The following is a 72,089-nucleotide window of genomic DNA, read 5'->3' as shown; positions in this document are numbered from 1 at the left end:
TGAGGAACAAACAGTGAGCATTTCTCTCAATAATAATAGAACTGTGTGATCTTTAGTCCCAGCAAGAGGAACAGACAGTGAGCCTATATCTCAATAACAATAATACAGTGCGTGATCACCTGTACTAGCCTGAGGAACAGACAGTGAGCCTGTCTCTCAATAATAATAATACAGTGTGTGACTTCCTGTCCCAGCATGAGTAACAGACAGTGAACCTCTCTCTCAATAATAATAATAAAGTGTGTTACCTCCTTTCCCAGCCTGAGGAACAGCGAGCCTGTCTCTCAATAATAATAATACAGTGTGTCACCTCCTGTCCCAGCCTGAGGAACAGTGAGCTTGTCTCTTAATAATAATAATACAGTGTGATCTCCTGTCCCAGCCTGAGGAACAGTGAGCCTGACTCTCAATAATAATAATACAGTGTGTGATCTCCTGTCTTAGCCTGAGGAACAGACAGTGAACCTGTCTCTCAATAATAATAACCTTGTGTGGAATGTACTGTCCCAGTCTGAGGAACAAACAGTGAGCATGTCTCTCAATAATAATAGAACAGTGTGTGATCTCCAGTCCCAGCAAGAGGAACAGACAGTGAGCCTATATCTCAATAATAATAATACAGTGCGTGATCACCTGTACTAGCCTGAGGAACAGACAGTGAACCTGTCTCTCAATAATAATAATACAGTGTGATCTCCTGTCCCAGCCTGAGGAACAGGCAGTGAGCCTGTCTCTCAATAATAATAATACAGTTTGTGATCTCCTGTCCCAGCCCAAAGGAAGAAACAGTGAGCCTATCTCTCAATAATATTAATAAACTGTGTGATCTCCTGTCCCAGCCTGAGACACAGACAGTGAGCCTCTCTCTCAATAATAATAATACAGAGTGTGATCTCCTGTCCCAGTCTGGGGAACAGAAAGTGAGCCTGTCTCTCAGTAATAATAATATAGTGTGTGATCCACTGTCCTAGCCTGGGGAACAGACAGTCAGCCCGTCTCTCATTAATAATAATACAGTGTGTGATCTCCTGTCCCAACCTGAGGAACAGATAGGAGTGAGCCGGTTTCTCAATAATAATAAAGCAGATTATGATCTCCTGTCCCAGCCTAAGGAACAGTCAGGAAAGAGCAGGTCTCTCGATAATAATAATACAGTGTGTGATCTCCTGTCCTAGCCTGAGGAACAGACAGTGAGCCTGTCTCTCAATAATAATAATACAGTGTGTGACTTCCTGTCCAAGCCTGAGGAACAGACTGTGAGCCAGTCTCTCAAAATAATAAAAATACAGTGTGTGACCTCCTGTCCCAGCCTGAGGAAGAGACAGTGAGCCTGCCTCTCAATTATAATAATACAGTGTGTGACCTCCTGCCCCAGCCTGGGGAACAGTGAGCCAGACTCTCAATAATAATAATACAGTGTGATCTCCTGTCCCAGCCTGAGGAACAGTGAGTCTGTCTCTCAATAATACAAATACAGTGTGTGATCTTCTGTCCCAGCCTGAGGAACAGACAGTGAGTCTTTCCCTCATTAATAATAATACAGTGTGTGACTTCCTGTCCAAGCCTGAGGAACAGAGAGTGAGCCTTTCCCTCAATAAGAATAATACAGTGTGTGACCTCCTGTCCTAGCCTGAGGAACAGACAGTGAGCCTGTCTCTCAATAATAATAATACAGTGTGTGACCTCCTGTCCCAGCCTGGGGAACAGTGAGCCAGACTCTCAATAATAATAATACAGTGTGATCTCCTGTCGCAGCCTGAGGAACAGTGAGCCTGTCTCTCAATAATAAAAATACAGTTTGTGATCTCCTGTCCCAGCCTGAGGAACAGACAGTGAGCCTGTCTCTCAATAATAATAATACAGTGTGTGATGTCCTGTCCCAGCCCAAAGGAAGAGACAGTAAGCCTATCTCTCAATTATATTAATAAACTGTTTGATCTCCTGTCCTAGCCTGAGATACAGACAGTGAGCCTGTCTCTCAGTAATAATAATAAAGAGTGTGATCCACTGTCCCAGCCTGGGGAACAGACAGTCAGCCCGTCTCTCAATAATAAAAAAACAGTTTGTGATCTCCTGTCCCAGCCTGAGGAACAGACAGTGAGCCTGTCTCTCAATAATAATAATAATAATAATTATAATAATAATAATAGAGTGTGTGACCACCGACAATGGCCACAAAGCCGGGGAATGGCACCTGTAAAGTGTTAATTGGGGCACAGGAACAGCCCGTCTTGTCTCGGGGGCCGGCTTCAAAGACAATACAGCAAACACAACGGGGCAGGGGAAGAAGACGACACGACACATGCAGGTACATTCAGTTCCGGCCGGAACGAGTCATTTGTCAGTGTTTTCAAGTGCTGGGAGCCGAGTAATCCTTCGCTTGTATCGTTTCTCCCCGGTGACTAGATCTCACCCTGCGACTCTCGACTGGGCTCACCCACGGCAGCCCAGCAGGTGTGAGCCTAGCTGGCACCCGGATGGGAGATTCCCCCCAGAAAAGCTCAGGTTGCTGCTGCTCCTGCAAGAGGTGTGACTGGGACCAGTAGGGAGCGCTCACCCTGCGGTCTGTGTGGCTTTCTTATGCCCCAGCATCCTGATGGCAACACTCTGCTGCACAAACAGGCGCCGCTCTTCGGGGGAGGCGTAAAACCGAGGTCCCGACCCTCCTTGGCCATTAAGAAATTCCAAGGCGTCTCTCAAAAAGAGATGCCGGAGGTGTCACTCTGGTGTTAGTGTTCCCCTTTACCAATCAGTCGGGGTCTCCTCCTAATCAGCGTCTCATATGTAACAATCAATGACGAGGCCCTCCTGTCCTGCGATATTGTACTTGTCTCCTGGCCGCTGGCTGGCGCCGTGAGATTTAGTCCTTGCGCAAGAGACCGGGGGCAGAGCGCGAACGCGGTCCCCCGCCCCCCGCAAAGTGTGCGCTCCAGGTTCCCTCTCGGGGCTCTGCAACACAGCGGAAAGGCAGCGAGAAGGAACCTCTTGCTCTGACGCCGCAAGGCCACAAGAGGGCGGAGGCGCCGCGCGCCCGGCCGACGTGTTGGACTGGTGCGCTTTATGTGCTGAAATAAACACGCGACAGCCCAGAAATGTTTTCAGAGTGCTGTGCACTGGAGGTTTTTGTCTTGTGAAGACTTGCCTTGTGCTCCTCCGTGCAGTTTGTTTGTCCTCCTCCAGTGCGAGACAAGCCAACACTAGGGAGCACATTCGCCAACATCCAGGCACGCAATGCGATTTGGAATGAAGCTCCTTTCCAAAGAGTTGCACACGATCGATCCTTCAGTCCTGCTCGGGGAGCACGGAGCCCCAGCCACACACAGCTTCAAGTAGCGAGTCAGGCGCCACTGCTTTCACTTGCGGCCACACCACCCTCAACGCGCCCGATCTCGTCTGATCTCAGAAGCTAAGCAGGGTCGGGTCTCGTTAGTACTTGGATGGGAGACCGCCTGGGAATACCTGGTGCTGCAAGCTTTTGCTCTCTCGGCCAGCAGGGGTCGCCATTGGTGCCGTAGGCTTTGGGAGGAAAACCTGGAGGATGGAAAGGTGATCTATAGCCTCATCTCTAGAGATGTTTTGTTGCTATGGCATGTGTGTGACCCATATAAAAAAAACCCCGTTTGTAAAACGAATATCGAAGCTGCCTCGAAATCTACAAATGAAGATGAGTCGATAAACCACTTGTTTTTCGTACAACTATACATATATTCATTTATTACTGATTTCATTCATTGAGCACGGATACAATAGAGGTACAGCCATTCACTGTTTGACATGTCTGCACTGGTACAGAACCTAGCAATCAGAAAATGGGTGAAACTGTCTTTAGAATTAGCATACAGTACCGAGGTCCCCATGACCAAATAAAGGCTAACCTCGATAATCAGCCTAAATAATGCAGACTACAGCAAAACAACTGACTTTGAAAAGGGAATGAATGTCCGGAACCAGCTTGAAATGCCTCTCCGGACCTCTAACTAAAAGAAACCGAGAACCAGCAGTATCATCGACTCCTTTCGAACTGGGATCCTATCGCAGCCACGCAGTTCGTGGTGTCGTAACTCTTCCATATCTGATATTGGACCAAGCACATCAGATATAATCTTTGATATAATCTTAGTGTCCACATTATTATACATCTCTGTAAAGTTCTTATATACTAAAGCATTATTCATTTGTTTAAAACACTTCTGCAATGACAGTCTCTCCACTCTAACAGAACAAGGCCTTATTATCATCAAGCGCTGTAGGAGCTGCTGTTGTTCCTCCCTGTCCTAACTCTGTGTGTGACTCAGTACTGTTCTCTTCAGGTACATCAGTCTGCTGATCTGCAGGGTCAATCAACTGAGGATCCACATCCTGCTTTTTAAGATTAAATGCATACAGTTGTTTTTTGTGATTTTGTACAGAGTCACAGTCAAGTTCTTTACAACCTTGTCTAATATTGTTAGTATCTAGATTATTAATCTTCTTTGTAAAGTCCTCAGCTACTAAGAGCCCAGGTGTCTCACTCTCCGGCTCTGCCTTCATCATGGGCACAGAGTCCAGATCCTTGACACTCTGTCTGCTGTCTGTGTGCTGCTCACTGAGTGCTTCTTTCTCTTCTGCAGCAGTGAGCTCTGTCTCCTGCATCAGACTGGAGCCCCACTCCCCCTCACTGTGCTGCTGTTCAAGAGGAGCCCTTTCCCCAGCTTCAGGGAGAGCACTGGCCTCTGACCCTGAAAACACAGGAGAAGAGAATAAAACCTTTAATGTGATCTTAGAGGAGAATTCAAAAGGAAATAATATTCATACATAAGAGGCTTAAAAATTTAATTTTGAGATAGCAAGGAAATATCATCAATAACCTTGTCTAAATTAAATTGTCAAAGCTCATTTTTTAAACTAGATATACACCAAGTAGTCAAACACACTTGAGTTGCCTGAACATAGATAACGTGAAAAGGAACTGAAAATAATAAAATAATTTTCATCCTAGTTTCTGTCCGGGTGAGGTTCTGAATCCAACAAAAGGAAATGTTCAGCCACAGTGATCAGAAAAGCATGAACTGCAGATGCAGAACAAGACTTGTTCTCCTACAAATGAAAGGGATTTTATAGCACCTAGATAGACTAGCACAGAGCACTTGTCACCCCAATATTCACAAACTGAGTGGATGCTACAGTTCACTGACACTGCACCGAGACACAGGAGAAAACATGCAAGATGGGGCCGACAGGGAAGGCTGCCGTCCTGCGAGCTCCCATTCGTCCTTGTCTATTTTTTTATTTTTTGTTGTTTTTCGTACTGCTAACTGCACATACTGCTTGCTCAGTGATTAGTTATAACCGACAAACACTTATAAACATAAGATCGAATATTGGCACAGTTAAATCTACACCAATAATTACTGCCGACTATCTGGACTGTGGTGTCTCACCTGTACCTGTACTGGGAAGAAGACGGCATCATAGGAAGAGGGGTAAACGGGCAGGCGTTCTGGTAAGATTGAGGCAACGCAGCAAATCGCTCCCAGCCCCGAGTATACTTCTTGCTAATGTTCAGTCACTGGACAATAAACTGGGTGAACAGAGAGCAAGACTTACTTTCCAACGGGACATCAAGAACAGCAATGTGCTGGCATTAACTGAAACCTGGCTTGACCCGTCTGTTCCGGACTCTGCTATCCTCCCGGGAGGATTTTCTGTTCACCGTCAGGACAGAACAACGGATTCGGGTAAGAGCAAAGGGGGCGGGGTATGCTTCATGGTAAACAATTCCTGGTGTACAGACGTGGAGATTATTTCAACATCTTGCTCTACACATCTTGAACATTTGACAATAAAATGTCGCCCTTTCTATCTCCCGAGGGAGTTCACATCGGTAGTTCTCACAGTGGTGTATATTCCACCACAGGCAAATTACACAAAGGCACTGGATGAACTACACTCTCACCTTAACAGACAGGAGAATACACATCCTGAGGGGGCATTCATCATAGCGGGTGATTTCAACAGTGCGAACTTGAAAAAAACAATGCCTTATCTACATGAATACATCGATTGCCCGACGCACGGAACAAACACGTTGGTCAATGTTTACACTCCCTTCCGGGATGGTTACAAAGCCCTCCCCCCTCCTCCTTTCGGCAAATCTGATCACGCCTCCGTTCTGCTACTTCCCGTTTACAAGCAGAAGCTTAAACAGGAGAGGCCAGCGTTAAGAACCATTCAACGTTGGTCGGATGAATCAGATTTTATACTAAATCACTGTTTTGCTACCACTGACTGGCAGATCTTCCGCGAAGCTGCCGAAAATAATATCAATCTGTATACGGACTATGTTACTGGCTACATCAGCGAATGTATTGAAGACGTGGTTCCCAGGATTACTGTTCGCACATATCCAAATCAGAAACAGTGGATAAATGGTGAGATACGTGCCAAACTGAAAGCTAGGACAGCTGCTTTCAATTCTGGCGATATGGGTAAATACAAAAAATCCAGATACAACCTCAGGAAAGCCATCAAAAGAGCTAAATACAACTACAGAGTAAAACTAGAGTCATATTATCACGGCTGCAACACACGGACAATGTGGAGTGGTATACGCACCATTACAGACTACAAAACGCAACCCAGCTACAGTGGTGTGAAAAAGTGTTTGCCCCCTTCCTGATTTCTTATTTTTTTGCATGTTTGTCACACTGATATGTTTCAGATCATCAAACAAATTGAAATATTAGACAAAGATAACACAAGTAAACACAAAATGCAGTTTTTAAATGAAGGTTTTTATTATTAAGGGGAAAAAAATCCAAACCTACATGGCCCTGTGTGAAAAAAGTGATTGCCCCCCCTGTTAAAACATAAATTAACTGTGGTTTATCACATCTTTGGAAAGCTGAGTTCAATTTCTCTAGCCACACCCAGGCCTGATTACTGCCACACCTGTTCTCAATCAAGAAATCACTTAAATAGGACCTGCCTGACAAAGTGAAGTAGACAAAAGATCCTCAAAAGCTAGACATCATGCTGCGACCCAAAGAAATTCAGGAACGAATGAGAAACAGAGTAATTGAGATTTATCAGTCTGGAAAAAGTTATAAAGCCATTTCAAAAGCTTTGGGACTTCAGCGAACCACAGTGAGAGCCATTATCCACAAAACATGGAACAGTGGTGAAACATTTCAGTGTGACAAACATGCAAAAAAATAAGAAATCAGGAAGGGGGCAAACACTTTTTCACACCACTGTATATCGCACAACAGTCTGCCTCTCTTCCTGATGAGCTAAATTCATTCTATGCTCGGTTTGAGGTCAGCAACGCAGATCCAGTCAGGAAGATTCCAGAAATCCAAAACGGAAACCCACTGATTGTATCCAGAGCGGATGTTTGTAAAGTTTCTTAAAAAGACCAATCCACGCAAGGCTCCTGTCCCTGATGCCATCCCTGGCCGCGTTCTGAAGGCATGTGCAGATCAGCTGGCAGATGTCTTCTCAGACATTTTTAATCTCTCTCTAGCTCAGTCTATAGTTCTTTCCTGCTTTAAGAAAACCACCATTGTCCCTGTTCCTAAAAAATCCAGAGTCAGCTGCCTAAATGACTACCGCCCTGTTGCACTCACATCAGTTATCATGAAGTGCTTCGAGCGGTTGGTCAAAGCATACATCACCTCCTCACTGCCTGACACCCTAGACTCACTGCAATTTGCATACTGCCAGAACAGGTCAACAGAAAATGCTATTGCCACTGCCCTCCATACTGCCCTCTCACACCTGGATAAGAAAGGAACATATGTGAGAATGCTGTTTGTTGATTTCAGCTCAGCATTCAATACCATAGTGCCCTCAAAGCTCGTCATCAAGCTCCAGGACCTGGGACTGAACACCTCCCTCTGTAATTGGATCCTGGACTTCTTGACGGAACGTCCGCAGGTGGTGAAGGTACTCCTTATTTACCCATGATTGTGTCGCCAGGCATAACTCAAACTCCATCATCAAGTTTGCGGACGATACAACAGTCATTGGCCTGATCTCAGATGGTGAGGAGTCTGCATACAGGGAGGAGGTTGAAACCCTGGCAGTATGTTGCCAGGAGAATAACCTCTCTGTGAACATCAGTAAGACTAAGGAGATGATTGTGGACTATAGGAAACATCAGGGAGGAGCCCACACACCTATTTACATCAATGGGACTGCAGTGGAGAGGGTCAGCACCTTTAAGTTCCTGGGAGTTAACATCTCAGAGGATTTAACCTGGACCCACCACACCAACACTGTGGTCAAGACAGCACGGCAGCGCCTGTTCTTTCTCCGCAGGCTAAAGAAGTTCGGCATGCCATCACATATCCAGGCCAACTTCTACAGGTGCACTATTGAGAGCATCCTGACTGGTTGCATCAGTGCCTGGTATGGGAACTGTTCCGCCCAGGATCGCAAAGTATTGCAGTGGGTGGTGAAGTCAGCGCAGCTTATCACCAGCTCTGAGCTACCAAGCATCCCGGAGATCTACTCAGCTAGATGTCTGAAGAAGGCCTGGTCCATTATCAAGGACTCCAGTCATCCAACTCACAAACTATTTTCCCTCCTACCGTCCGGTAAAGTGTACCAAAGCATTCGGTCCAAGTCCAACAGACTACAGAACAGCTTCTACCTCCAGGCAATAAGACTGATAAATAGCCAACCTGTAGCTGGCTATTTTCCTGGCTAGCACTCCTCTCCATCTGGCAGCAGCCTTCCTTCCCTCACCATAAAAAAGGCCCTCGTCCTCACCTTCACCTCCTCCCACCACTTTCCTACTGACCTGTACAGACACTGCAAGGACAGCCACTGTGATAGTTTCTCCTTGTAGTGGGATACTACCCCCTCGTTCTCTAGCAGCTTTGTGTTGAGTTTCCAGAGGCCTGGGCCAAAGACAGTCCCACCCTGGAGTTCCACTCTACACCCTAAAGCCTGATGATCTGAGAAGAAGACAGGCTGAAGAGTGACCCCAACAACTTTCACTCTCTCTGAGACAAAGCAATAGTCAATTCTAGGGCTGCTATTCCTCCCTGACCATGTATATCCTGCTGTTGTGGGATATATACATCTATATGTGTCTGAGAGTTTAAAGTCTTGAACTAAGTTTTGCAGGGCCAGTGAGCTGGAATCCAATTTTATCGGAGAGCTAGACTGCCTGTCTGTGTGCTCTAAGATACAATTAAAATCCCCTCCCACTATCACATCTGTGCTACATAACAATAGGGGAAAGAGTGCCTTGAGTAGCTCCACCCTTCCTCCCACGTCAGTAGGACAATACACATTGATTAGACGCAGGTTAACGGTCCCCCATTCGACAGCCACACAAAGCAACCTGCCATCTATGACCCTCTGAATACTTTTCAATATGAATGCCCATCCTTTGAAAAGAATGGCCACGCCAGAGGCTCTGTTGTTATTGTCCCCTGACCAAACAGAAGGCCCTTTATCCCACCTATCTTCAAAGCTTTTATACCTCTCTTGATAGGCTAAAGGACACACCTGCAACATCAACACATCTCCCTCTCTCTGCTGGAGGTAATCAAAGACAGACTGGCATTTAACTCTGTCATTGATACCTCTGGTGTTAAGAGAAATTATGTTTAGAGCCGTATTACGTAAGAAAGTGGAACCAGTCTTTACAAAACACATTTCTCTTCTGTCTCACCTGTTACCTTCTTCTTTTTCTTTTTCTTCTTACCAATTTCCTGCCAGCCATCCTCTGAATGAGCCTTCATCAGGGTGGCAGCAGTAAAAGCGTTCACGGAGTCCATTTCATGGAAGGGGGTAGAGGGAGGGGTGGAGGGGTTCCAGCTGTTCCCATCACCATGCTCTCCTTCCTCCTCGCTCGGGGAGAAAACAGAGTCATTTTTCCTTTTCCTCACGTCCAGCTCCTGGGAGCACTGAGGGGAAAGGGGTGCAGCCGATGCACCAGTCTCCTCTTCCCCCTCACCCACCAGCTGCTGCAGATCCTCCGTGATGGACTGGATGGAGGAGAGGAGGGCATCTGTAGCACTTGCAGAGTCTGAGAAAAGCAGCTCCGCTGAATCCTGGGTATCCTCGCTGGACCCGCTCCACCAGGGGGCCCCACACTGGCCCTCTTTCTGAGGAGCAGGAGTGGGGGAGGGGTCCTCGCTGTTCTCGGGGGTTTTCAAACCCTCGTGCTTGTCTGGTGCAGTCTGCGGTTGTGGGGGCGTAGTGGATCTCTCTTCCACTGGCCCCGGAGCCACAGCAGGACTGATCCTGGCTGGAGGCTGAGAGTCTTTGTCCAACAAGGGTTCTTTGTTTGACTTGTTGTTTGCTTTGGCTTTTCGGGCCGGTTTGGCTGAAACAAGCACTGCCTCATCCTTTCTCATTTTGAGTTTATTGGCGTAGGCGTGAGGGCAGTTCTTAAAAACGTGTCCTTCCGAGCCACATAAATTGCACTTTGGCAGCATTGAACAGTCAGAGGCTAAATGTCCCTGTTTGCCACAGGTCTTGCAGAATTTCACAGTGCAGGACGATGCCAGGTGTCCCACTGCACCACAGCGCCGACACACCTTTGGTTGTCCCACATAAAAAACATAGCCATTGCAGGCGCCCAGCCGGATTGTAGAGGGCAGGTGCCTTAAGCCTCCATTTACATTGTCCGGTAGCAAGCGAACCTCGAATTTCCTTGCTCCTGTTTTTATACCGTCAACATCTCTAACCTCAGTTCCATGGTGGACGGTGCAATACTGGTTAAGCCAGGTGTGAATGTCCTCCGTCTTTGCCAGTTCCGAGAACATAACAACATGCACGGTTTTCCTCTCTCTCTGTGTCAAAGGCTGCAAGTTGATCTTCTCAAGATAAGGAACTTTCCCTCTTTTTGCCTCAAACACATCCACACATTGTTCAAACAGAGGATAGGTAGCAAATACAACCTCAAATGCTTTCTGACCTGGGAGAGCAAAGATGAAATCCAAGTGCCGAGGTTCAAAGCCAAGTTCCTTCTGCAACACTTTTCTGCTGAACTGCATACGATCCATGAAGAAGTCATCCAAAAGCTCAAAACGCACAGCATTCTTGCGGGATCCAAAAGTTGCCATTTCGTAAACTGCAAAACAAACACTGCTTCCACAAAACAAGAAAACAATCCAACAACTCCACCTACAGGCTGATTAAGGTATCAGCAAACAAGCATTAGCTTTATTTGTTTGAAACCACACGAAACCAAACACAGGATCTACACACACAGGAGGAGACTGACGGAACACGTACACATTTTTAGGGTGGTAATTACCTAACAACACACTACACTTTTACAGGACTACACAGGGCACTAGAATTACTAGGACATTATTTACACAGGTAGGGTCAGCCGCTGGTCATCGTGCTGACCCTCAGACTCTCCCCGGCTACCACTCCCAGCATGCCCCGCGGTACTACGAGCGCCTAGGGGCGCTTCCTCCTCACCACCAGGCGAGGGCGTTACAATATAAAGGAAGGTAAACCGTTATAACGCAATCCGAACCAGGCAGGAGTTGAACCTACGATCTCTTGGTGAAAAGGTATTACATCACTGGCCCTGGTCTTATTACTCCATTGCACCATAGTAAGCTCAGCGACACTATTACTAATTACTATTACTAATACATTGCCCCCAGTCCAAAATTTCTAAGTAAAAAAAAACACGTTTTCTACACTTATGTCTGTTTAAAAATATGAAGACAAAGGGTTTGCGCTAAAATTCTGCTTCATTTTGAATGCAAATAAAAACAATTTTCTTCCAATAAATCATACATTTTGTTCCATCCTTCTTACTATACTTCTCTCTTGTAGTAGTAAAGCATTTTGATTGAAACCGAACAATACATTAAAGTTTTCATCTATACGCTTATACACGTCCGGACCCCCGCTGAACGATCACCAATCAATAACATTTGAACTCTGCGATATAGGCTCCTGCGCTCCGGATCATGTGTGAGAGACACTGAAATAGTCGTGTGAAAGTAGATTTTGCACCTGCGCCAGTGCTGTAGTGGTACCATACAAATCCACCACATGTTGGAAGCTCTGGAAGGCAACGTAAAATATTGCTCTGCCCGTTGGTTGATGAGGTATGCACGCTATATTTCAATTTAAATATACATTGAACCTATCAAAAAATCGATTTTGAGTCAAAATCGATTCATGTAAAAACTGATAAAGGTAATGCTTTTTTTCAGGGCTATAGCTACTTTTTTTAAGAAGTCTATCGCGATTGTGAAAATTAGATAAGGTGTACCAGCGGGTCTTCATATCGCCAGCTTCAGTCTCGCCTGTAGCTGCGAGAAGGTTAAAAGCGCACATGTGAGCTGTCTTTCGTCAAAAGCATTGCCGGAGCAGTAGAACGCAGAGCACTGTCCAGCAGCTGTAGACGGTGCTCGTGGAAGAACTAATTCCATTTTCAGCACAGGGAGTGAGAATGAGCTCAGTTCGGCTCCCAGCAGAATCCGTTCTGGTTTGGTCACTGTCGGACTGTTTGGATCGCAACGTGAAAAAACACTCGCTCTCATCGTGTGACTTCAACTAGAGGAAGGGAAGATCTCATGTTTAAAAAAAATCAGGACTGAAGATAACGGGAACTGAATCCGGGGCTTCACGCTTATCAAATTATAAAATAATAATTATTAAAATATCAGGTTGTTTTATGCAGCATTTTGTGCGCAGTACGTCGTATTTATCTAACAAAAGAACAACAGCCTACCTCAAGGAGGGCTTCACACGCAGTCTGGGGTATTTTCCCCTTTTACATTTTTGCGATTTTATATCGAACCTGTTATACTCCCAAAAGTGCACAGTAGCTTGTACTGTGTGTCCTGTTTGCCTTTGCAAGCATTTGTTTAAAAAATAAGTTCACAATACGATAAAAACAGAGAAAGCACAAACTTAATAATATAACGATTCAAAATCAAAACCAAATCATAAAGTCAATTAAGTACCTAACTTTTGAAAATACTTTTTATCTACAAAAAACTTGACATTTGCATCTATTTTTGAATTACAAAGCAGACAGAGCAGGCCCTGAATTCAAAGAACAGATTTGTTAAAATCCCTTGTACCACTTTAGATTGATCTCGGTCAGAACAAGACCATCAGACGTGAGGGGAATTCAGAACAGGAGCCTCTGCTTCGTCGTTTATTGAGCTTCTGATCAACGTCTGAGTGAAAATTATTTATTGTCTTTGATTAAAGTACACAAAAGACACCTTCCTACAAGCCGGAGTCAAACCAGTAACCTAAGGATTCAACGCTGTTTTCACAACAGTCCTCCGCTCTATTAACTGAGCTATCGAATGAATGAGAGAAGTCGTTTCTTCACGCATACTGCCCAATGTAGTGTCATGTTCCGGGTGATTTAAATCCCAGTTTAACATCAAGTTTCCAACTCGTTTCCTTAGTCTTGTTTACCTTGAATTTAAGACACGAACCAGGATTCTACTGTATAAACGTCCAGGACTATTACGAAATGTTTGATGGGGCATCGATCACTCCAGGCGGAAATTGACTTATTTTTTTCTAGAGGGATCATATTAAACCTTTCATTTGGATCGAGAAGAGGATCCCCATGAGACACAAAACATACCTGTCTTTTTTCTTAAAATCGAAGAATTCTTGAATTTAAGACTACAACGAACTCAGCCCGCAGCTCCTTAATTAACCTGTTCTTAACTTCAAGGAGCCCAATCCTGAGCCCTCCAGAGGTTACTGAAATAGAGGACTGACTGAAATGAAGAAATTCAGAAGCAGACTAAGCGGAACACTGGATCACATTAGAATATTACCCTTTATAGTGGGAATAAAACTGTCACGACATAATGAATTTACGCATCAGTTGCTTGGAATATCATTGTAATATTTAATTTGCTTTCCTGTCACACCACTTTTATTAATTATGAAGTTTATCGATACACGTTTATTTAAAACAATGTCATTTATTATTAATACAAGTAAGAGGTTTATTCCATGCTGAAAAAAAGAAGAAAGAGAACACAACGTTTCGGCCGTGGAGCCTTCTTCAGGTGACACCTGAAGAAGGCTCCACGGCCGAAACGTTGTGTTCTCTTTCTTCTTTTTTTCAGCATGGAATAAACCTCTTACTTGTTCCTTTGCAGCCTACGCATGCTGACGCAGCTACCCACCTGAATTATTATTAATACAGTTTCATTCCGTCTTTATTAGAAGCTGTATCACAGGTAATGCATGTAAAGCCTTCAGTATGCGATTGTGAGTTCAGTTATCCCAGGGAGTGAAGAGAACTGAAATTAAGTAAAATGACATTTAAATAGAGTGTAAGTCTCAAAAGTTATCTCTCACTTCAAAATATTTACAAGACTCTACCAGAAGTGGGGTTTGAACCCACGTGGACATTTGTCCATTGGATTTTAAACCCAACGCCTTAACCATTCGGCCATCCTGATCAACAGCGACTTTTTCTCCGTTGTTTAACATTTCAATATGATTCAACTATTTAAAAAAATAAACCAGGGCCCTGTCACAGAAACGTACCCCGTTCTGCCGCGCAACAAACGGGTACTTAGCACTGTACTAAAGAGGAGCTGTGTTTACTGTCAGCAGACATTTCCTCATTTCGAAAGACGTTTTCGCCTTCTCTCAGCTTTTTAAAGACGGTCATAAACGATCAAGAAGTAATTAATTTCAGTTTGAAGTCTGTTTCTTTTGTCTCCGCTTTTGATGAAGAAAAGCCGTGCGTGGGAGATCCCCTCTCTGAAGAAGTTTGCCGTCACCCTGCAAGAGAGAAGATCCATCATTAACCGAGGCAACCGCTGAGACAATTAACATTAAACACGTGAAATGCGAGATGCTTTCTACTTAGGGATTTTATCGTTTCTACTTTGTCAGAAGTGGGATTTAAACAAAGGTCTCCAGGAAAAGCTGCAACCTAAACGCAATGCCTTAGACCACCAACCATCCAACCTGTGTCTCTTATATGGAATTATATTTTATTTCTTTCTACTGGTTGAAAAGAAAAAAAGTGAAATCATGTAATGAGGGAAATGACTTTTTTCATGGGAAAAACTTTTACGAGCAAATGTAAAGTTAGAGCAGCGCTCAATAAAAACGATCAGAAACCGAAAGCGCTTCTTATGCGGATCAGTATATTCCGATGCCGGTGGTTCTGCAGAAGAAATAAGAAAAGCCGAACTCAAAGCACTGTGTTGCCATTACGGCTACTCTGGCTGCAGCTGTTTTAAGATCTAGACAGCGGCACAGAAAGTTGTAGGAGGTCAGACAGTTCAGACAGTTTGCGCTGTCTGAAAAACAGTATGCGAATTTAAACTTATTTAAATAAGATTATTTACAATATAATACATGCTCCAAAAGCGTTAATCCTGCAGTGGCTGCCATTTGAAACGCCTTCATAAATGACGTGTAATAGAGATTTATGCAGCTGTATGTTACAGTATGTTGCAATCAGGAAAATAAACCTATAAGAAATGTACAATACAAGGTCTGTTCCCAAACGTGAAAGCTGTATTACTCTGATGTCGGTCTTTTTGAAATAATCCAGATTGTAAAAACGACTGCGCCCTAGCAGATCAAAATATTACAAGAAGGCTGTAAAGCACACTCTGAATCGATCCGAATATTTAATTTCCCGGTCCGTTTAGGCTACAACAGGCAATTTTACGTTTATCCAGCAAAGCATTTCTCAGTTTAGTGAACTACTGGTGCTTTTAAGATGTCTAATTGTAGTTCGTCAGGATGGCCGAGCGGTCTAAGGCGCCAGACTCACTGGCTCCTTTCTTTCCATTGCTTGGGTGTTCTGGTCTCTGAATAGAGGTGTCGGTTCAAATCCCACTCCTGACAAATAATACCTTCTCTCTGTCCTGCATTTTCCCGTCTTGTTGCTCTCGCTGACAATGACAGGAAGAGGAAAACGGATAAACCGGTTTGCGGGCACATAATGGGCAGGGAAATGCTTCGTGAACACTTCAATGTGATTAGCAGAAAGTCAAATAGGCTTCGATTCTCCCTTACGTTCGGGCTGCCTGTAATCGAGTAAAGATTTACTGCAAAGTATGTATTCAAATGTGAAAGACCGAAATATAAAGCCAGAAGAAGATTTATTAAAACATATCTGTTTTCCTTGCGGTTTATCCTTTAAATGTGGCATTGTGAAATCAACCTGTAGCCCTACGGAATGCAGTCACTCTCCCAGTGACAGCGGCAGGAGCAGAGAGATTATATCAGAGCTCGAACAGAGAGTTCGGAAATCGAGGGAAATTGATTTTACAGAACATTTTATTAAACTTTCCTATCTACTCGGCCTTACTGAAGTATTTTAGCTTTTTTTTGTCTATTTCTATACTTTACAGTTGTAAACTTAAACTTGTCCGTTTAGCCAGAGAAGAGAGATATAAGCGCTATACCCCACGGTAACCTCCGATTCCAATAACCTTGACTAAAGCAGGAAGATCAGTTTCTGCTCGAGACAGCAGTTTTCTGAACTGTAAATCTCCAACAGTAGCTCGAGACGGTGTGTGTCCGGGTTCAGCAGCTATACAATTCACGTGTCCTCCCTCCTTTATTACCTTCATACACTCCTCTTAAACCACAGCAAACTCCCGGAATATTTCGGTGAACAGGTAGTGGGTCTTTCTTTCCGAGATCACAGGCAGAAAAAATAAACACGCTGAAATAAATTTCCTAAAATCCAAAGAAGTCCAGCCACGTACAGGTACGATTCTGATGTATTTCAATAGTTTTGGCACGAATTTGCAATGCTAATCTATTGGGCTCTGCACGCGTGGGCTCGAATCCAACTCCCGTCGGTTTGAGCCTTTGTGTTCTGTTTCTAAGTTGGGTTGGCGGTCTTTTGCTACTTTAGGAGAGCAGCAATATTTCTAGCGTTGGAGAACATGGCTTAGTAGCTGACAGACAATAGTCTCTTAATATTTCGGCTAAATTTATGTTTTGTACTGCTTTCACCTGATATTAATAGTAGTCCTGATAAACGGTTTTGGGACATGGCGCATCTTGAAAAATATTCTTGTGAATTTCAGTTTGAAAAAAATGCATGCACCAGAAACCGGAACTGGTCGTGTTTACATAATACGCAATGCAATAGCAAAGTTTGGATTTGAAAAAAAATCTTGCTACGAGTCCTTAGTTGTTACAAGAGGCATTTTAGGACTTTTAGCTCATAAATCCATCTTCCATTTGTACTCCATCAATATTAGCAATGTTATCTTTACCTAGCACTAAATGTAGCTCTAAATAAATGCAAATTTTAAAATACATTTAAAAATAAATGCTATTCCATATATTGTAACTTTGTGGTATTTAGAATTTTTATCTGAGGATGCAGGGGAAAGTATTATACAACTGTGAAAGAGGCTCGGATTTTAATACAATTTCGATCAAAAGAAAACCAAAATCCGTAAGATTGAAATTGACGTTCAGTTGAAATATTTATAGAAACTCTCAAAGAAGCAACTGCAGTAGTGGAGAGATTTGATCCGATGTTCCAATGTTTGCAGTTCAATAATCCATTCGTCCTCGAAAGAAGCAAAGGCAAGTATGTTTTGAGTGTCACCATGATCCTCTTCTCAATTCAAAAGAAAGGTTTTATGTGATCCTGATCCCACTAGAAAAAGAGTCAATTTCTGCCTGCACTGATGTCCCTTCAAATGTTTTATAAGAACTCTGGACGTTTATAGAGTAGAAGCCTGGTCCATTTCTTCTACTAAACGAGACTATGGGAGTGAGTATTTTGATATCGAACTGGGATTTAAATAAAGAGGAACACTACACTGCATTGGGCTACGCGTGTGACAAAACATTTACTTTCCGACCTCTCGATAGCTCAGTTGCTAGCTCTTAAGACTGTAGACAAAAACAGCAGGCATTTCTTATGTCCCTAGTTTGAATCCATTTCAAATGATGGTGTTTTCTTGTTCCTTAATCAAAAAGTGAAAATTGCGAATTTGTCTTTCACTTTGATGTTCACCCGAAACCTCAGTATACAAAGAAGTAGAGGCTCCTGTTCTGAATAATCCTCAAGTCTGATTGTTTTGCTTAGACCTTTAAAATGTACACTGTTGACTGTTTGCGCTTCCTAACACAATTAAAAACCCGCCGACAAGTTACCGATCGGGAGTTTAGTTCAGTGATAGCGCGCACTTAAGACTCTCCGTTTTCTATCGCCGGCATCTTTGTATTCTTTTTAAACGCGATATCTTTTATTCTTCGTGTGTGAATTTCAGGGAGACACATAAACCCTTTGTCTGTTTTAAAGATACATTATTTTAAACCAGACATAATGAAAGACGGAGTAATTAGACACACGTACAAAACACATGAATCTAATTGAGAAAATGTTGACCGTGGCGATGTACAGTATTACTAGCTGCTCTGAACTCAATGTGGTGCTGTATGGGAATGCGATGCAAACGCCAGTGGCACAATGGATAACGTGTCTGATTACGGATCAGAAGACTGTAGGTTTCGACTCCTTACTGGTTAGTGAAAAAGCTTTTAAACCACACTACTCAACACTGACATCGTAGTGTATGCGGTCCTACACAACCTTACTATCGACTGGATGAGTCTTCTGTTCAATCTCCGATTCTTTCCGCCCATTCCTGCTATTTCACCACCGTTATTGTAGGATAACAGCCACAGACACGAGAAGATATACTATTCCGAACAAATGTCTTAAAAAATCACGTTTAAAAGGGTGACGATACGTTTTTGTTTCTTTAATGTAACCTTACTTTTGCCTGTAAAGTTCACATTATTTTCTGTAGCCGCAAATCCCCAATATTTCTGCTGTCTCCCGAGAAACACAATCTTGGAGTCAAATCATATTAAATAACACAACACATCTATTTATTTAACACCCAGATGTGACAGAACACATGTAAGACTTACACACAGCTTTTAATATGCGATAGTGAATTTGCAGGTATCCTGGGGAGGGAAGAGAACTGATATTAAGGAAATACATATTTAAAGGGGATGTAAGTCTTAAATGTGTTTTGTCACATCTGGGTGTTAACTGAATATTTTTTTAGCATTATTTATTGTGTTTTGACTCTATACTTGTGTTTCTCAGGAGACAGCAGAAATATTGATGTTTACATTTATATTCACATTCCCGGTGATATTGACTTAGGTACTCAACTATTTACTTGTAGTTTGACTTGTGTCCAAAGTTGAAAATCTCTCCAAACATCAAGATGGCTAAGGACGTGGAAAGAAACTCAGTCACATTTAGAGAAGGTAATGTTTAGATCGGATTAATTCGAAGTGTGTCTCTGGGTGCGTTTGATCTACCAACGTTGTGTTTAACTGAAGAACACCCTGACTAAGTGTGGCATAGAAACTGACACGTGTCGTATTTTTTCTACATTCACAGATTTTTGGCTAAAGTAAAAACGAATCGTTGTCATTTTCTTTCCAGCTGGCAGTAATTATTTTGCATTGATAAGAAAGATGAGCCCTTTATTTTTCGCAATTTGTGGATTTCTTGAAAAATAAGTTGTGCCAAAAACGAAATGAACACTTCTTTTAAACATAATGCAGAAGCATGTTGTCTATAACAATAAACGGTGCGAGAAGACAGGAAGAAAAGCAGCGCGGGGATTTGAACCCAAGATCACCGGTTTACTAAACAGGCGTTTTAACCAACTAAGCCAGAACGCTGGCAAAGCACTGCTCTTTTACAGCCAGTTGGATACACCGCTCTGTCACATCTTTGTTCGGTGTGCGGTGAGCCTGCTCGCTGAGCAAGTTAAGAAAGGATGTGAAATGGCTTTTACCCATTTAGCTCAATATGCTTTTGATGATCTACAGGGTGTCCAGTGCAACACAGGCGATGGACTGCTGGGATTTGGAGCCAAGATTTCCCGTTAACTAGACAGGTGCTTTAACCAACTAAGCCACGGCGCCGGCAGAATTCTCCTCTTTTACTGCCGCTTGGACACACCGCTCTGAGACACCTGCGTTCAGTAAGCGCTGAGTCGGCTGGCTGAGCATGTTGCCTCCTTTACATTCAATTGGAGCCCCGACACTAAGAGAAACGTACAGAAATGGCTTTTATCGGGCACTTTTCATGTCCAATGCGCTTGACATCTCCCAAGGGCGACAGAGTTCATTTACGACACTTTTCCTTTCTTTCTTTCTTCTTTCTGTACTATTTGATGGAAAAAAAAACGAGAAATCATGTAAGGGACAATGTGTTTTTTCATGGAGAAAACGTGCACCAGGAAATGTTGTGTTTAGAAGAAGTGAGTTAACATGAAAAGTGACCTAATTTACCGGAAGAAATGCTCACCTAGCAAGATCTGCTTTACTACAAGAGAGACAGAGTGAAAGGCGTGATAATTTCACGCCGTTGTGGAACAAAACGCTATTTTCTTTGAATTCTAAATCAATTAGAAATTCAGAGCGACACATAAACGCGTTGTCTGTTTAAAAGTGATGATTTTTTTAAAACTGATAAAAATGTAGAAAACACGTTTCTCACAAATTGTAGATGTGGTGGTGTACTAGTAGCGGCGCTGAACTCACCAAAGCGCAATTCAGTTACGTGAGGGGCTAGTGGTTTAATGGATAACGCGTCTGATTTCGGTTTATAAGATTGTCGATTCGACTTCTACCGGGGTTGTGTGATTTAAATCAGGCTCCTCAGAAATAAATGTTCAGTATTTAAATAGACCGCACCTGAAAGAAAACGTTGGGTCTGGGTTCCTTTCTTTCCTGCATGAAATAGCAAATCGTTACAAAAAACACCAGCTAATGTCCAATATCGTTAGTCAAACATGAATATACTGTAGGTCTTGGTACATGGGAGTGGATTTCAACCACAATTAAAAAAGGACAAATTATAATTACAGGCTTCAGACACTTTTTTATGCAAAAGTGACCAAACACTCCCTAACTTTCAGGTATGCTTGAACCTGTAATAAAAACGAGGTCTGAAGCTTCAGTTCTCAGATGTTACTGTCTCTAAAGTCGGATGTGATGTTTCGCGGATGTGCAGTGTGGCTTTTCTCTTGTCGTGTTCAAGATGATTCGCTGCATAAGCTCCTGACTGGGTGTTGTGTACTACTGTTATTTCGTTCAGATAAAACTGAACTGCATGGTGTAATTTCCAGGTTTGGTACCAGCAGAACCTGCAAACACATCAGCTGATTTCAACGTGATTTGAACACCCAAGGTTCTAATCTGGAGTCAAACGAACTACCGCTGCGCCACGAAATCACCCGCAAGATGTGCTTTTAATTCCCCCAAAGAGAAAAATCAGCGTCCCTGAAAAAGATATTTTTCCATTCTCTCCTGTGAGGAGCGCCGCTCTTCCAACGAGGGTCTTTTCTTCCCAGACCACAGATTATTCTTTCCGCCCGGCTCTCTCACAGAGAGCAGACACACCGTCTCCACTGATGTGTTTACTACATCTATAGATCTGACCCCCTACAGCCACGATATTCCTGGACAGGATATTTACCACCAGCCTGGTGAACTTCTCATCTTGACCTCTCCCAGGAGGAGCACAATTAACACAGAGTCCTCTCTCCATTTAGCAAATAACACAAAACACTGTTTACCTGTCAAGACAGAAAAACCGGGCTGCTCCAGGTGAGGCTTGAACTCACAACCTCGGTATGACTCCACTACTCATGTCATTTGACATGGCCTGAACCAGGAAAAAGATTGGAAAACGAGAAGTTATCTCGTTGTTTTAAAACTTGCCTACTCTTTTAATTTTTAGGTCAAATCTTTTATTTTGGAGTACTTTCAATTGATGTTAATCCTTGTCCCGATGCACGATTCTGGGCCATGGTGCATCTTGAATAATGTTCTTATGGGCTTCAGTTTGGAAAAGTGCGCTCTTCAGAAGCTACCGAAACCGCTAATGGTTACATTACACTTAATGCAAAAGCAACGTTCGGGTCTTTATAAAGAGGGTTAAGGTTTCGGCTTTAGCAGAGACAGTGTTAACATTGACAATATTAAGAAGATCGTTCCTGGGTGGACTTGAACCACCAACCTTTCAGTTAACAGCCGAAAGTGCTTGCTGATTGCGCCACAGAGACTGACGAGAGAGGGTTTTCTCCATTCGCACCTTTCCGGTCAAAAAATAAACATTGCTTGCATTTTCTTGCCAGTCGGCAATATTCCTTCTGCTCTGATAGCCAAGAATTAAATTTCATTTTTCACAAGCTGTATGAATTTCTTGAAAAACAAGTTGTTGCAGAAAGGAAATGCATTCATGCATTAAACTAAATCAAGCCCTATGCGGTTGTCCAAAATGGTACTTTCTGCACAAAAAGACAGGAAGAAAGGCACAGCTGGGATGTGGAGCCAGGCTCTCCAGTTAACGAGACAGGTACTTAAAGCAACTAAGCTACGGCGCCAGCAGAATTCTCCTCTTTTACAGCCGCTTGGACACACCGCTCTGAGCCATCTGCGTTCAGTAAGCACTGAGTCTGCTGGCTGAGCAAGCTGCCTCCTTTACACGCAACAGGAGCCCCGACTGTAAGAGAAACGAAGAGAAATGGCTTTATTGGGCACTTTTCATGTCCAATGCGCTTGACATCTCCCAAGGGCTGCAGAGTTCATTTACGACGCTTTTCCTTTCTTTCTTCTTTCTGCACTCTTTGATGAAACAAAGCGAGAAATCATGTAAGGGAAAATGACTTTTTTTCATGGAGAAAACATGCACCAGGAAATGTTGTGTTTAGAAGACGTGAGTTAACATGAAAAGTGACCTAATTTACCGGAGCAAATGCTCGCCTAGCAAGATCTGCTTTACTACAAGAGAGAAGTAGAGTGAAAGACGTGATCATTTCACGCCGTTGTGGAACAAAACGCTTTTTTCTTGGAATTCTAAATCAATTAGAAATTCAGAGCGACACATAAAGGCTTTGTCTGCTTGAAAGTGATGATTTTTAAAAACTGATAAAAATGTAGAAAACACGTTTCTCACGTAGATATTTAAGATGGGGGTGGGGTATTACTAGTAGCGGCGCTGAACTCACCATGGTGCAATTCATTTACGTGACAGGCTAGTGGTTTAATGGATAAGGCGTCTGATTTCGGTTTATTAGATTGTCGATTCGACTTCTACCGGGGTTGTGTGATTTAAATCAGGCTCCACAGAAATAGATGTCCGTTATGTAAATGAACCGCACCTGAAAGCAAACGTTGGGTCTGGGTTCCTTTCTTTCCTGCATGAAATAGCAAATCGTTACAAAAAAAACACCAACTAATGTCCAATAGCGTTAGTCATTTAAGTAAACATGAATATACTGTAAGGTCTTGGTACATGGGAGTGGATTTCAACCACAATTAAAAAAGAGCAAATTATTATTACAGGCTTCAGACACTTTTTCATACAAAAGTGACCAAACACTCCCTAACTTTCAGGTTTGCTGGAACCTGTAACAAAAAGGAGGTCGTTAACTTCCATTCTCTGATGTTACTGTCTCTAAAGCCGGACGTGATGTTTCGCGGAAGTGCATTGTGCTTTTTCTCTTGCCGTGTTCAAGATGCTTCGCTGCATAAGCTCCTGACTGGGTGTTCCGTACTGCGCTGTTACTTCGTTCAGATTACCCATGCGGTGTACAGATAAAACCCGACTGCGTGGTGTAAGTTCCGGGTTCGGCACCAGCAGCACCTGCAAAATCACCAACTGACCTCGACGTGATTTGAACACGCAACCTTCTGATCTGGAGTCAGACGCGCTACCGTTGCGCCACGAGGTCACTCGCTTCAAGTGCTTTTAATTCCCCCAAAGAGAACAATCAGCGTCCCTGGAAAAGTTTTTTTTCATTCTCTCCTGTGAGGAGCACCGCTCTTCCAACGAGGGTCTCTTCTTCCCAGACCACAGATTATTATTTCCGCCCGGCTCTCTCACAGAGAGCAGACACACCGTCTCCACTGATGTGTTTACTACATCTATAGATCTGACCCCCTACAGCCACGATATTCCTGGACAGGATATTTACCACCAGCCTCGTGAACTTCTCATCTTGACCTCTCCCAGGAGGAGCACAATTAACACAGAATCCTCTCTCCATTTAGCAAATAACACAAAACACTGTTTACCTGTCAAGACAGAAAACCAGGCTGCTCCAGGTGAGGCTTGAACTCACAACCTCGGTATGATTCCACTGTTCATGTCATTGGACATGGCCTGAACCAGGAAAGAGATTGGAAATCGAGATGTCATGGCGTTGTTTTAAAACTTGCCTACTCTTTCAATTTTTTTCGATCAAATCTTTTATCTGGGAGTACTTTCAGTTGATGTTAATCCTTGTCCCGATGCACGATTCTGGGCCATGGTGCATCTTGAATAATGTTCTTATAGGCTTCAGTTTGGAAAAGTGCGCTCTTCAGAAGCTACCGAAACCGCTAATGGTTACATAACACTTAAGCAAAAGCAACGTTCGGGTTTGAAAACTAATATTTCTTGCTATGAATACAAACACTGTTACAGGAGGCGTGTTAGGGCTATTTTAGCTTAGATCATCAATTCATCTGACATTTCTTCTCCATCTATATCAACAGCGTAATCGCTACTGAGCGCTAAAGGCAGGTCCTGGCAATACAATCTTCTTTAGAAAACATTTTTAAAACTATTTCCACGACCATACGTAAAGTAAAAGATACCGATTGCACGCAACTAATAAAATCTCTTTTCCAGGGACGTTGTAGCTAGATGCAAATTACAATCGAAAATGTATCAGCTTTAAAATTTTCTTTTGGATCCACAGGACGATCAGCACGAGACTCAAAATATGCCTGTGTTTGATTGTACAGCATAGATTGTACAGCATTTATGTTAAAATGAAGGTAAATATATCAAAATATCAACATCCAACTTCACAGTGCTAACGTAACAATGCTTGTCAAATTCTCAAACAAATCCGCATGTATTTCTAAACTATTTTAGCAGAGGACGCAACAGGAGCATAAATGATATCTCCCGCCAGCCCTTCAAAGATACTTTTCCATGGGTGAATATGGTTGTCTGGGGAGTTGCGGTGTTGGTCACTATTGGACTTCCCCGGTCTCAAGTGTTGTTGTTGGACACGGGCAAAAGACTCGCATTTTCGGCAAATATAAAGAGGGTTAAGGTTTCGGCTTTAGCGGAGCCAGTGTTCACATTGACAATAATAAGAAGATCGTCCCTGGGTGGGCTCGAACCACCAACCTTTCAGTTAACAGCCGAACGCGCTCGCCGATTGCGCCACAGAGACTGACGAGAGAGGGTTTTCTCCATTCGCACCTTTCCGGTCAAAAAATAAACATTGCTTGCATTTTCTTGCCAGTCGGCAATATTCCTTCTGCTCTGATAGCCAAGAATTAAATTTCATTTTTCACAAGCTGTATGAATTTCTTGAAAAACAAGTTGTTGCAGAAAGGAAATGCATTCATGCATTAAACTAAATCAAGCCCTATGCGGTTGTCCAAAATGGTACGTTCTGCACGAAAAGACAGGAAGAAAGGCACAGCTGGGATGTGGAGCCAGGATCTCCAGTTAACGAGACATACTTAAAGCAACTAAGCTACGGCGCCAGCAGAATTCTCCTCTTTTACAGCCGCTTGGACACAGCGCTCTGAGCCATCTGCGTTTAGTAAGCACTGAGTCTGCTGGCTGAGCAAGTTGCCTCCTTTACACGCAACAGGAGCCCCGACTGTAAGAGAAACGAAGAGAAATGGCTTTATTGGGCACTTTTCATGTCCAATGCGCTTGACATCTCCCAAGGGCTGCAGAGTTCATTTACGACGCTTTTCCTTTCTTTCTTCTTTCTGCACTCTTTGATGAAACAAAGCGAGAAATCATGTAAGGGAAAATGACTTTTTTTTCATGGAGAAAACATGCACCAGGAAATGTTGTGTTTAGAAGACGTAAGTTAACATGAAAAGTGACCTAATTTACCGGAGCAAATGCTCGCCTAGCAAGATCTGCTTTACTACAAGAGAGAAGTAGAGTGAAAGACGTGATCATTTCATGCCGTTGTGGAACAAAATTTTTTTTTTTCAAGACAGAAAACCAGGCTCCAGGTGAGGCTTAAACTTTCAACCTCGGCATGACTCCACTGATTATGTCATTTTACTGTACATGACCTGAACCAGGAAGAAGATTGGAAGTTAAGACGTTATGGTGTCGTTTTAATACTTTCCTACCCTTTTAATATTCAGGTTAAATCTTTTATTTTGGAGTACTTTCAATTGATATTAATCCTAGTTCCAATGAACGATTCTGGGCCATGGTGCATCTTAATGTTCTTATAGGTTTCAGTTCCGAAAACAACTCAGTAGCAGGCCATGTGGAACAAGCAAACACATTAGAACTGTTGTGAATGCAGTGGAAATAATTTAGTCACTAAATAACAAGGTTATGCACCACTTGCCTGAAAATTGTTATATTTAACAAAAATTGCTTTCCAGACACCACAACTATTCACAATAATTTTATCAATACATGTCTTAATGAAAAGTGTAATTTTTTAATAATTAACTTTAATGTCCATCTTTATTAGTAGATGTATTACATGTACAGCCTTTAATATGCGATAGTGAATTTTCAGGTATCCTGGGGAGGGAAGAAAACTGAAATGAAGGAAATACATATTTAAAGGGGTGTGTTCTGTCATATCTGGGCGTTTGAATAGATTTGTTGTATAAGTTATTGTGATTTCACTCTATACTTGTGTTTCTCAGGAGAAAGTAGTTACATTGGGGATTTGAGGGTATAGAAAATGCGTTGTGCTGTACGGGTAAATGTAAGGATATGTAGAAAAAAACATATTGTCACCTTTGTGAACGTCATTATTAGATACCTGTTGATCGTTTAGCGACCTAGGCCTCCCTCTGGACTCTGCACTGAATTAAAAGCTACGGGAGCTCCTCACTGCTTGTCCTGTATTGTTACCTGTGCTCTCGTCTACATTATCTACATGCAGAACAGCACCAAGAACACCATAAACTTTGTGACGTAAAGTGCTGAAGAGCATGAAAAATATTGAACATTTTAAACATTCATAGAACAACTTGAAAAACTGAGGGACAAAAGACCATCTATTTCGCAGGTTCACAGTAGTTGCAAGAAAATCAGTCGCCTGACTAGGGACCTAGAGATAAAAAGTTCGATATTCTACTGGCTGGGCTATTCCTGTCTACTTCTCTGAAACAACGTTTTTCAAGAAATTTGCAAAATTTGAAATACAATACTTGCTTAAAAGTGCAGATTATTTTTTACCCAAAACTGCAAATGGAGAAAACCAACTCGTTGGAGTCTCTGTGGTACAATTGCTTAGTGCGGCCAGGTTGGGACTAAAATGATAGTAAGGTGATGGTTCAAGTGCATCCAGGCACACCTTTCTCATTGTTCTAACGTGAACATCTATGGAAAAAATGGCATAAAATGTTTAACAGATTATTGACCTAATTGATACTGACGTCTTACCACTTGTCCACCACGCTTGCGGTTCTGCTTACTTTCCCATCAAGGCTAGCACGTTTTTTAAAATACAAAAAAGTTAAATCTTTGAGCACAAATTGCCATGGTAGAAGGAATAAAGCAAATATGACTGTTCAAATTAATTCTACTGAAACTGATTTAATCACGCAGAATCTACAACAACAAAACCATGATTCTTAACAAGGAGATACTGGGGAGCAGTGGGATTCCAACTCAAGCCCCCGAAGAGATGAAGCTTTAATCCAGCTCCTTAGAGCGCTCGGCCGGGTTACCCTTGATAGTGGCTTTTCAGCACTTGTAGTCTGACTTTGTGGTGTTGAGCTGCATGGAAGAGACTGCACCTCCTTTTTCTGAGATGCTTTCTCTCACTTGGTGAAATATTAACTTCTTTGGCCTTCTGAATATAGTTCTTCTGTTAAGCAGGCTTCAGACTCTGCTTATAGCGCCCATGCAGAGATTTTATTTTTACAGGAAGACTCATTCTGAAACGTTTCTCTGTAGTTTTAGAAAAGCTTTGAACAGCGTATTTTATACTATGCACAAACAGTATTCTAATTTCACACGGCAGATCTATGCAGCAATCGTGCTCGATTTGACTGTTATTCTGAAATACTTCTAGCAAATATATTTAGGTTTCTTTGAACCTTTAATTAAAAAAATTACTTTGTGATGTTCCGCAGATGTGTAGTGTGCCTTTCCTTTTGTCGTATTCAAAAGTATTCACTGCGTGAGCTCCTCACTGCGTGTCGTTTACTCTACTGTGATTTCTTTTAATTTATCTACATGGAGTCAGGTGACAAGATCACCTTGAACATTTTCGGTTTGTGAAAGGAAAAACTAAAGAAAATACAAGTGATGAACATTTAAAATAACCACAGTACAGCTAGAAGAGTGAAAGATAAAAGACGATTTAGAATGACATTCACAATAGATTTAAGAAAAGCACAACCGCCTGAACAGGGACTTGAACCCTGGACCCTCAGACTAAACGTCTGATGCTCTACCCACTGCGCTATCCAGGCTCTGGAAAAAAAGCAGACACTGTTGGGATCCTCGCAAGTCACATGTTTCTTCTTGTGCTGAAGCACAGTCATACCTGACCCGTCTGGAATGACCACTGACAGACTTTATCCAGAAGCGACGGCACCACTCCCAGTAGAATGAGAGAGAAATACAGAACAACATGAGGAGTCAAGGGGCTCCCACATTTCATCTTTCCTCACATTACTCAGTTTTTCACTAAGAATTTGACCTTTTCACAATCAGATTTTTTCACATTTAATAAGATCTTTTAATCAATTTTAATATTGTTTTTTGGAACAATAAATAAAAAAAAACTTTTAATGCCTTGGTTGTTTACGTGTGCACACCCTTTATAAAGGGGGTTGCAACTATGCTGAAATTTAACCAGTCACATTTTAGATAATGTACAAAGGTTACAGATGCAGCCATTCAAAATGGGCGGGCGATACCGCATTATTTTGCGGTATGCTGTACGCAGTCTACCGCAAGCTACCGGTAAATACCGCAAGTTACCGTAAATTCTCCTATAATACGACAAGCAAAATAATAGTATCCGGAATTTCCGCAAGGTGGAGCTAATAAAGCTCAACCTCTCATGTTTGAGCTGTGGCCATCAAAGTCTTTAACGAAGATATTACTAATAGTATTAATAATGAATGACCTTGGACAAGCTGTAAGTGTAAACTCAAAGTATTGCCCTGGTCAACATTCTTTTTTTCATTGACCGTCTTTGTAAAAGTAACACCACAGCATTTCGCAATCACGCGTTTGTTTCCAATCATGCAAAGTACAGTGATTCACCATGCCTTTCACATGCTCATAAAAGAGATTGATTTAGGAACATAAACATATTACCGTATGCAAACTGTACTGTATACAGTATGTATATGTATATTTAATGTCTTAACTGTGCCCGTTTAAGTATTGAATATTCATATCTAATTTTACCACTGAAGGGAAATCTTAGTAGCTGAGCATAAAAAGAATAGGAGTATACTGCAACGCGTGTGAAGGCCATAAAATATATTAATTTTGGAACATAAACATACAGTATATGGCTGGTCTCGGTACTTTAAAGAAAACATACACGAAACATGGTTTCATTATGACCAGAATCGGTCTTGAGATATTTTTAACTTGATTTACAGTATTTGAGAGGTATGTCTTAACACCGATACTACAGTGCTTAAGTACTGCTCACGTATATGTTTCTAGGTTTATATTATGCATTTCATACGGTCAAATTACTTTTGAGCAACTAATAAGAAGCGCGAAACGGTATGCATTTTAGTTTCGTTTTGTGCTGGGACCCGTGGATTGATTAGAGATATCAAGTACATACAAGTCATTTTTTAAATGTTGTAGTTCATCTTGAAAAAATGTTACGAGTACATCATCTATCAACAATTACACAGGTTCTGTTTCCATATTGCGGATTTTGGTTACGTAATATTATTTTCTAGATTTCACGTTGTGAATATATGATTTGGGCAAACAGAGCCGCAAAGAAGTACATTATGGGTTGTTGTTTTTTTTTTGCAGTTTTATCTAGAACAAGCGATGCTTAAACCTTTGTCTGATTCTTGTGAAACTATCCACACGACAGTTACAGTACCTAGGAGTTGACTTCAGTGATGTCACTGATGGGATGTTTCTAAAAATCCATCCTCTGTAAAACGTCTTCTCTAGTTGTCCTGCATATGTATTCGCTAATGAAGCTGTGTGTTCTGAGCCTGGATCTCTACATTTCTGTATGAACCAGCTTAGAGGGCTAAAGACAGCTTGTGTTTAAATTGAGTGTAAGGCAATTTATGCTTCTAAAGTCATGGTCAGCATTTATTATTGTACTGTGCTGTAAACTTGTTCTGTGCCAAGTCACATTATTTTATAGCGTTTTTATAGAGTTATCAAATCCGGTGGCGCTGTGTGTTAGTTTCCCAACTCCCATGTCACATGGTCTGTGATTGAAACTTGTAAAACCGGTTTAATTCGTCACAGCCAGCACTCCGGTTGTAAAGTAGAAGCAGGCGAGATTTCCAGCGAAAAACACCTCCCCCTTCTTCAGGTGTGAGGGTCTTCTGCTCAGAATGAAACGCTAAAATGTAATGTAGGCTCTGAATGGGTTCAATTATGATTTGGGCTTGATTAAGGTCACTGCCTTTTATCTAAAACCCTACTTGAATCCTTCTAAACTAAAAATCAGTGTTAGTGAGTTCTAAATAAAGAGGTATCCAGGTAACAGTGAAACGGGCGGACAGTTTGGGGAGATCGCCCGTTTTCCATGTAAATAGTTCCCTGGTTCCGCACCCCTTGGTGTTTCTCTCGCTCTCTCTCGGGTCACCTGATCATTAGCTCGAAAGATTTGAGTGCTTTGTGTATATTCTAATGGTAGTGGGGGCAGGGTGTGTGGGAACAGGTTTGGTTGAAATTGCATTGGAGATCTATGTTCTTCACACCAGAAACATTTTCTCTGAAAGCATTTTCTTCGCAGTTTAACCGATCTTGTTACAGCATGTTACAGTTTACTATTATTAACCATATTAATTTTAAGTGCTTAATGTAAAATCTTGTAAAAATATATTTTCATTGTTCAAATATACATTAAGTCTGACTATCATATAATAAGTTAAATACAAAACTAAAGAAAAAATAGGGTTAAATATAATTCAAAATATTTTGCTAACAATGTTAACTGTTTATGAATAATAAAATGTATTAACTAAGGAGTAGGATGGCACAGTTGTTAGTATGTTTTTTGTTTTGTTTCTTTTTCATAAATACAACAGTAGTACCTGATGTCTCAGTGGCTTTCAAAATTAAGTTATGCATGCAAACCTGTGAACTAGAAAGATAACTAAGATATCCATCCATTTATAATGGTGGCAAAGTGGTTAGCATTGCTATTTTGCAGCACTGGGGTCCTAGGTTCAATTCCTGCCATCGTGTGTGGGGGGGTTTACATGTTCTCTCTGGGTTACATGTTTTTTCTCCATATGTGTGATATGACTCCCTCTCGCACTCCAAAACATACTGGTAAGTTAATTGGTTTATGGGAAAACTGGCCCTGGTGTGTGTGTGTTTGTGTCTGTCTGTCCTGTGATGGACTGGCGCTATGTCCAGGGTGTATTCTGCCTTGTGTCCGTCGCTTACTGGGATAGGCTCCAAATCCTCTGTACTGGATAAAGAGATTAGAAATGGATGGAAGTAAAGGCACTGTGTGGATGGAACTATACACAGTGTTAGAAACCCACTATGAAATGGCAGCATCTCACTGAGAATAAAACATTTTATAGTGCTGGCTTAAGGAAACAGCCTTTCCACCTCTCTTGCACATCAGTATCCATACCTAGTTATTTAAACAAATTGCCTCTAATTATAAACATCTTAATATGCTGGCTCTGTGGATCCGCATCAGCTATGTTTGCCCATTCCTTCAATTCATGTGCATCCAACACACAGTTCAATGCCAGCAACTACACATAATCTAAAATACAATCCTTATTTCAGTATCTATGTAAACATATAGTCTGTTAACTTCATCATCTTCATCAAAATTATGCCTAACCCCATTAGGAAGTGTTCTTGTTATAAGTGTATTCCTCAGCTTTCCCCAAATTATCTTCTTCTTGCCAACATCTCTAGTCTTTTATCCTGCAATAACTCAGCCAACACTTAAATCTCCAAAAGCTGCTTGTGTTAATTTCTTTAAATCACAAATATCATGTGTAAATACTGGCCATGTAATACTCTGCATTGTGGAATAATAGTTTATTTTAAAGGGAACTAGAGAAACTAAGAACTAGAGAAATCAAGAAAGGCTTTTTTTCTAGAATTAATAAATGCACATCCTGTTCACTGGGGAAATTAAATCCACACTGAGCAATCTTCAATATGTTCAGAATATGACAGCAAGAATCCTATCAGGGATGCATTACACCTGTTTTCAAGTCCTTGCACTGGTTACCTATCAGATTTCGAGTCAACTTCAAAATCCTTATCCTCCTTATATACTGTCCTACAACTGTTATTATTGATCTCAGAATTATTGTACTTGACATGACTTCATTCAGCCTTTCCTGAACGTCTATGACAGGCAGAGAGAGTGCTGTTTCTGGTGCGATCTTTTGCAGCTGACATTTCACTGTTTTAAACGAACAAGAAATTAGATTGCTCATAAATCACTTATTCTATATAAACACAGCGTAATTGCCCTCCGAAAATCCTCTTTTTCTTGTTCGTTTTAGAGACCTTGATCGAAACTGATTTTAGATGTCAGAAAGGATTTATTCTCTCTGTATTTCCTACATTGCTTTGTCGAGATTTTAACTTTATATCTAGGCTCAGATTTCAACTATAAATCGTACAGTAATTAATAGCAGTAAATACTGATGTTTATACATAAAAAAGTCATGCCTTGGAGTATAGACCCCCAAAGGAATGCCATAGACTCAAACTGCAAAATAAACATACAGAAAGAAAGTATTTGTATTGTAATTGCAAATCCTGGTACTGTATGAGTGATTGGTATGACTTTCCTCATTACAAATCTCTTATTAGAATTTAAATTTCTCTGTAACTCCAGGTCAGAACAGAGAAAATGTAACTGCCTTAAGGAGTTTACGATTATGAAAAATAGAAGGATAAGCATGATACGTATGTCTTCTGTCATTTTCTAAGTCATGTTACTGAGCACCAAATCTTATTGAGAATATGAATCCATTTAAGGTTTATACCATTAAAGTAACGGTTTATTCCATGCTGAATATGTTTGTACCAGACTTTTTTGAGGCCTGTTTAATTGTGTCTGAAGTCTGATGTTGTAAATTTTATTGTTAAAAAGATCCATGAAAATGTCACTACTAAAGTTAGCTGGTACTGTTGGTATTGTAAGTGGCAAGTAGAGCTCATATTTTAGATTTTGTGTAGTTGCTAGCGTTGAACTGTGTGTTGGATGCACATGAATTGAAGGAATTAGCAAACATAGCTGATGCGGATCCACAGAGCCAGCATATTAAGATGTTTATAATTAGAGGCAATTTGTTTAAATAACTAGGTATGGATACTGATGTGCAAGAGGGGTGGAAAGGCTGTTTCCTTAAGCCAGCACTATAAAATGTTTTATTCTCAGTGAGATGCTGCCATTTCATAGTGGGTTTCTAACACTGTGTATAGTTCCATCCACACAGTGCCTTTACTTCCATCCATTTCTAATCTCTTTATCCAGTACAGAGGATTTGGAGCCTATCCCAGTAAGCGACGGACACAAGGCAGAATACACCCTGGACATAGCGCCAGTCCATCACAGGACAGACAGACACAAACACACACACACCAGGGCCAGTTTAAATCTAACCTCAGAACCTTTCTTTTCAGAAGACTTAGTGTCTGTATCTGCTTCATTTTCTAATTTTGGTAGCACCTCTAACTGCTTGTCTTTCTTATATGCATTTACTTTGTAATCTGTGGTCCTTTTATCTGTTTTTACATCTACTGTATTGCTTTGAGATGCCACCTTTAATGGTGATAAATCAAATAAAGTTTTTTATTACTGTTATAGGGAAACATGATCAGATTTAAAAAGATCTAAAGTATACTAGTTTGTCACTCTTCTCATTCCCTTTGCTAAATGACTTTTCATACTAATCTGATCAATCTAACTGCCAGTTTTCTGTGCTTTCTCTATCCTGCTAGATTTGCAATTATTCTGAAAATTTTCATCTTGAAATAATTCATTTCTAAATACCTTTTTCACTGTTAACATCTTGCAGCAACTCTGTGACAAAATATACACTCTGACAGTTCATCCTGCTACCAACATTAAATAAAACAAATCTTAAGATTTCTATATTTATGTCTTTATTTAGTGGTTTCATTAGTGACAAAGGCTAAACTTTCTTGGAAAAATGTCTTTTATGTGTTGCGGAAAAATCTGACTCGCTTTAACAAAATATGTTTACAAATCCTTTCACCTGGCATTTTCGTAGTTAGAAATTATGGAACGCTCTGTTAAAAGCAAGGGAGTTTTTATGTCTGTTGCAGTTCTTTTGCAACATGAATATAATTATATCGTTATTAATTTCTTGAGATACGCGATTCCATATTATATTCCCTTTTAATCAAATTCTAAAAGTATGCTTGTTGACTCCAGTATCGCGTTAGTTAAAGACTTTGATGCTTAAAATGTTTAGGGAGAAATGGAATACTGGTGTGTATGTTTTCTTTAAAGCACCGAGACCAGCCATATACTGTATGTTTAAGTTCCAAAATTAATATCGTTTATGGACTTCACACGCGTTGTAGTATGCTCCTATTCTTTTTATGCTCAGGCACTAAGTAAAAGGAGATGCTTCATATTGCTTGACTAATTTTAAAAACTAAGTTAGAAATGCAGACGCTCCCTCGGTGCGCCGCTCTGGTGCGCCGGCTCTTACACAGTGGCTGTCTGCCGTAAGCGTTACAATATACATACCCAACACTGCTTGTACCCATCTGTCATGCAAATAAAACACCTTGAATTGAATTGAATTGAGGGGAGAGGGGGGGAATACTAAAGCCAATACTGGCTCAATACCCTCGATGGGCTTTGACGTGCTAATGCGTTGGTTTAACAGTCCGGGTGTGGCAGGCTTCCAATGTCAACTCGACTCGATTGGAAGACAATGAACGTATTTTGTGATATTTAGAAATATAAATTTGTTTGGTGCGAGTGAGGTTTTATTTAATCTCTGACCAAGGGAAACGTTTCATTTTTTCAAAGAAATGTTTGTTAAAAAATAAAGTCATAGTTCTATGGGATTCAATCACAGACCATGTGACATGGGAGTCAGGAAACTACTGTAACACACAGCGCCACCAGATTTAATAACGCAATAAAAACGCTATAAAATAATGTGACTAGGCACAGAAAAAGTTTACAGCACAGTACAATAATAAATGCTGACCATGACTTTAGAAGCATAAATTACCTTACACTCAATTTAAACACAAGCTGTCTTTCTGTATGAACCTCTAAGCTGGTTCATACAGAAAATGTAGAAATGCATTAGCCTGATTATGATTAAAAAACACATAATTAAACACGCGTTTGCGATTTAAATCAGAACACGATTTAAATCAATATAAATGTTTGTATTGTAACGCATACTGTCCAGCCTCCATTTCTCTATAAAAATTTACTCTGTTGCACACACACACACAATAGAAGGAGGAACCGCTGTCAGAAGGGAAGATATGTTCAAAATATCGCAAATATTGATCATGTTGCGATATTTTGAAATATAAAAGTCAATTGATTGTCCATAATATCGCTATTCTATTTTTTCGAAGAAATGTTTGTTAAGAGAAACGTCAGGCACCAGCTGGATTTAAACACACAACCTGCCAGATGGTAGTCAAGCACCTAGACCAGTCGGCTACAAGACAGCTCGCATGAACAGACAGGCGAAACAGCCCTACACAGCCCTGTCGCAGCACACGAATACCGTTATTAAATTGTTTAGATACGCGATTCCATATTATATTCCCTTTTAATCAAATTCTAAAAGTATGCTTGTTGACTCCGGTATCACGTTAGTTAAAGACTTCAAAGCTTAAAATGTTTAGGGAGAAATGGATACTGGTGTGTATTTTTTTCTTTAAAGTACCAAGACCAGCTATATACTGTATGTTTATGTTCCAAAATTAATATCGTTTATGGCCTTCACACGCGTTACAGTATGCTCCTATTCTTTTTATGCTCAGCTACTAAGATTTCCCTTCAGTGGTAAAATTCAACATCTACAACGGGCACAGCAAAGACGTTTACTGTAAGTCTTTCTACGACAGACCAACGGACCACGAGTGCCCCTGTCGGTCAACCAATCACGTACTGCGGTGCCACGCGTCATCTTGCATCATACTGAGCGACGTCACCTGCGGTACGTGTCTGTGACGCGCACTTTGAATGGCTGCATCTGTACCGGAAAATAATGCGGTATCGCCCGCGCATTTTGAATGGCTGCATCTGTAAATGAGGCAACTTGCAAGGCGAGCAGGCTCGGTGCACACCGAACGCAGATGTCTCAGAGCAGTTGAGACGTGTCCAAGTGGCTGTCAAAGGACGGCCCTTTGCCGGCGCCGTGGCTTAGTTGGCTAAAGCGCCTGTCTAGTAAACAGGAGATCCTGGGTCCGATTCCCAGCGGTGCCTTTCTTCCTGTCTTACTGTACAGAATTTATCCTTATGGGCAAATCCCATCCCTTTTAATTCAGGTGAATGCAAGTGTTCGTTTCCTTTCTGGAACAACTTGTTTTGAAAGAAATCTATACAGCTTGCGAAAGATGAAACACAAATCTTGCTTATCAGTGAAGAAGAGGTACTCCCAGCAGGCCAGCTAATACCAGCAGTGTTTTTTTTTTCACCCTAACCCAGAGAATGGAGAAAAGCGAGGCGCCTGTGGCTCTGCAGTGTAATCAGTTCGCGAGTTTGGCGGTTAGCTGAAAGAGTGGCAAATGGAGCTCGCCCCAGCCCGTCCTTATTCTTTTAAAGAGGATAAAAAATTAACTTCGCCGCCATTACTACCAGCTTTAAAAGACTGCCATGGGCACGGAAAAAAACACACTACAGATGACTTTTCTGGAACCGAAGCAGAGATTCCTTTACGAACCAACTGATAAAGCTCAGCCAGTGAATACTGTTAACAGAATGTGAAAGCACGATCAACTTTGTAACTGCAACCACAGGAAAAACAGCAAGAAGCAGGCTCCATTCCCCATTTAAATCTGTCGTGCGAGGCATGCTTCTTGAACGCATGAAGTAAATCCCACGATCGCTTTTGAACTTGGACAAAGTACTTCCAAAGGAGCGCTATGCGCAAAGATTTAACAAGCTCAACCCCCGCCAACGATTCGGTGTGAAGAAGCAGAACATTCAAGTTTCACAGACAGAAGCGGCACGCCAGCACAGCCAACATTAAAACGGAGGGCACACAACGATTTGCATTGACACAAAAGTGATCTGGGCAGACGTCGTTCCCTGCATAACGCAAAAAGTGGCAAAGCGCTTTTGGGTTGAGAGGACGCAAGAAGGTTTTTGTTTTGTGCCTTGATGTCAAGCTGAGAAAGTATCTTTAAACACTTTGCTTAGTTTCTCGAGAGACTGCCCAAAAGCAGTTCCCTCCCTTTGGTCTGAAGTCAGCTGAAAGGAGGTGGCGACAGAAGCACCTGGCAGCGGTGGGATTCGAACCCACGCCCCCGAAGAGACTGGAGCCTTAATCCAGTGCCTTAGACCGCTCGGCCACGCTACCCGCTGTGCGCTGTCTCTTTTTCTTGTTACTTGCTCGGAGGAGGTCAGGTGGGTTTTGCTCTTGTCGCCCGACTTAGTGGCGTTATGACCGTGGAACCGACTGCACCTGCTTTTTCTGAGATGCTTCCCCTCTCATGGTGAGATCTCGACTTCTTTAACACCTCTGGATAAAGATCTTCTGTGGAGCAGGTTTCAGACCTCTGCGTACAGCACCCTTGATGTCATTTTATCTTTACAGCAGCCGCATCCGGAAAGTTGTGTCTTTTACGTTTTATTTGAACAACAAAACTACATACAATACAAACAAGAGCACATATAACGTATCAAGAAAATCATCAGGGGCACATGCTATAATACAATTACACTTTATGAAAAACGATTACACAAGGTAAATAAAGATAAGGTCCGCACAGCTTGTTCTTACATTTCGAAAGAGTCCGTAAATGCCCCTTTATGTCTATTTTGAACTGTTCAAACGTAGGACTCTTCCCAGACCATTTCACTTTATACCACATTCCTAAACGAGGATGCATCTCCTGTTTTAGAACTATTTTGGCCGTGTGGCTTATACAACGCACCCAGAGTATTCTAATGGTGGACTGCAGATCTGTGCTATAGTTCAGTCGAATTCGAAGGATCCAGCAATCGTACTGGATTTGACAGGGATTCTGAAATGTCTCTTGCAAAAGTATTCGGGTTTGCTTGAACCTTTGATAAAAAAAAAGTGATCTGATCTGAAACTACCCAGCTTACAATCTCTGAGGTAGTTGTCACTAAACTCGGACGTGATGTGGCACACATATGCCGTGTGCCTTTACTTTTGTAAAAAACTGGTATCGGGAAAAGTTTCTTAATATTTCTTTTGATTAGCATGCAAGAAAATGTGATCATTACCTATGGAACTTCCCGCCAGCGTGGAGCTTGAATTCACAACCTTGAGATTCAGTGTTCAAGAGTCACAGAAGAGGTCGGCCTGGTCTTCAGTTTGCCACAATAAGCTCCGGCAGTGCTCCTCTGTAAAGCAGATTGTTCGGATCCGTTATGTGGGACGGCACTTCGATACTAAGATCGTTTGCAGCACACGCATGGTTTCCCCCCTTCACGCAAAAACATAGACGAAGGAAGCTCTCTTGTCTTGGACTGCTGACTCCCGGATTTAAAGCGCTCTGGGTGCCAGCTAAGTCTCTAACAAGCACACTATAAAGACAGGAATTACACTTTGCTCACGTCACGCATGGAATGGCGAGGCTACTTGTTCCAATATTATCTAGTCTCACCTCATATGGTGCCGATTCCTGGTTTTCATTTAAGAAAGAGCACTGCAAACACCGTAAACAGTGCAAAACGTGTGATGAAAGAAGTCTTTTCCCCCCTTTGTCTAAAGCAGAACACAGCGGAGTCATGCCGAGGGTTGTGAGATCAAGATTTCAGTGGAGCACTGTCGTCTACGTCTTTAGCTACATGAGTTGGACATCCTCTTGTACACGGAAAGCAGATTGAGATCCTCTGACATGAAAAGTGCCAGATAAAAGCCATTTCTCATCCTTTCTCTTAGTGGTGGAGCTATCGCATGTAAATGAGGCAACTTGCAAGGCGAGCAGGCTCGGTGCACACCGAACGCAGATGTCTCAGAGCAGTTGAGACGTGTCCAAGTGGCTGTCAAAGGACGGCCCTTTGCCGGCGCCGTGGCTTAGTTGGCTAAAGCGCCTGTCTAGTAAACAGGAGATCCTGGGTCCGATTCCCAGCGATGCCTTTCTTCCTGTCTTACTGTACAGAATTTATCCTTATGGGCAAATCCCATCCCTTTTAATTCAGGTGAATGCAAGTGTTCGTTTCCTTTCTGGAACAACTTGTTTTGAAAGAAATCTAAACAGCTTGCGAAAGATGAAACACAAATCTTGCTTATCAGTGAAGAAGAGGTACTCCCAGCAGGCCAGCTAATACCAGCAGTGTTTTTTTTTTCACCCTAACCCAGAGAATGGAGAAAAGCGAGGCGCCTGTGGCTCTGCAGTGTAATCAGTTCGCGAGTTTGGCGGTTAGCTGAAAGAGTGGCAAATGGAGCTCGCCCCAGCCCGTCCTTATTCTTTTAAAGAGGATAAAAAATTAACTTCGCCGCCATTACTACCAGCTTTAAAAGACTGCCATGGGCACGGAAAAAAACACACTACAGATGACTTTTCTGAAACCGAAGCAGAGATTCCTTTACGAACCAACTGATAAAGCTCAGCCAGTGAATACTGTTAACAGAATGTGAAAGCACGATCAACTTTGTAACTGCAACCACAGGAAAAACAGCAAGAAGCAGGCTCCATTCCCCATTTAAATCTGTCGTGCGAGGCATGCTTCTTGAACGCATGAAGTAAATCCCACGATCGCTTTTGAACTTGGACAAAGTACTTCCAAAGGAGCGCTATGCGCAAAGATTTAACAAGCTCAACCCCCGCCAACGATTCGGTGTGAAGAAGCAGAACATTCAAGTTTCACAGACAGAAGCGGCACGCCAGCACAGCCAACATTAAAACGGAGGGCACACTACGATTTGCATTGACACAAAAGTGATCTGGGCAGACGTCGTTCCCTGCATAACGCAAAAAGTGGCAAAGCGCTTTTGGGTTGAGAGGACGCAAGAAGGTTTTTGTTTTGTGCCTTGATGTCAAGCTGAGAAAGTATCTTTAAACACTGCTTAGTTTCTCGAGAGACTGCCAAAAAGCAGTTCCCTCCCTTTGGTCTGAAGTCAGCTGAAAGGAGGTGGCGACAGAAGCACCTGGCAGCGGTGGGATTCGAACCCACGCCCCCGGAGAGACTGGAGCCTTAATCCAGCGCCTTAGACCGCTCGGCCACGCTACCCGCTGTGCGCTGTCTCTTTGTCTTGTTACTTGGTCGGAGGAGGTCGGGTGGGTTTTGCTCTTGTCGCCCGACTTAGTGGCGTTATGACCGTGGAACCGACTGCACCTGCTTTTTCTGAGATGCTTCCCCTCTCATGGCGAGATCTCGACTTCTTTAACACCTCTGGATAAAGATCTTCTGTGGAGCAGGTTTCAGACCTCTGCGTACAGCACCCTTGATGTCATTTTATCTTTACAGCAGCCGCATCCGGAAAGTTGTGTCTTTTACGTTTTATTTGAACAACAAAACTACATACAATACAAACAAGAGCACATATAACGTATCAAGAAAATCATCAGGGGCACATGCTATAATACAATTACACTTTATGAAAAACGATTACACAAGGTAAATAAAGATAAGGTCCGCACAGCTTGTTCTTACATTTCGAAAGAGTCCGTAAATACCCCTTTACGTCTATTTTGAACTGTTCAAACATAGGACTCTTCCCAGACTATTTCACTTTATACCACATTCCTAAACGAGGATGCATCTCCTGTTTTAGAACTATTTTGGCCGTGTGGCTTATACAACGCACCCACAGTATTCTAATGGTGGACTGCAGATCTGTGCTATAGTTCAGTCGAATTCGAAGGATCCAGCAATCGTACTGGATTTGACAGGGATTCTGAAATGTCTCTTGCAAAAGTATTCGGGTTTGCTTGAACCTTTGATAAAAAAAAAGTGATCTGATCTGAAACTACCCAGCTTACAATCTCTGAGGTAGTTGTCACTAAACTCGGACGTGATGTGGCACACATATGCCGTGTGCCTTTACTTTTGTAAAAAACTGGTATCGGGAAAAGTTTCTTAATATTTCTTTTGATTAGCATGCAAGAAAATGTGATCATTACCTATGGAATTTCCCGCCAGCGTGGAGCTTGAATTCACAACCTTGAGATTCAGTGTTCAAGAGTCACAGAAGAGGTCGGCCTGGTCTTCAGTTTGCCACAATAAGCTCCGGCAGTGCTCCTCTGTAAAGCAGATTGTTCGGATCCGTTATGTGGGACGGCACTTCGATACTAAGATCGTTTGCAGCACACGCATGGTTTCCCCCCTTCACGCAAAAAACATAGACAAAGGAAGCTCTCTTGTCTTGGACTGCTGACTCCCGGATTTAAAGCGCTCTGGGTGCCAGCTAAGTCTCTAACAAGCACACTATAAAGACAGGAATTACACTTTGCTCACGTCACGCATGGAATGGCGAGGCTACTTGTTCCAATATTATCTAGTCTCACCTCATATGGTGCCGATTCCTGGTTTTCATTTAAGAAAGAGCACTGCAAACACCGTAAACAGTGCAAAACGTGTGATGAAAGAAGTCTTTTCCCCCCTTTGTCTAAAGCAGAACACAGCGGAGTCATGCCGAGGGTTGTGAGATCAAGATTTCAGTGGAGCACTGTCGTCTACGTCTTTAGCTACATGAGTTGGACATCCTCTTGTACACGGAAAGCAGATTGAGATCCTCTGACATGAAAAGTGCCAGATAAAAGCCATTTCTCATCCTTTCTCTTAGTGGTGGAGCTATCGCATGTAAATGAGGCAACTTGCAAGGCGAGCAGGCTCGGTGCACACCGAACGCAGATGTCTCAGAGCAGTTGAGACATGTCCAAGTGGCTGTCAAAGGATGGCCCTTTGCCGGCGCCGTGGCTTAGTTGGCTAAAGCGCCTGTCTAGTAAACAGGAGATCCTGGGTCCGATTCCCAGCGGTGCCTTTCTTCCTGTCTTACTGTACAGAATTTATCCTTATGGGCAAATCCCATGCCTTTTAATTCAGGTGAATGCAAGTGTTCGTTTCCTTTCTGGAACAACTTGTTTTGAAAGAAATCTATACAGCTTGCGAAAGATGAAACACAAATCTTGCTTATCAGTGAAGAAGAGGTACTCCCAGCAGGCCAGCTAATACCAGCAGTGTTTTTTTTTTCACCCTAACCCAGAGAATGGAGAAAAGCGAGGCGCCTGTGGCTCTGCAGTGTAATCAGTTCGCGAGTTCGGCGGTTAGCTGAAAGAGTGGCAACTGGAGCTCGCCCCAGCCCGTCCTTATTCTTTTAAAGAGGATAAAAAATTAACTTCGCCGCCATTACTACCAGCTTTAAAAGACTGCCATGGGCATGGAAAAAAACACACTACAGATGACTTTTCTGGAACCGAAGCAGAGATTCCTTTACGAACCAACTGATAAAGCTCAGCCAGTGAATACTGTTAACAGAATGTGAAAGCACGATCAACTTTGTAACTGCAACCACAGGAAAAACAGCAAGAAGCAGGCTCCATTCCCCATTTAAATCTGTCGTGCGAGGCATGCTTCTTGAACGCATGAAGTAAATCCCAGGATCGCTTTTGAACTTGGACAAAGTACTTCCAAAGGAGCGCTATGCGCAAAGATTTAACAAGCTCAACCCCCGCCAACGATTCGGTGTGAAGAAGCAGAACATTCAAGTTTCACAGACAGAAGCGGCACGCCAGCACAGCCAACATTAAAACGGAGGGCACACTACGATTTGCATTGACACAAAAGTGATCTGGGCAGACGTCGTTCCCTGCATAACGCAAAAAGTGGCAAAGCACTTTTGGGTTGAGAGGACACAAGAAGGTTTTTGTTTTGTGCCTTGATGTCAAGCTGAGAAAGTATCTTTAAACACTTTGCTTAGTTTCTCGAGAGACTGCCAAAAAGCAGTTCCCTCCCTTTGGTCTGAAGTCAGCTGAAAGGAGGTGGCGACAGAAGCACCTGGCAGCGGTGGGATTCGAACCCACGCCCCCGGAGAGACTGGAGCCTTAATCCAGCGCCTTAGACCGCTCGGCCACGCTACCCGCTGTGCGCTGTCTCTTTGTCTTGTTACTTGGTCGGAGGAGGTCGGGTGGGTTTCGCTCTTGTCGCCCGACTTAGTGGCGTTATGACCGTGGAACCGACTGCACCTGCTTTTTCTGAGATGCTTCCCCTCTCATGGCGAGATCTCGACTTCTTTAACACCTCTGGATAAAGATCTTCTGTGGAGCAGGTTTCAGACCTCTGCGTACAGCACCCTTGATGTCATTTTATCTTTACAGCAGCCGCATCCGGAAAGTTGTGTCTTTTACGTTTTATTTGAACAACAAAACTACATACAATACAAACAAGAGCACATATAACGTATCAAGAAAATCATCAGGGGCACATGCTATAATACAATTACACTTTATGAAAAACGATTACACAAGGTAAATAAAGATAAGGTCCGCACAGCTTGTTCTTACATTTCGAAAGAGTCCGTAAATACCCCTTTACGTCTATTTTGAACTGTTCAAACGTAGGACTCTTCCCAGACCATTTCACTTTATACCACATTCCTAAACGAGGATGCATCTCCTGTTTTAGAACTATTTTGGCCATGTGGCTTATACAACGCACCCACAGTATTCTAATGGTGGACTGCAGATCTGTGCTATAGTTCAGTCGAATTCGAAGGATCCAGCAATCGTACTGGATTTGACAGGGATTCTGAAATGTCTCTTGCAAAAGTATTCGGGTTTGCTTGAACCTTTGATAAAAAAAAAGTGATCTGATCTGAAACTACCCAGCTTACAATCTCTGAGGTAGTTGTCACTAAACTCGGACGTGATGTGGCACACATATGCCGTGTGCCTTTACTTTTGTAAAAAACTGGTATCGGGAAAAGTTTCCTAATATTTCTTTTGATTAGCATGCAAGAAAATGTGATCATTACCTATGGAATTTCCCGCCAGCGTGGAGCTTGAATTCACAACCTTGAGATTCAGTGTTCAAGAGTCACAGAAGAGGTCGGCCTGGTCTTCAGTTTGCCACAATAAGCTCCGGCAGTGCTCCTCTGTAAAGCAGATTGTTCGGATCCGTTATGTGGGACGGCACTTCGATACTAAGATCGTTTGCAGCACACGCATGGTTTCCCCCCTTCACGCAAAAAACATAGACGAAGGAAGCTCTCTTGTCTTGGACTGCTGACTCCCGGATTTAAAGCGCTCTGGGTGCCAGCTAAGTCTCTAACAAGCACACTATAAAGACAGGAATTACACTTTGCTCACGTCACGCATGGAATGGCGAGGCTACTTGTTCCAATATTATCTAGTCTCACCTCATATGGTGCCGATTCCTGGTTTTCATTTAAGAAAGAGCACTGCAAACACCGTAAACAGTGCAAAACGTGTGATGAAAGAAGTCTTTTCCCCCCTTTGTCTAAAGCAGAACACAGCGGAGTCATGCCGAGGGTTGTGAGATCAAGATTTCAGTGGAGCACTGTCGTCTACGTCTTTAGCTACATGAGTTGGACATCCTCTTGTACACGGAAAGCAGATTGAGATCCTCTGACATGAAAAGTGCCAGATAAAAGCCATTTCTCATCCTTTCTCTTACTGGTGGAGCTATCGCATGTAAATGAGGCAACTTGCAAGGCGAGCAGGCTCGGTGCACACCGAACGCAGATGTCTCAGAGCAGTTGAGACGTGTCCAAGTGGCTGTCAAAGGACGGCCCTTTGCCGGCGCCGTGGCTTAGTTGGCTAAAGCGCCTGCCTAGTAAACAGGAGATCCTGGGTCCGATTCCCAGCGGTGCCTTTCTTCCTGTCTTACTGTACAGAATTTATCCTTACGGGCAAATCCCATGCCTTTTAATTCAGGTGAATGCAAGTTATCGTTTCCTTTCTGGAACAACTTGTTTTGAAAGAAATCTATACAGCTTGCGAAAGATGAAACACAAATCTTGCTTATCAGTGAAGAAGAGGTACTCCCAACAGGCCAGCTAATACCAGCAGTGTTTTTTTTTCACCCTAACCCAGAGAATGGAGAAAAGCGAGGCGCCTGTGGCTCTGCAGTGTAATCAGTTCGCGAGTTTGGCGGTTAGCTGAAAGAGTGGCAAATGGAGCTCGCCCCAGCCCGTCCTTATTCTTTTAAAGAGGATAAAAAATTAACTTCGCCGCCATTACTACCAGCTTTAAAAGACTGCCATGGGCACGGAAAAAAACACACTACAGATGACTTTTCTGGAACTGAAGCAGAGATTCCTTTACGAACCAACTGATAAAGCTCAGCCAGTGAATACTGTTAACAGAATGTGAAAGCACGATCAACTTTGTAACTGCAACCACAGGAAAAACAGCAAGAAGCAGGCTCCATTCCCCATTTAAATCTGTCGTGCGAGGCATGCTTCTTGAACGCATGAAGTAAATCCCACGATCGCTTTTGAACTTGGACAAAGTACTTCCAAAGGAGCGCTATGCGCAAAGATTTAACATGCTCAACCCCCGCCAACGATTCGGTGTGAAGAAGCAGAACATTCAAGTTTCACAGACAGAAGCGGCACGCCAGCACAGCCAACATTAAAACGGAGGGCACACTACGATTTGCATTGACACAAAAGTGATCTGGGCAGACGTCGTTCCCTGCATAACGCAAAAAGTGGCAAAGCGCTTTTGGGTTGAGAGGACACAAGAAGGTTTTTGTTTTGTGCCTTGATGTCAAGCTGAGAAAGTATCTTTAAACACTTTGCTTAGTTTCTCGAGAGACTGCCAAAAAGCAGTTCCCTCCCTTTGGTCTGAAGTCAGCTGAAAGGAGGGGGCGACAGAAGCACCTGGCAGTGGTGGGATTCGAACCCACGCCCCCCAAGAGACTGGAGCCTTAATCCAGCGCCTTAGACCGCTCGGCCACGCTACCCGCTGTGCGCTGTCTCTTTGTCTCGTTACTTGCTCGGAGGAGGTCGGGTGGGTTTTGCTCTTGTCGCCCGACTTAGTGGCGTTATGACCGTGGAACCGACTGCACCTGCTTTTTCTGAGATGCTTCCCCTCTCATGGCGAGATCTCGACTTCTTTAACACCTCTGGATAAAGATCGTCTGTGGAGCAGGTTTCAGACCTCTGCGTACAGCACCCTTGATGTCATTTTATCTTTACAGCAGCCGCATCCGGAAAGTTGTGTCTTTTACGTTTTATTTGAACAACAAAACTACATACAATACAAACAAGAGCACATATAACGTATCAAGAAAATCATCAGGGGCACATGCTATAATACAATTACACTTTATGAAAAACGATTACACAAGGTAAATAAAGATAAGGTCCGCACAGCTTGTTCTTACATTTCGAAAGAGTCCGTAAATACCCCTTTACATCTATTTTGAACTGTTCAAACGTAGGACTCTTCCCAGACCATTTCACTTTATACCACATTCCTAAACGAGGATGCATCTCCTGTTTTAGAACTATTTTGGCCGTGTGGCTTATACAACGCACCCACAGTATTTTAATGGTGGACTGCAGATCTGTGCTATAGTTCAGTCGAATTCGAAGGATCCAGCAATCGTACTGGATTTGACAGGGATTCTGAAATGTCTCTTGCAAAAGTATTCGGGTTTGCTTGAACCTTTGATAAAAAAAAGTGATCTGATCTGAAACTACCCAGCTTACAATCTCTGAGGTAGTTGTCACTAAACTCGGACGTGATGTGCCGTGTGCCTTTACTTTTGTAAAAAACTGGTATTGGGTAAATTAAAGTCGAAACCCAAAACAGTTACATAATTAAGAGTAAATGCCTCCTAATAGCTAGCAAACGCTCCTAGTTAGTAAAGTTGTTTGTGTCCCTGCCTGTCACGCGGGAAACTGGGGTTTGATTACCGACGGGGAGACAGCTAGTTTTTTATGATCAGATTCCAATCTTTAATGCTGTGTGTGAGAGTTTACGTAACTTTCCTTTTCTCACATTTTCTGACGACTATTCCGAAGGAGCGCCCTGTCAACTCCTAATACTTTTAAAAAAAATCTACCTGCATGTTTGATTATTTTTGTTTTATTTAGAAAAAGTTCAATATTGATCATAACTAAAGAAAATAATGATCAGAAACAAAAACAAAATGTTGAAGATGCGACTCAATCTTGAATCAGAGCTGGGTGACACGGGCTTCTGTTCTGATATGGTTGTACGAGAAACAGGAGGAATCTTTTCTCTCCTATGGAGCATGAGCTGAATCAGGAATGAGACATTTCGTGTGTTTGTGCATATGTCAACGCATGACCTACATCGTAAAACTAAAACTAAATTAAAAACTAACATTAAGTTTTCAGAGACATTCATTTATATACAAACAAGAGATAGACAAAGCAATAATTCTACATTAACTTGTCCTGCACTGATCAGACTAATTGAAATGGTCTGATTCAGAGCCTGTGCAGCTCGTGCTAATACAACATTTTCCTTTGATTTCCTTTGAGGGCGGAGTTGTCTTTAAAATCTGGATTAAATAAAAAGGAGTGACGTCAGTGTAAAACAGCTTTCCTTCTTGGGGAACAACGGTTGTGTTCCATATTTCTAATTATTTTGGTTTCAAGATAGCAATTTAGGATGAAACATAAAAGCCAGCTGGATAAAGCCGTTACACGTCATTTACAATGGTCTTTCAACTAATAGCCCGTGCAGGGATCAAACCCCAGCTGTTGGTACGAGTTGCGTAAGGCTCTGCAACATGCAGATGAGAAACTAACCTCTGCTTCTTCATTATATACACAGTGAGCTATATATGCGGGCTTACTGCCCCCTACGGGCTCTGTATTTGATTGCGGTACAAGACCGGCCGTGGAGAAATGAAGTGAAGAGGGTGTGTTCATTAAAAGGCTCATAGCATCCCTGGATGGTCTCAAACCACCACCCTTTTGGTTAACAACCGAGCCACAAAGACTCATGTACAGCTTAACACTTCTCGGTCTCAGTGTAAGTGATACACTCCGTAAAATTTCTGGAGAATCATTTGTTTTTAAAGGAAAATCGCCAACAGATCAATTGGAGTTTTTTCATTCTATACTGCAATTTCTGAAGGGTACCCTGTGAAAATACGAATTTTGACGAGAAGGGATGGACATATAAGGTCAGCAGGCTTGGGGAATTGGACCTTATGGTGAAGGCTGCGGGCTCGGCATCAGCAGAACCTGATCAATATCGGTTGACTCCGATATACTTTGACAACTTAACTTCTGGATTTAGAGACATTTACCTTAGTGTCGGTATACTAAGATGTTTTGGTAACGAGGAAGGAGGGACAAAGCAAATTGGCAGAATGTGTGCTATTTTGTTGACTACAAGTCCTCACATGCCAGAGGGTCAATATTAAAAAAAACGTAACAGTATAATCTCTTGTACTTCACAATTTAATAGTGTCTGTTACATTGTGTCTCACACCTCAGTGTCAGAATTGTGAGACGAGTTTGTAATCAGGAGGGAGGGCCATAGCAATTCAGCAGAAATTGCATTCACCTTTTCCCAATGCATTCTTACATGCCATTTTCTCACATGCCATGCTCAGAGGGTCATATTTTTAAAATGGTATCATAAAATGTCCTGAAGTTCAGGATTTTGACAGTCTGTTATATTGTGTCTCACACCTTGATGTCAGAAATATGAGACGATTTTAAAATCAGAAGGGAGGGCCCTAGCAATATAGCAAACATTGCATTTACCATTTGACAATGTCTTCTCTCATGCCATGTTCAGAGGGTCGTATTTAAAAAATGGTACAGTACAATGTCCTGAAGTTCAGGATTTTGATAGTCTTTTCCATTGTCTCTCACACATCTGTGTCAGAATTTTTAGACATTTTTATAACCAGGAGGTAGGTTCGATCACCCTCTGCTCATCCTCAGTTAACCATATAGTCTCATATGCCATGTTCTAAATGTCCCATTTAAAACTGCTATATTAAAATTTCTTGTAAAATGCAAGAGTTTGAGACTTTTTATGATCAGAAGGCAAGGTCGTGGAAAATATGCAGAAAGTGCCAGTGAATTTACGTTTTGCCTTTGTCTTATTTACTCGTGGTATAACATGCCAGTTTGTTTTATTGTGAGTTGTGTTTCTGAAATGTGTTTCATACAAAAATGCAATTTGGACAGTCTCTACTTACATATTCCCCTTTACTGAGGAAATGTACAGTAATACATCCGGATAAGTATTTTTAAAAACGACTGTAGAGAGCCATCTTCAGGCGAAAGACGACATAACATCATAGCAGCAGCATTTAAGATGGAACGAAAAACGCAAAGCAGCAGCTCGCGAATAAGAAGCCAACTTCAGCCTCGTTAGTGCAATAGCATTAGGTGAGGTGGAAAAATATGTCTTGATCTGAATCTTAACATTTTTATAGGAGGTGTTCTAGGACCTCTTGCCTCAGAAAAAAAAAACTGCCAGTACATCACTTATTTCTACTCCATCAATAGCAGCAGTGTTATCAGTACTGAGCCCTAAATGTAGGTCCTATCATCACATAAAAAGTCGAAAGTATCGACTGCATTCAACTGATAAAATGTATCTTCTATGAGAGTTATATCTTTATCCAAAATACATCGGAAACAAATTTGCACGTTTTTTGGGGGGGATCCCAAAGACTGACACTCAAAACTTTTTTTTCCTTCTTTCCAGGAGGGAGGATTATTCAGATGCAAACATTGTCCCAAAATCAATGTACTCTCCATTGATATTCAAATCCTCAAATTCTTCATCTGAACGTCGATATTGAAATATGATATCGTACAAATTGTGGTTTTCTTTTTAAAGCAAATTTTATGCTTTAAATTAAATAAATTGTATTTATTATGAATGTGCCGGAAATTTTTCAGTACTTTAGAGGGTTCTGCCATTTTAGATGTTATGCTGTTCCTGTCTGATTTATCAAATGTGTCATTTAAATCTCCAGTCATTTCTATATCAGTCTGAAGGCCTTGCAGTAAAGATTGCAATTCATCCAAAAATGCCAAGTTTCCCACTGGTGATACATACAAGGAAATGAATGTATATTTCCCCCCCAAATCAACAAATTTAAAATCAAATACCTCCCTCATCTGCAGGTGGAGAGAATAATGTCAGAAGAAATACAGGTTTAAAAGTCAGGAGCATTGATAGTCCTATTTTAAAATGACACTAAAATGCTCACAATATATTAAAAAGCTCTGTAAAATGCAAAAATAATAAAAAAAATATTAAAACAAGGTAAAAAGAAATAATACACAGTTATAAAGCTCAGGGATTATCAATGTGAAGTTACAATGGGTTGATTGTGTTTCATGTGATTTAAAAAATAAAATGTTTGCAAAAAATCCACTTACAATATGCTAAAAATGGCAAGAATACTTAACCTTTTACTACCAGTGACATATTTAGCCAATGTCCGCCTGGAATTTCCTCCCCCTTAAACATTTGTTATATCTCTGCAGCAGAACATAGCAGGAGCCTGGTTCAGGTCTTAAATTGAAGCTAACCCCCTTGGCTTTGAGTGTGAATAGTCAAATTTCTTATATTGCTTAATGTGTTCACTCAGCAGACAAACATATGAAAAAAAAAACAAAAAAAACAGCTGGCGAACATTTTTTTTTGGTCTTCAGAGGTCAGATTTTTCAACTATATGCATGTCAAGGGCCTGGGAATGATTTGAAAACCTTGTTCTAGGTGGCTACTAGCTTGGATAAAAAATTGGGACAAATTGATCAATTAGAAAAAATTCTACATCATGTTTTGTGAAGACTGGACCTGGAATGAAATGTCACGCCTATAATAAAAAATCATAAAATATAGAAAATAATAAGAATAAAAACCATTGCAATTGCTATAAAAACCTTAAGACACTGCTAGAGAGCCTTTATCTGCTGTTATGCAATGAAAAAAAACCTCAGAGTTGCCTTCTGGTGTGAAAAAAAGGAGCACTGATAAGAAACTGATAAAAAAAACTGATTGATTATCCCTTCTGAGTCAATGATTGACAGCTAAAAATGCAGCCTGAAGCTTCTAGAGGAAGTCTCACCCCCTAAGGGCTCTGAATGGCTGAAAATACAAAGAATGACAGCGGTTTTTACCAATCAAATCGCCTTATTTCTGGCGCTCGTTCTTCAAACATTTACTACGTCATCAGTAACGTTTACTAGTCTCTAGCTCTTGAGATAAACTAGTCTGGGTTATTTTGGATATATATCATGCTCCAGAATAAGGTAAAAACATGGGATATATATATATATATTTGCTGTTTTTTGCTTTTGCGGTTTTGTTGGTAAAAATGTATGATATTGACATGCTGTGCTTGACGGGTTGCCGTGTGTTTTTATTGGGATTCTGCTAGTTCATTAATTTATTGGTTTATTGCATAATAGTGTCATGTCTGAGGAAACAAACTTTATGGTTTTGTTGTGGTGATATTTGAGAATACGTGCATGTGAGAAAATTTGTGGAGCGGTTTCAAACAAACGTTGTTTATCTCGCGTTTATCTTAAAAATAAAAAGTGTCATCTGGGGAGACAGGAGTGGTCCTCGGTGACCGCGATCCGGGCTAAGTTAACAGGTGTGTAATTTTAAAAAAATAAAACAAGTTAAAAATAAATACTAAATGGGTTTAACATTCAGGAATGTAATTGGTCAGATGCTTACGATAAGTGATGCTGGTGTTTCGTGTGATTTAGCGAATTCAAAAAAATATTAATTTTAAAAACGGCAAGAGCTCGTATGGAAAAAAAAAAGTTCGTAAGTATCTTTGTTACAACAGCCGCGCCAGAACTATTCAGATACTGTACATCAGAAAAGTACCTGAACTTGACTGGTTTATATTCAGTTATGTGCATTGGGAACGAAAGGGAGACTTAGATGGATTTTATTAGGGTTTTAGGAATCAGAAAATTTATTTTTACACGTTTATGCCTACGAGCAGAAATAACTTCCTGCTTTCAGCGCTTTTTTTGTTTCTGCTTGTAACCTCGAACAGAGAAACCCAGTACTGACTCACAGAAACACCCCGGAGTTTCTGTGTTTCTGGGATTTAAGAGGGATGTATGCAGCGGTGTTACTAGTCTGGAAGGAGGAGACGCGCATTCCGCACGGGGAGCGTAGAGCAATGAGCCGCACCTGCTGCGCGCTGAGTCCTGTCCTATATAACCGCTGAGCACGGATACACAGAGTCTTCAGCCAGTGTTGGAGATTTATGATTTCAATGTTTTTTTTTCCTTTTGAGCAGAAGATGGATTTCTTCCTCTAGTTAAAGTTATTGGAGTTGTGGTTACTGTGCAAGACCGTCGGGAATAGCGCTTTTATTTATTTTTTATCAAGCAGTCTCCTGTATACTGTACGTGAAATAAAGATAAGAGTGCTTTCTTGATACTTCACAAGAGTATACATAATTTACGAGCTGTATTAAAAAAAATGAACTGGAAGAAAAGCAATAGGGCTGGAGTTTATAGACTGTGATGCAAATACGAGAGTAGGAGAGGAGGGGACTAGTTCAGGAGCACAACCGGCCCTCTCCTGCCCATTCTCCCACCAGGGTCTGTTGTAACCCAGTGTGAAATTCAGCTCCTTGCAGTTCAGCTTTTGATCACTCAGCTGCTTTGCCCTGGGAATATGGGGCAAATAAAGGAGATAGCAACCAGACTAGAGGGAGAGTTTTTATTCCTAAGGGATGACTTGTTTTACAACAGCAGACAACTTAAAGAAACAAAAACCTCTGTTCTGCTGCTCCAGGTTGGTTCCACTGGGAACAAGTGTGGCCAGGAGCTCATGAACAGTAATTAGGGGTTGTTTCCACAAGGGGGGCTGGAGTAAGTTAGATGTCAAGGGCAATAAAACTCATTAGACCTAATTGACCAGTTAAAGTGAGTTGTTCTGCTTTCTGCACAGAAACCAGTGCTCTCTTCTCAATGTGTGGGTGAGTCTGTCAGTGATATAACAGCTAGGCAGGACTGCCACTGTGGTCTATTTCATCACCTGTGACCCCATCTTCCAAAGACAATAGTCCAATCTAGCATAGAGTGTCCCGGACTGCTCCGTCAGTGACAGTGAGAGGTTTATCTTGTCTCTTGTTCCGCCAGAATGTAACAAATAGTGACCCCTTAATGGAGGAAACTTTAGCTTTTGTGGGTAATTATACCACTTGACAATGTTACAGGTGTTGGGGGGGGGGGACCCCTAGTGATCCCACAGTCTCACATAGACAATGGCCAGTCTACACAAACCTCCAGTCAACACAGCCCTGACCCCTGTTATGTCACCCAGGTCTACACTGTGAGACAATGATTATTTAGGAAAATTGTAAGGAATGCATTCCAAAGCAGTCAATGGAAGTATGGAATTAAAATAGTCAAGTCTTGATAAATAGAGTATATTATCTATTTATTATATCTTTACATTGTAACAAAAACAAATTTCAAGTCCATTATGAGCACACACAGCATATTAAAGATGGGTCTCTGCACTGTAAAGGAATCTCAGTTCACTTATAAAAACTTTAGCTAATAAACCTGAAATGTCATTTCTTTTACTGCTTGTTCTTTAAGGTACTAACTCATTGACATTATGTAGATTAAAATAAGACATGTTCACAAAGAAAAAGCATTTATCACAAATGTATCATGCCAAATAAACTCTAGTAATCAAGAGCAATTAAGAAAAGGAAACAAAACCATCTTTTGAGGATGCCAGATAGAAATGTAAACACACACTCACACGTGGGGCCAATCTTACCAGAAATCAATTAACCCACCAATGATCTTGGACTGATGTCTGAAAACCAGAGCAAACAGTACAATATTAAGGTACTAAAGCTATTAGTAGAACAGATCTAGCTTCTCAACATAATACTTATGTCTGAACTTCATTGAATAGTGACACTTCAATCTTTCATATTCAATATTTTTCACAAAATCAACAGCTGAGAACAGACCGCCATATACCTTTATCCAGTGGTTTTCAGAGCAGAGACATCCGTGTGGGCAAGAGTTCTTTCCCTGAGGTCCACTGCACGTCAGCTAGCCACGTTCTGGCTGGGTCGTGTGTACTCCTGGGAACGTCGCCTGTAATGAATATTGGGGACTTTGTACAAATGAATAATGTGAGCATATTAATATGATTTGTGTTGAAGCCAAACATAGACAATCACTGTTAAAACTTGAATTCAACCTCCAGTGTCTGCTTTTGAAATGCTGATCATCACCCGTCTTCTGGCTTCTAGATGCACGTGTTAATGGATATTTCTTGTCTTCTTTTTTTTCCCCCCATATTTCTGTATCATTAAGTACTTCTGGGTCATTTCATGTACCTCGTGGCATCTTGGCTGGTGGTGAATGGCAGGCAGCTGCTCTAAAAATAACATGCCTATTAATATGATGTTGAAGACAAAACCAAAACAATACAACTTTGTTTTGCACTTTACAATTTATCACAAGCTTGTCATATTTACAGTCATCGACTGATTTAGGCTGCTGTTCCTGTGAAAAATGTCCTTTGTTTAAGAAAGATTCAATTTAAAATCTTTAGGTTTTAAATATAAACCACTGGCAATATGGTAATCACTTTTACAACTTTTAAGAAGTTGCAAGATCCATATCCCTTCCTTATGAACTTGAACTTTATTGCCATATGTAACCGGTACTGGTACAATGGAATTCTTACTCACAGAAAGTCTCTCGATTGTAAAACAAGTGTAAAAAACAAGACAAAGTGCAAACAGTGCATCAAGACAATGTACAAACAATAGACAATGTGCAAGTAAACATGTAGACAGTTTGAATGTAAACAATACAGACGTGTAAACAATGACTGGAGATGTGCAATAGATAAGAAATCATAAAGAGGTAGATGGTGATGGTGTAGGTGAGGTCCGAGGGGGATGGCTAAATGTGTTCGCCAGTCTCACTGCTTGTGGATAGAAGCTATTGAAGAATCTAGTGGTAAGTGTCCGTATGCTCTTATATCTCTTGCCTGAGGGCAGTGGGGTGAAGAGCTCCTGCCCGGGGTGGTGACTGTCCTCTGTGATGGCCAGAATTCTACCACGGCAGCGGTCCTCATAGAGCTGTTTAATCTCGGTGAGACCGCAGCCGATGATCTTCTGGGCCATATTGACCATTCTCTGCAGTGCCTTTCTTTCTCGCGAAGAGGTGTTGCCATACCACACGGTGATCCCGTTGGTGAGGACGCTCTCGATGGTGCAGCGGTAGAAGTTCACCAACACATGTATTGGCATCCCCCATCGCTTGAGGCACCTCAAGAAATAAAGGCGCTGCTGAGCCTTCTTCATGATAGAGTCAGTGTTCACAGTCCAGGTTAGATCTTTAGAGATGTGAATTCCTAAAAACCTAAAGCTGGTGACTGTTTCCACTTCCATTCCATCAATACTGAGTGGGCTGTGAGTGTATGGCCTGTGTCTCCGAAAGTCCACTATTAGCTCTTTCGTTTTCTTTATGTTCAAGTCCAGGTTATTGCTATGACACCACCTAAGCAGCTGTACAACTTCATCCATGTAAGTGGACTCGTCATCATCACTGATCAGTCCTATTATAGTGGTGTCATCGGCAAACTAAATGATGCGGTTGTTGCTGTGTCTTGCTGTGCAGTCGTGAGTAAATAGGGAGTACAACCTTGGACTCAGACAGCAGCCTTGTGGGGTTCCAGTGCTCAGGGTGAGTGGTGTTGATGTTTTATTGCCTATCCGCACCACCTGTGGTCTCTCGATAAGAAAGTCCAGCAGCCAGTTGCAGACAGAGTTGCACAGACCTAATCCCCTGAGCTTTGTCACCAGTTGACTGGGTATGATGGAATTGAATGCTGAACTGTAGTCCACAAACAGCATTCTCACATACGAGTTCTTAGTGTCCAGGTGTTCCAAGGCTGTATGCAGAGCCAGGGAGACAGCATCATCCACTGATCTGTTGTTCTGGTAGGCGAACTGCAAGGGGTCCAGGGACTCACCAGCTTCTCCAGGCATTTCATCACCACAGATGTTAATGCTACTGGGCGGTAATCATTCAGGCATGTCACTTTTGCCTTTTTGGGGGTTGGAACAATAGTGGTTTTTTTGAAGCAGGTGGGGACCATGGACTGTGACAGGGAGGAGTTAAAGATGTCCGTAAGCACTGTGGTCAGCTGGGCTGCACATGTCCTTAGGACTCGAGGTGGTATCCCATCAGGCCCTGCAGCCTTACGGATTTTCACCCTGCTCAGAGTCTTCTGCACGTCCTGCTCTGAGAGTTTCAGAACAAACTCGCCCTGCACACTTGGGGTCTTCTCAGCATTGCCCATGTTCAGAGCATCAAAGCGGGCATAGAAATGGTTCAGCTTGTCAGGCAGGGATGCCTTGTTCGTGTCAATCTCCTGGCTGCAGCCCTTGTAGCCTGCGATTGACTGTAATCCCTGCCACAGCCTCCGGGTGTCAGCGCACTGCGTTTCAAGCCGCACTCTGTAGCTCTGTTTGGCGCGTTTTATGGCTTCCTCTAATGCATACCGTGATTTCTTGTACAGCTCTTTGTCCCCCGATTTGAACGCGATGGATCTATCTTTTATTTTATTGCGAATGTCGTTGTTGAACCACGGTTTCTGATTGGGAAATGACCTAATTTTCATTTCTGGTACACAAATGTCGGTGCAGTATTTAATATAGCTGGTGACCGCGTCCGTATACTCATTTAAATCTGTGTCGGGAGCTCTGAATGCGTCCCAGTCTGTACTATCAAAGCAGTCTATTAACTTGCTTTCCGCCTCCTCAGACCAACAACGCACTGACCTGTTCGCAATGGGGGAGGTCTTCAGCTTCTGTTTGTACTCAGGAAGCAACAGGAGAGCGATGTGGTCCGACTTACCGAAACTCGGTTTGGGAAGCGCTTTGTATGCTCCTTTTATTGTTGTGTAGCAGTGATCCAAAATATTGTCTCCTCTTGTCGGTACTGTGACATGCTGAATGTATTTTTGCAGTACTTTCCTCAGAGTGCAGTGGTTGAAGTCGCCAACTACAATTGAGACGGCTTCTGGGTGGGAGTTTTCGTGCTTGTTGATAATGTCGTGGAGTTCGCTATGTGCTGCTTCCACGCAGGCTTGAGGTTGAATGTAAACGGTTGTGATGATAGTGGCGGAAAACTCCCTCGGCAAATAAAAGGGTCGACATTTTATGGTCAGGTGTTCTAGATTCGGCGAGCAGGATTTAGAGATTACCTTCACGTCGGTGCACCACTTGCTGTTGACCAGGAAGCAGACGCCTCCTCCTTTGTGTTTGCCGGTTGCTTGGTGGTTTCTGTCCATGCGGTAAATGGTGAACCCCTTTGGCTGGATGGCGGTGTCCGTGACGCATGCATTCAGCCAGGTTTCCGTGAAGGCATAAACACAGCAGTCCCTCAGGTCCCTTTCCGCATTGATCCGACAATGTAGCTCATCTATCTTTTTGTCCAGTGACTGAACATTAGCTAACAAAATAGACGGCAGCGGTGGTCTGTGCGGACGCCTTCGTGGTCGCGCTAGTACGCCGCCTCGTCTCCCCCGGCGTCTGCCCACCTGTTGTTGTTGTTTGCCGCATCTTTGTCCGATCCAGCAGGTGGGGTCCGGTACGTGAAAAAAGTTGTTTGATGACATTAAGGAGTCTGTCCTCAGGTTTAAAAGCGTTTGTCTATCATAAGTAATGACAGACATTGAGCGTCCAACACAAAACAAGAGTATTAACGTATAAATAAACATTAAAACAGACACACAACGAGAGAGGTTTCTGTAAACCGTCGCCATCTTTCCATCTTTTCTTATATCCTTGCTGATGAGAATGAGAAATGCTATTTTCAAGACATTAACACGAATATAATTTTTACATTAATTCCAAGATACAAGAAAATGAATATCTTCAAAATATGCACTTTAATATACTTACTTAGTTTCTTTTTTGGAAATGGTCAGTGAACCAACCACTCCAGAGCTTGTCCTTCACCTTGAAATTATTTCCTGGAAATGCTGTAATCACAGAGGAGCTCTTCTCCCCTCAACAATGTCCCTTTTTGTCACAGACAGAATTATGACAGACTGTTCGTTGATTATAAATGACTTTCTTACAGCCCTTACATTGTCTTTTCTCTTTGATTGATTTATCCATCTTCCGATTTGCCTCCTTATCCGGGAGGCAGGCTCAGTGTTTTTCACGAGCATCAATGCACAGTTTTTGTGCAGGTTCATCTGAAAAGAAAAGACATCTCATGTCTCTCTCTGTCATCTGTGAGCTTCAGCAGTTGTCTTTGTGATGACCTTGCCATTGTAATCACACACCACCTCTCCCTTCTGGAAACACCTGGAAGTCACAAACTTCTACCCCTTCACAGTGTAGTGTGCTCTCACGAGGCACCAGTTCTGTAGGTTTTGGGCATTTACGGGGACAATTATTAATTGTAGCCATAAATTACAAAGTTGATTCTTTTGATGGCTTTAGAATCCAACCATGCGATATAACTCAAACAACGCACACACACAGGTACTAATACACGAGCATACATTTATTAATACATAGAATATGCATGTAAACCTAACAGATCTTATCGAGAGGGTTATCAGAATACAAAAGGTATATATTCAGTCAGTTACGAAGAGTTACATATATCAAGAGGACATACGTTCAGTATATCATTCATTGAGACCGTTTCGTAAATGAACTTGGTTATAACTTCTACATTAGATACTCAAAACAAGTACATAACTCTTAGGAATTAAATTGATATCAACTGGTTGGGATAACAATTGAATTCTCGAGCAGTAATGCATTGAAGTTGAATACTCATCCAATCTCTGGGGATTCAGATCTCCTGCGGGCTCTCTGGCTCCGTGCCAGGCTGTGCTGTGCTGCAGATGCTCACTGACCGGCTAGTTAGTGTTGGCTTTAACTAGCAAAGTTTGTGCACAGGAGAAAAGATGACTGTGGGTCCCAGCAAGTCAGGAAGAGGACCGGTTCATTCCTGATGAAGCGCTAGTTCTGAATAGTGATTCAGCTGTCCACAGTTCCGATCTGTTCACAAGGCTTGCTGCTGGTGCTTACCTCAGGTGGATCCTCTGCTTACTCTCTGGCAACCTCCGCTCTAGACTCTTAGAACAAAGGAAAGTTCTGGCACTCGGACACACTGGCCGTTCCGTGGTTGTCCGGGCTGAGTCTCAGGATGGTCAGGAGGCGCACTGCGAGAATGTCCTGCCCTTGGGAGCCTTTTGCTCCTGGGCCGTCCTGCCCTGGAATTCTCCTTTGAATTCCCTTTAGAAAAGTCCAGGAAATAGTCTCTCAGGCCCTCTGTGTTGCCTGTTTTTACCTGGAGGAACTTCAGCTCGTTCATTGGCTGAAAGTTCCATGGGCATCAGAGTCCCACGTGGGTTACTCGGCCCTACCAGTCCCTGATTGGTTGATCAAGGTGAGATGTGAGTCACTTACTCCTGACACTTAGGAATGCAGTCCAGATGTCCATCTGGCACACCCTAGACAGATAGGCGCCAATGGATGACCATTGATCATGATAGCTAGGCTTAGCTAAGTACATCCCCATTTGGGAGCTGTCCCTTATCAAAAGAAAACATCTTTAAATCAGCCTGCATGAATAGTTTCTCTGTGGCTGCACCACAGAGATGAACAGAGAGATGGGGCCTCATTAGAAAAAGCACAGCAACACTTAATTCTGTCTTATTAACAACCATTGCCGCTACAAGTGAAAGGCTGAAGTGAAATAGAGCGGGGACGAAGGCAGTGAAGAGAGAGAACGTGGGAAGAAGAGAAAAACGCAAGGGAAATAAAGCAGCGTCGTAAAAGAGGTGACGGAACTGTCCTCTCTATAAGAAGGGTTCCAGCGAGCCTTGCACTCGCTTACGGCCACACCCCCTTGAGCACGCCTGATCTCGTCTGATCTCGGAAGCTAAACAGGGACGGGCCTGGTTAGTACTTGGATGGGAGACCGCCTGGGAATACCAGGTGCTGTAAGCTTTTAAGCGCAGGAGGCGCCCTATCCCTGCTCGCTCGCTCATTCCCCTGTTCACACGTGCAGTGCGGCTTGTCCGTCTGTTTATTTGTCAGCTTTGGCGAGACACGGGTGCTTGTGTATTAGCGTGAGCGTTTTTTATTCTGATCGTGAACAGTTTTACAAGTCCGCAAAGGATCGAGGAAAGGTTTATCGCCAGCTGAAAAGAGACACAGCGCTTCGGCTGTGGAGACTTGTTCGGCTGGCGTTCGGGGAGTCCCGTTTTTCAGAATTGTATTGAGATCGTTTTCCACAGAGCTCAGATGTCAAAGCACAGCAGCAGCTCTCCACAGCGATCCTCTATAGCGCCCTTTCTCCCGCAGCTCCGTCCTCATTGGAAGGAAGCAAGAGTGAAAGGCTGAAGTGAAATAGAGCAGGGACGAAGGCAGTGAAGAGAGAGAACGTGGGAAGAAGAGAAAAACGCAAGGGAAATAAAGCAGCGTCGTAAAAGAGGTCACGGAGCTGTCCTCTCTATAAGAAGGGTGCCAGCGAGCCTTGCACTCGCTTACGGCCACACCCCCTTGAGCACGCCTGATCTCGTCTGATCTTGGAAGCTAAACAGGGATGGGCCTGGTTAGTACTTGGATTGGAGAGGGCCTGGGAATACCAGGTGCTGTAAGCTTTTAAGCGCAGGAGGCGCCCTATCCCCGCTCGCTCGCTCATTCCCCTGTTCACACGTGCAGTGCGGCTTGTCCATCTGTTTATTTGTCAGCTTTGGCGAGACACGGGTGCTTGTGTATTAGCGTGAGCGTTTTTTATTCTGATCGTGAACAGTTTTACAAGTCCGCAAAGGATCGAGGAAAGGTTTATCGCCAGCTGAAAAGAGACACAGCGCTTCGGCTGTGGAGACTTGTTCGGCTGGCGTTCGGGGAGTCGCGTTTTTCAGAATTGTATTGAGATCGTTTTCCATAGAGCTCAGATGTCAAAGCACAGCAGCAGCTCTCCACAGCGATGCTCTATAGCGCCCTTTCTCCCGCAGCTCCGTCCTCATTGGAAGGAAGCAAGAGTGAAAGGCTGAAGTAAAATAGAGCGGGGACGAAGGCAGTGAAGAGAGAGAACGTGGGAAGAAGAGAAAAACGCAAGGGAAATAAAGCAGCGTCGTAAAAGAGGTGACGGAGCTGTCCTCTCTATAAGAAGGGTGCCAGCGAGCTTTGCACTCGCTTACGGCCACACCCCCTTGAGCACGCCTGATCTCGTCTGATCTCGGAAGCTAAACAGGGATGGGCCTGGTTAGTACTTGGATGGGAGACCGCCTGGGAATACCAGGTGCTGTAAGCTTTTAAGCGCAGGAGGCGCCCTATCCCCGCTCGCTCGCTCATTCCCCTGTTCACACGTGCAGTGCGGCTTGTCCGTCTGTTTATTTGTCAGCTTTGGCGAGACACGGGTGCTTGTGTATTAGCGTGAGCGTTTTTTATTCTGATCGTGAACAGTTTTACAAGTCCGCAAAGGATCGAGGAAAGGTTTATCGCCAGCTGAAAAGAGACACAGCGCTTCGGCTGTGGAGACTTGTTCGGCTGGCGTTCGGGGAGTCGCGTTTTTCAGAATTGTATTGAGATCGTTTTCCACAGAGCTCAGATGTCAAAGCACAGCAGCAGCTCTCCACAGCGATCCTCTATAGCGCCCTTTCTCCCGCAGCTCCGTCCTCATTGGAAGGAAGCAAGAGTGAAAGGCTGAAGTGAAATAGAGCGGGGACGAAGGCAGTGAAGAGAGAGAACGTGGGAAGAAGAGAAAAACGCAAGGGAAATAAAGCAGCGTCGTAAAAGAGGTGACGGAGCTGTCCTCTCTATAAGAAGGGTGCCAGCGAGCCTTGCACTCGCTTACGGCCACACCCCCTTGAGCACGCCTGATCTCGTCTGATCTCGGAAGCTAAACAGGGACGGGCCTGGTTAGTACTTGGATGGGAGACCGCCTGGGAATACCAGGTGCTGTAAGCTTTTAAGCGCAGGAGGCGCCCTATCCCCGCTCGCTCGCTCATTCCCCTGTTCACACGTGCAGTGCGGCTTGTCCGTCTGTTTATTTGTCAGCTTTGGCGAGACACAGGTGCTTGTGTATTAGCGTGAGCGTTTTTTATTCTCATCATGAACCTTATATACTGTATCTCTACATCCCATAACCTTTAACGGCAGGTGCCTGGGTGTGGACATGTTCTGATGTAATATTTAATTTTTAATTTATTAAATAAGTAAACATTTTAGTAAAGTCTGTTATATTGTTAAAATCTATAAGCGTTATAAATATCAATTTTTGCTTGTGCTTATAATTTATCGCTGCTAAATGTGTCTTATTCAATTATTTTAACACTTTTATGACCTATCCACTAAAATATAAAAACCTGCCCTACAACGCTCTTCTCAAAAGATAAAATAAGTTTTACATTTTTTGATTCAATGTAATTTCTTTTCTAGAGAAACACATCATTTGAGGCTTGGGTTGCATGTTAATATTTTTAAGGTTTAAAGACTTTACGTTCACGGTACGTGGAAAATCATTTCAAACTTTTGAAAAGTTGTTGAGAATTTGTCATTGAAATAAGCTTACATATTTTAATTCAAAGTGATTACTTTTCACTCTCGATAAAACACGTGTGATTTTGGGGCGGAGGGATATGGTGGGGCGTTCTAAAACATCACAACCATTTGAAAAATGTCTTGAGCTATGTAGGCATGGTTACAAATGTGGAGTTTATGCTTAAATTAGCCGACTTGCCGGTTTTGAAGTGTGACACCTGAGCTGTCAGGCCCCGATATTGACTGCTGCGAAGATGGCTTCTTTGAGTAGTGAATCATCGGATTCCTCTGCTATGCAAACTGAAGAAGTAGGTTGCTAAAATATTTTTTCTGATAGTGGAATTGTCGTTTCAATCTGCGTTTAGCGTATTTCGTTTTCAACACTTTGTCTTCTTTTTAGCAAAAGCTGACCCAGCACTCAGTGGTGTGTGACAGTGGCTGTCATGTGAACTCATGAAGAGTTGCTACAAATGGTAAATATTAAACCACAGCAAGTTCGAAGCAAACGAAAAACTAACACAAAAGAGGCATTACAATTGTAAATATTTTAGGTAAAAAGCATGCCTATTTATTTTGTTAAGCCTTCCTTTTCTTTTTTCCTTTAATAGAATAACGAAGAGGTCGACGCATCAATCTTCAAACTACCATCAAGCTTGAATGTTTCGTGTCTGTTCATGTGTGTTCGCCAAAATGTGGTTAATGATGATGTTCAACCTAGTTTAGCTAACGATGGCTCTAATGAGCCCGATGCTATGGATCAGATTGTAAAGTCGGTGGTATGTTGCACCTTCAACCATTGTTTAAAGGGGGTTGTGGTTGACGAATGCGCGGCCCGTTTGATTAATCATCCAGGTCAACGGGGTCACACATGCCTAGTTGTCGGGTGCGCGGATGGGTACTGTGGTGTCTCCGGGGGAAAGTTTATGTAAATGAAAGTAGTACTCACACCACACTTTTCTTTCCTGAGTTTCGTGGCTTTTCTTCCTCCAACTATCTTCCAAATACAGTCCGTAATCCGTTCCCTTAATCCTGATCCTATCCGAGTTCCAAAAGTCCGTAATAAAGCCAATCCGCGATGTATCCTTATCCAGTGTCCGTAATCCAAAAACCATAAACCTTTTCTCCTTTCAGTAGTCCGTTATTCTTTAGCCCGATCTTTAACATACACCTCTTTCCTCTCTTTTCCTCCAAACCGCATTCACCTTATCGGCTTCCGCCCTGTTCACTGCCTCCGGGGCACTTATATTTTGGTTCCTGATGCGGCTCAGCTGTGTCTCATTGTTTCTCAGGGTAGACCCTTTCCATGTACCGGTCAGCTGATTCTTTTTGGCAGCCATTTTGCTAAGGTCCATATCTAGTATTTTAAGTAGGTCATTCCGAAAATACCTGTTATGAATGACCCTTCCCCTGGTCATGTTACAGTACAAAGATGTGTTGTTTGCCGCATTAGAAATTTATAAGTGTCTCAGTTTAGCCCGAATTTTATCGGCTGTTCTGTACATCGCCAGTGGCCTGGGTGCCTATACTTTTACAGATGATACTGAGCGGAGTATAAAGCACTTGCTGAGAAAAATAATTGACGACCGCTCGCCATATGAGTATGTACGCTCCTTACTTGTAAAGGTAGATGGAAAAATACTACACGTGACTTTTGGTGCGTTGCAAAACTTATTTTATACTTATTTATACTTATTTTTACAGAAAAGAAAAAAGATCTATGTAAAACCAGGGCTGTGAAATACTCGCAATGTGAATAGAGCTTTCACTCTGTTTTACAGACACAGGTGTGCCATCGTGAGAAGAATGAAAAATTTCGAATGTATATGTAAGAATTCTTACAAAAAGTGCTTTACACTCTTCTTTCTGCAAAGCTTGAAATAAAAATCAATTAACTGAATGCTAATGTCCTTGAATTTGTTAAAGAGATAGATGTGCATGTAAAGAACATGAGTGAAATTACTGCGATTCTGATGTTTTCAGATCAGAAACTGAAGCCTGGCGGATTCAGCGGTGTGTATTCCAAAACTACAACGTATTTTACATAGAACCTGTGGTAACACCGTCCCTCTGATCACTCAGGCTAATTTATTTGCTCTGTTAGGGTCGCCCAGTTCGGTGTTCACGGCTATAGAAATGGCGAGAGAAAGGGCGTTATGAATGCTTTTTCAGATGCTGCTGAGTTTCTGAACAATGTTGGGGCGATAGCTACAACTAATTTTCTGCACCAACATTTAATTGGCGATTGCAAGCAGTAGTCTGTAATGTGTGTGAAAAGTTTAAAAGTGTATACTGGGATGTTTCTGTAATTTAAAACCTACTGATGAAATAAAGTGGTTCACATTTCACATGCTATTTGTCCTGCGAGTTCTTTCTGTGACACTTTACTCAGTCAGTCAGTCAGTCAGTGTGCGTGTGTGCGTGCGTGCGTGCGCTCACATCCCAGAAACTCGCGGCACTCACCAGACTTCCCACACCGCCGATTCCCTAGGGTTATAATAGATTGCATTCAAACCTGCAGCAGACATGATCACCTTCCATCCCTCGTTGCTAATACGCTCTTTCACACACTTATTTATAAATCGAAGGGGATGCGGTGGTGGGCATTTGGACCCTGAGGCCTGGGGCTGCTAGGGGTGGAAGGCGGGACAACAACACTCATTATGACACACCATTGGCTCTCGAGGGGGCGGGACATCCGCCCATAACATTGCACCATTGGCCGATAAGGGGGCAGGACATCTGCCCATGGCGGCCTCCCATTGGCTGAAAAAGGGGGCGTGGTACCTGTCAAAATGTTTGATGAAAGGTGTCGCTTTATTCTACTCCCGGGCCAAAAACAGCCCTCGGATCATCAACTCAATCAGGAACTCCCAGTCTCACAACTGCATTCCCTCGGTGCTTCCCTACCACCCTAACCCAATTTCTATCCCCAGGACCATCATTAACAATGACTACATTTTACAGGACGATCCCTCCATTGGTACTCTTTTTTCCGACCGCCCAATCATCTCTTATCGCTGACCACCACATAAGCTTCTTGTTCACAGCTCCCTCACACTCAGCACCTTCCCCTGCAATAGCACTCGCTGCATCACTGGCAAATACATATCTAACGACATTCGGGGCATCACAGGACAATTCCAGATAACCCTGACAACATCCTGTATCTCATTTACTGTATCTCTTGCAAAAAATGCCCAGCTATCTACATTTGGGAAACCGAAAGGAGACTAGGAGAATGCTTCAGAGAACATATTAGGGCTGGGAAGGTTAAAGATTTCTCCAAGCCCATAGTTTTTCTTTTCACCTCAAATAGCCAGGATCTCTCAATGACTGACTTATTTTAATGTAATCTTCTCTATTCTCTTGCAGGTTTTGACTTCACACCTTTCTTCACCTCTCTCCATTTTGCACTTCCTGTGTGGCCTCTCTGCTGCTCCTGCCTCCTCCCCTCTCCCAGCTTTTGTTCTTCTGTGCTATTTAATCTTTGTAATCTGCCCTGTCTTTCTCACACCTGAAGAAGGCTTCACAGCCGAAACATTGAGTTTTCTCTCTTCTCTTTTCAGTATGGAATAAACCTATTACTTGTTCCTTTGCAGACTACACATGCTGACATAGTTTAGTTCAGGTGGGTAGCTGCTTCAATATACATTTGTAAATGTCAATTTAAAACTGTAAAAATAGTAAGATTGTAACTCCACTTTAAAACGTGGCAAGAAATAGACACATGGGAGGCTACACCCTGGAAAGGTCATCAGTCCATCCCAGGGCAAAGATATAAAAAATAAACATATAGGCAGCACATATCAAGCCTTACAAGAAATCATTAACACCCTCAACACACACCACAGGTCCATTAAACTCAAATACACCAAGCATGGTAGCCTGATAGACTTCCTAGACACCACCACATACAAGGTTTCTTCCTTCAACAACACAGACAAACTGGACATCAAGGTATTTTTCAAAGACACATTCACACGGCTTACTGCACAAGGATAGCTTCCACCCAAAACATACTTTAAAAGGACTGGTAAAATCACAACTCCTACACTTCCACAAAATCTGTACACAACAACAAGACTTTGAGGAAGCCAAATACACACTCTTCCCAGCTTTATGCCAGAGAAGATACACACAAAGGTTCCTCAAAAATGTGGCACAAACATTTCTAAATAGAAAAACTCCAGATGACAGAAAAATACCCCTCAACACATCATATTCTCAACTCAGCATAAAAACCAACCAAAAACCATGATATTAGAAAACACAAACATACTAAGGGAGCACAAAATCATATCTGCACACAGAAAAAAACAAAAACCTTCAGCATTAATTAGTCCAAAGCAAGCTAAAACCTGTACACAACAGATCATATACACCAAGAGCCAAACATTTCATAACAGAAAACAATGATCCAAAACAAAGAAACTAAAGAAATCTTCCAGTTGCAAAGGGCACTCTCAGAAAACATCAATAACGCCATCTACAGCATCCAGTGCAAAAAGTGCGGGGTGACCTATGTGGGGGGAACGGGTAACTCCATCCGAACCCAGCTGACACAACACATGTACATCAGGAACCACGGGACTGGAAAGCAACCCCAACTGGACAGAGATAGAAACAAAGAAAAAGGAAAGGGAGTGGATCAAAAGACTTCTTTACACAAGACCTGAACATCAGAAAAACCGGGAGGGTTTTAGTCGTTGGAAGAGAGTGCTCACCTTGTGCCAGATGGTCCCCTCTCGGATAAAATCTGGGAGAAGGAGCTTTGTTCCCCTCTCCTAACTAGCCAGATCCTACAGGGACTGGAACTCTTCACCATACTAACACGCAACAAACAGACGAATAACTGAAACCAATCAGCTATGGAAACTCGCACAGCTTGCACAGTCCTACTAGGGAGGAAAACAAAAGACCCTGATTGCCTATTGAGATGTTAATGGTCCATGCATAATCCCCACCAGGGAAAGCAGAAACTCATTCACCAACTGAAACTGCACCTACTCATACAGAAACGTACAGAAGGAGCACAGACCATAGGATACAAACTAGCCCCCTACAACTACAACACACTGCCCCTTACAAAACAGGATAAAAACAGGCCAGCATGGACACAGTGTCCCAGAACAATGCCTGAAGAAGACCCAGGCAGAAACATAGCGACACACAGAAAGGCAAGATTGTCTTCCTATGGAGCCACAGATTCTACAGAGGTAAAGCTGCCTAACAGTGGAAACCTAACGATGTCAAAGAAGCTGTAGGCATTTAAATGGTAAGTATGGATCAATCCAGAGTTGACAACGCACGCAACCGTACGGTCACCCTCCACACTGCCTACACAACAAACATGTCAAACAGACAGGATACCTTCCAACAAGGAACCAGGATCATCTACAAAATGATCCAAACAGTCCACCATTTACAAAACACAGCAGTTTTATTGGACGGGAGAACCGAGCACCCGCCAGCCTACGACAGAAGACCGAGGAACATAAAACCTGCCAAGCCACCCAAACTCACATATTTGAAGCTGGTAAGCAATGCCAAAAATTGGCTTCACACCACACTGCAGATCCTCGAAGAGCAAAATCTGTCATACAACTAGAGGATCTTGAGCTTCCCCACTGGGAGGAAGCTTTCACACTTGCTTCCAACTGATCAAAGAAACATTATGGGAGGAAATTGCAGAACACCACCTTTGGACCCTACAGTACACAAGCTATCAATACTGGGTTAGGGAAGGACACTCGGGCAGATCAAATTATCACAGCAGTTTTTAAATTCTACAACGACTTCTACTGGAAAGACTGCGAACAAGACCAAGTAAGAGTTAAGTTGTTTTATAAAGTCATTAACTTAGAGCAAGGTATAATTCTGATAAAAATACAATAAACAATATGGTGAAGCTATTGGAGAGAAAATTAAGGCTCGGTTAAGAAACTGAAACAGTCTTGACTTGTTCCTTTACACAAAAGTTATTTATTTTCAAAAGAGACCGATGAGGATTCCTCTGGTGTGCAAGACCTGCCTGAAGACATTTGACCAGTTTCCTCTTCACCTAAAGAGGGTGTGTATGAAATGAGCCTCAGCAGAGGAGATCAGCAAGTTCCTTCTCCAGGCCAGGAAGGACTTGTTGAATCACCTGAGAAATGGGCAGGTCGGGGATTGCAAGAGAATAGGGCTCATGTGTGGTGAGAATGTGAGACTGGCGGAATCCATGGACTGTTTTATGTGGAATCCTGAAGACACATCAGCAAGGTAAGATATTTATAATTTATAAGGCTTCTTCTGTTTCATTTCTAACCTTTACCTTTATGTAAGGGTATGTTAAAATGATATACCAGTGGTCCAGATGCCCTGAGCAAGAGGCTGCTGTCCAGGAGGAAGAGATGCCAGAGACTGAAGTGGAAGAGGAAGGGGAAGATGTGAGTTCTGGAGAACTTTCTATTTTTTCCAAATGTATCTTTTGTTTTATACTTGTATTCTAGTTTGTCTTAGAAGTAAAAATGTTTAAATGTGTATTTTGTATTCCTACTGTCCCCCCAGTTCTTAAAAGCCATCAGCAGGCTCTCAGGAAGACGGTGACCCAGGCCGGACTGGACAGAACGCACTCCCTGGATGCTCCTCACCTGGCTGGGTTTAAACAGGACCTTACCAAGGATCTTGGAGTGGCAGATTGCTCTCAGGAGGTATTTATTTTTAAAGGCATTTAAAATTGAGCAGTGATATTTCCATAGCACATGTTTTTACTCCTTAGCTTAAAATTCACCCATGTGAAATCTCAGCCATAAACATAGTGACTCTACATTTGTCAGGTAGAAAATGTTTCCAGATTCCTGTTTTTATGGATCCATCTGCATCTTCCTTAAACTTTGTAAAGGGCCTATCCAAAACAACAATTATTGTAACCAAATGAAGACCACTGGACTGTCTCACCAAATCATTGGTAATTATATTAAGAACATAAACCATTTTCCAGGCTACATCCTAAATGATATCAGTGTGAAAGTAGAGGATCCCAGCCTGGCTAACCTCATCATCAACTTCCAAAGTATCCTAAAGGATATTCAGAAGAAGAACAGTAAGAATGTTGCCAAGAGATTACTAAAAATAGGTCATTTTCATTTTAAAACTTCTTTCAGTTGTACTTTTAATCTGAATACAAAAAAAGTTGATGAGTATTAATTTCTCCCACAGATATAGACAGTTGCAGAGTCCAGAACCAAGTACGAAGGATTGCTGGAAGGTGTTGCAAAGTGTTGCAAAGAGAGATGTGTTGCACAGACTGGGCAAGACATCACCTTGCCTGAGCAGCTTCTTGTACTGTATTACCTGCAGGTCTTTCTCCAGCTGAAGCACCTGTAGCACCCAGGGGTGGTAAAGAACATGACAGTAAGAATACTTTCATACAACAAAAGTAAGAAATTACATATATGGGATTTTTACAGTTTGGTGTATTCATTTTTATTTTCTCGCTATTACAGGTTGAGGAATGGGTGCAAAGAAAGTGTTGTTTCAACAAGTGGGCACAAAAATGGTCATAATTCCTATTAAAGAGCACAAAACCTCAAACAACAGCTGGCTTGAGTGAAGAAGAGGAACATGCAAGTTGATGGCTACATTGATATACCCATCCACTCAATTCAGGGTTGTGGTAGAACTGGAACCATCCTGGCAAGCAGTGGATGCAAAGTACTGTATCACCCATAATGTGACACCAGTCCATCACAGGACTCACTCACACCATGGCCAATTTTCATAGAAGCCAATTAAAATCCATGTTAATACCGAACAAAAGACCTCCACCTGCATAGCTCCAATCAAGTACAGTATTTAAGAAAATCTGGAATGTACCTTAATTGCATTTTATTTGTGTTTTATCAGCCGTTTCATCTTTACTTCACTAAACTGCGCTGTACTGCCCAGGTCAGCAGCTGTGAAAGGAGACGGAGAAGATGGACTGGTCAGCCAATGTATCAACAGTGTCTGAAGTGCTTGAGAAGTGGAAGCCCAACACAGGACTGCCACCAAATGGCATGCAAATTAAAAAGTTGATAAAGTATCAAATCTGGGAAGGCCTGAGCATCACTGACGATCCTGTGAAGGGGAAGAAGTTTGTGACTTCCAGGTGTTTCCAGAAGGGAGAGGTGGTGTGTGATTACAACGGCAAGGTCATCACAAAGACAACTGCTGAAGCTCACAGATGACAGAGGGAGACATGAGATGTCTTTTCTTTTCAGATGAACCTGCACAAAAACTGTGCATTGATGCTCGTGAAAAACACTGAGCCTGCCTCCCGGATAAGGAGGCAAATTGGAAGATGGATAAATCCATCAAAGAGAAAAGACAATGTAAGGGCTGTAAGAAAGTCATTTATAATCAACGAACAGCCTGTCATAATTCTGTCTGTGACAAAAAGGGACATTGTTGAGGGGAGAAGAGCTCCTCTGTGATTACAGCATTTCCAGGAAATAATTTCAAGGTTGAAGGACAAGCTCTGGAGTGGTTGGTTCACTGACCATTTCCAAAAAAGAAACTAAGTAAGTATATTAAAGTGCATATTTTGAAGATATTCATTTTCTTGTACCTTGGAACTAATGTAAAAATTATATTCGTGTTAATGTCTTGAAAATAGCATTTCTCATTCTCATCAGCAAGGATATAAGGAAGGGATATGGGACTGCTAAAAAGATACATGATTTTCAGAAGAGTATAGAAGGCAGATAACTATCCCACTCAATTGTTACTGCAAAGAAATGCAACAGTGTAAACAAAAAGGTGAACCATTCTTGAAACTTATTGATAGAATCTGAATAGCACGGCATTCCCAAACCAGGCACTGGAGTTTCCTGCAGCGTTAGATGGGTAGTCTCTTGGTAAGAGAGAGATCGACAGAGTACTGGACTTCATGAACGACACCTTTCCAATTCATCGAGAACAGAGCCCACAAGATCTAGAGTCTAGAGAACAATTTCTTACAATATTAGTGGTAGTTTCTGAATGAGTTAAGGACAACATAGTTGTAGAGCTATCTTGCAACTTCTTAAAAGTTGTAAAAGTGATTACCATATTGCCAGTGGTTTATATTTAAAACCTAAAGATTTTAAATTGAATCTTTCTTAAACAAAGGACATTTTTCACAGGAACAGCAGCCTAAATCAGTTGATGACTGTAAATATGACA

The 72,089-nt window shown here is 42.3% G+C and overlaps 9 non-coding genes and 2 pseudogenes across 9 annotated transcripts; 5 read left to right on the top strand and 6 right to left on the bottom strand.

Annotated features, from left to right (window-relative positions):
• The first annotated feature begins 3,355 nt into the window (after positions 1-3,355).
• On the top strand, positions 3,356-3,474 carry LOC148813156 (5S ribosomal RNA; annotated as a pseudogene).
• A 10,863-nt stretch (positions 3,475-14,337) lies between these two features.
• Positions 14,338-14,420, bottom strand: trnal-uaa (transfer RNA leucine (anticodon UAA)). Its single transcript has one exon. It is a non-coding gene; the product is annotated as a tRNA-Leu (tRNA).
• A 9,243-nt stretch (positions 14,421-23,663) lies between these two features.
• On the bottom strand, positions 23,664-23,735 carry trnaw-cca (transfer RNA tryptophan (anticodon CCA)). The gene has a single exon. It is a non-coding gene; the product is annotated as a tRNA-Trp (tRNA).
• Positions 23,736-25,158: 1,423 nt separating this feature from the next.
• trnan-guu (transfer RNA asparagine (anticodon GUU)) lies at positions 25,159-25,232 on the bottom strand. Its single transcript has one exon. It is a non-coding gene; the product is annotated as a tRNA-Asn (tRNA).
• Positions 25,233-37,682: 12,450 nt separating this feature from the next.
• trnal-aag (transfer RNA leucine (anticodon AAG)) lies at positions 37,683-37,764 on the bottom strand. Its single transcript has one exon. It is a non-coding gene; the product is annotated as a tRNA-Leu (tRNA).
• Positions 37,765-40,528: 2,764 nt separating this feature from the next.
• trnal-aag (transfer RNA leucine (anticodon AAG)) lies at positions 40,529-40,610 on the bottom strand. The gene has a single exon. It is a non-coding gene; the product is annotated as a tRNA-Leu (tRNA).
• A 2,767-nt stretch (positions 40,611-43,377) lies between these two features.
• trnal-aag (transfer RNA leucine (anticodon AAG)) lies at positions 43,378-43,459 on the bottom strand. The gene has a single exon. It is a non-coding gene; the product is annotated as a tRNA-Leu (tRNA).
• A 16,784-nt stretch (positions 43,460-60,243) lies between these two features.
• LOC148813149 (5S ribosomal RNA) lies at positions 60,244-60,362 on the top strand. Its single transcript, XR_016086286.1, has one exon. It is a non-coding gene; the product is annotated as a 5S ribosomal RNA (ribosomal RNA).
• Positions 60,363-60,899: 537 nt separating this feature from the next.
• Positions 60,900-61,018, top strand: LOC148813148 (5S ribosomal RNA; annotated as a pseudogene).
• Positions 61,019-61,555: 537 nt separating this feature from the next.
• LOC148813147 (5S ribosomal RNA) lies at positions 61,556-61,674 on the top strand. The gene has a single exon (XR_016086284.1). It is a non-coding gene; the product is annotated as a 5S ribosomal RNA (ribosomal RNA).
• Positions 61,675-62,211: 537 nt separating this feature from the next.
• On the top strand, positions 62,212-62,330 carry LOC148813146 (5S ribosomal RNA). Its single transcript, XR_016086285.1, has one exon. It is a non-coding gene; the product is annotated as a 5S ribosomal RNA (ribosomal RNA).
• Positions 62,331-72,089: the final 9,759 nt, after the last annotated feature.

This window comes from Atractosteus spatula, assembly GCF_055471065.1.
Source record: "Atractosteus spatula isolate fAtrSpa1 chromosome 10 unlocalized genomic scaffold, fAtrSpa1.hap1 SUPER_10_unloc_11, whole genome shotgun sequence".
In the NCBI taxonomy this organism is placed as follows: Eukaryota; Metazoa; Chordata; class Actinopteri; order Semionotiformes; family Lepisosteidae; genus Atractosteus; species Atractosteus spatula.
The sequence above is the reverse complement of the archived record's forward strand: the minus strand, read 5'-3'. Positions and strand labels throughout refer to the sequence as shown.